Raw genomic sequence first — 72,089 nt, 5'->3', positions numbered from 1 at the left:
AAACAGATTTCTGTACAAATCCCACCCCCACCCCATGTTTCTTTACAGTTCCTCTGCAACATTTTGAGATATTCAAATATGGAGAAAATACTGTGGAGAAATGTTTGCTTTCTCTCGCAGCAGGGAGTAAACTACAATAATTATTCACCAACACATGCAAAGATGAAATAGCTGAGGATTTACATCTCTAGATCCCACATTTTGTTTGCTCCCACCCCTAGAAAGAGTCCCTGAACAAATTCTCTACAATTGAATTGAACTGAAACTGGGAAATACTCAAAGGGATGGTCATTCAGTTAAGGAGAGGCATAGATGGGTTGAAAGACTGCATTGGATTCAACCTACATATGCCATTCTCCTGGCAAATCTGAGGCACACAGACACAGAGAGGATGGGGGCAAGATACCCCTATTGCTCTACACTTGATTCCCTAGATCTCAGAGCAGATCTTGGCAAATTACTTTTGAAAGTAATTTGTTATAGTTATAGTTTCAAGGCCCTCAGATGTAGTCAGGTGGTAAGCTATAATAAATTATTTGGCATCATGTGAAATCTTAAAATGTCTTTTGCTATAAGCTTTCATGTACAGCAGAACATTCCTTTGGATGCATAAGGTAGTGCCTCTCTTGGCAGATTATTGTCTACATGCCAGGCTGAAAAAGTTGGCGAGGATGGGAATTCCGAAATAAGAGAAATAGAAATGCAGAAAGTACAGACACTGCTTCTTTTGTGATCATTAACAGAGCTGAATGTAGCACACAGACCCTGCTATATACTGTTCTTACACTACACGGTTGTATGAATTTCATACCATTCTAAAGGTCAAGGCTCCATCTTAAGGACCTCTGGGCGTTTTATTTTAGTGAGTACTGTACTTAGAACTCTCCGATGGACATCTCTAAGGCAATCCCCCTGAACTTTCAAAGCATCACGAGAAGAGCGGCCATGTTCTAGAAGAGTTTATTCCTGACGTTTCACCAGCATCTGTGGCTGGCATCTTTAGAGAATGCAGGCCTAGAAGAGAGCTGTGTGTGTGTGTGTGTACATACACATACAGACACACACAGACAGACACACACACTGTGTGACCCTGGGGCTGGAGGAATTCCATATGAATCCATGCATTGTTCTGTTGTCGATGGTAGGGCCCCAGGATGGAAGGATATGCAAAGAGGATTAGTGTCTGCTAATTGGTGACCATTATCTGCTAGGAAAGCCCCTGACTCTGGGTGGTTTCTCATTTGCATTTGCTGAGTCCTCGTTTTGCTGTTCTTCAGGTGTGAAAGTCACATCACATTGTGGTTGTGAAGAAGACAAAGGGTGTATGAGAACTGCATAGTTAAAACAGTTTAATGCCACTCTGCTATAACTCCAACCCATAAAATCCTGGGATGTGTAGTTTGATGAGACCACTGAGAGCCATGTGGCATAGTGGTTTATAAATAATAGAATAATAATAGAAAAGCAGAGTCAATGTCTGTCTGGTTCTCTCTCTCCATCTTTTAAATGAATTTTATTTCTCTGTCTTTTTATAAGCTTACCTCAAATCTATGAATTGCATGTGTAAATTCAGAACTCTTGCTAAAACTGCTGCTTTATTTTTGGCATTCAGTGGGAATATTAAAGCTGTTATTTTCTTTCAATCATGTTGGATCAATTATATTTACACATAAATACTCACAAAACCTCTTATAAAGGACATGTGTCCATATGCTTTTTTTCAAATTTAGCATCAAATGCTCAATAATCTGGCGCATGTTCAGACACTGCAAATGCAAAGCTGCTGTGGAACAGCAGATGGCGATGCTGTTACAAAAACTAAGGTGATATTTTTGCTCACCTCTAAAAAGCAAAAAACCCACCCTCCTCTGGATAAGAAGAAGGTAAAAGTTCAGATGAAGAATGAGTAAAATGAGTGTATATTCTGCCCACCCCCCTTTCAGCCAAAAGAGGCGTTTAAAAGTTGCAAGCTCAGTGTATATCTTCATTTACAGTATTGGGATTTCCTGATGGAGCAATATGGCTTTAGTGATTGTCTAGGCTCTTTTAAAAATACTGTTTGGCCCTTGGCATTTCCTTTATTTTCTGTTCTGTGATTTTACTGCATAGAATTTTATTGTTTTAAAAATGCTTTGGGGAGTTGTTATGGTGTCCAGTGGTAACCAATTTTGCCACATTGAAGTGATGTGTTGATGTGGCAAGTGGTTTATACAGTGATAAAATTCATAAATGATGTCTTCTGTATGCAATCCTAACAACAAATCTGTAAGGTAGAGCAGTATTATGATCTTTAAAAGAAGGTGGGAGGATTGAGATTGGAAGACAATGGGTGACTGAAGACCACAAAGAGTTTGTGGCAGAGGTGAGAACTAAACCAGGAGCTTCCCAGCTCACACAAAATCAGCTCCAAACAAAATTACAGTTAATATTGTATATCACCAAAAAGGTTGACCTGCAAATCATACATAAGAACCCCGGGGGGAGAATTGCACAGTTATGTAGCTTACAAGGTATTTTAGAGAAGTGAAGTGTGCACAAAACCTTTTAAAATATTAATGGTTAACCATGTATACAGTTGAAAAAAATATGCATGGACACCTTTGAATCCATGAAGGTGAATGTATACATTAGAGGAAATATACACATTCAAAAATAAATGAATGCACATACAGTGGGGGGGGGGGGGGGGAACCATAAAAATATGGATTCCAATATGAGAGGAAGAAAGAAATCTGGCGATCTAATACAAGATAAAAAACAAGAAGAAAATGCAGGGAATGTTTCTTTCAAAATATAGTGAAGTCACAAGAGAATATTTTTACATCCTGAGTAAAATGGCAAATGATGGCCAATTCTCAAAATCCTCAAAACCCAAAAGTTTTGAGGTGGGTGGTTTTGGGTTATAAACAGATAGATGGGATCCAATTTCCATTCAGTCTAACATTCCAGATGAAGCCAGGGTACAGAAATAGATGTGTGCCTGTCTCTATACACAAACATACCCATGGCCACACATTCTCACACACCAACGCCTTCAAACACTTACTAAGGAGAGCCACAAAGAAACTGCACTGCTGATCTATGTTTTGCCCAATGAACCTCCTCAAACATGTGCAAGGTCACTGCTGCAAGAGGGAGCTGGTTTCCAGGATACCAATGCTCTCTCTGATCCTATAGCTGCCTTACAAAACAACCTGATCTGTAGAGTTGCATGCCTCACTAAGAGAAGGTCATGTAAGCAGGAGTGGGGCTGTCCTTGGCCACTGGAACTCTATTCAATGTATAGAGTACATTTCTTTCTTGTGTACTACAAACATTCATTTGATAATGAGATTTTGGTTTAAAAAAAAGAATTGTCAGCAAAGATACAAACCAGCTGATGTTTCAAAGATAATGTTTTAGTTTCAGTGGTCTCAATCTCTCTCTGTCACTCTCTCTGTCACACACTCTCTCCCTCTCTCATACACACACACACACACTTATTATTATTATTATTATTATTATTATTATTTTAATTCAAAGATGCATATTTTTATTAAAATTTTATTAGAAACAATTTATATATAAAACACAGCTAACATAAAAAGAAAGAAACACTAACCAAGTAAACTACATGGAGAAAGAAAAAGAAATGAAGAAGGAAAAACTACATACAGACATACACTGATTTCCTTCCCCAAAATATTTGGCTATACAGTGGCTCCTTTTTGCACTGTGGAAAGGGTGCCTTTGCTGCCTTGACGGGACCTTCTGGCAATCCTTTTGGTGCTGCATTTTGGTATCTGGATGCAGCACCAAAGGAGCACCACGGTGCTGCCTGCCATGCGGTTGGGCGCACTGCATGATGGCAGTGTCGGGACAGCATTGCATCATGCACTGTGTGAACACCACACCCCCACTCTGCCTTGAGGCTGCCATATAACTGAAGTTAGAACTCTCCTATACTGTTGAAAAATACATCACTGTAGACTGCATGAAAAACCACAAAGAAAATAAGAATCAATACCTACACTTTGAATTTAATAGGTGGGCTTTTGATTTTATTATAAGCTACTGATTTTTATGATGCTCCCACCTCTCCAAAAGGTCATAAACACAATCTACTGGTTGCAATCATGTTTGTCTCTAACTGGAATGTATTCTTCCCCCATATCCCATCTTGCTATCTCAGTCAGTGGAAACCACAATATGTTACACATATTACATTACTTGAGAATGAAAAGAAAAGAAAATCGAAAATGCAGGCATGGATCCATCATGCCTAGGCCAAGAAACAGATGAAAGGCTCCCCCTCCATGCCAGCTGCTACTGTCCTGGCCTGAAGGGAGAGAAGAAGAGACAGGCATGGCTCCATCATGCCGAGACCCAGAAGCAAATGAAAGGCCCTCCCTCCATCCCAATTGCCACTGATGTGACTGTGGAGGGAGAGAAAAAGAGACAGGCAAGATCCAACATACTCATGCTAAGAGGCAGGTGAAAGGCCCTCCCTTCATTCCAACTGCCACTGTCCTGGTCTTAGAGGGAGAGAAGAAGAGGCAGATATGGCCCCATCATGCCTAGACCCAGAAACAGATGAAAGGCTCTGACCTCCATCCCAATGGCATTGCCCTGGCCTCAGAGGAAAAGGCAGGCATGGCTCCACCATACCTAGGCCCAGAAGCAGATGAAAGCTCCTCCTTCCATCCCAATTGCTGCTGCCCTGACCATGGAGGGAGAGAAGAAGAGGCAGTATTTACTATACCTAATCCCCCCATTGTCATCCCATTTCCATGTGTGCCATGTCTTTAGACAGTAAGCCTGAGAGCAGGGAACTTTTCTTTTCTTGTGAAGTACCACACACAATATGAATAAACAATAACAACAACAATAATAAGATCTAACCCATCTATCCTTCCAAGGAGCTGAAGGTATGCTATTGGGAGCTGCCTGCTGTAGGTGCTGGTTTGAGACTCATACCCTCAGCAGTGTTTTATGTTATGTGGATCTCACTTCACCTTTTCTGCATCCAGCTATCTCTGTTCCAGTCTATCTAAGATAAGAGGTACCACTTTTAAAATTCATCTTGTAAATGGATGGGGCTGTGGCTTGATAGAGTCTTTTGCTTAAGCTTGAAGTGTATTGTATTTGTTTATACCGTGTGTATTCCTTCCGAACATATACTTCTAGCATCCTCGAGATACACATGGGACAGTTAAATCTAATAAGTTAATCTTGACTCCTGGAAACAAGATTAAATTTTCAAATAAAGGCACAATCTGACAGCTAAGGCATAAATCTTTTATTTAAAATAGAAAAATGAACCCATTCAAATGCAATCAGAGAAGACAGATGTAGATAAAAACAAGCCACGATGGGCCATAAATACATAAATTGGTTAGACCTGTATGATGTATATAAAAAAGGTGACCTTAAAATGTTTCATGAAGATCAGCAAAAAACAGATTTGCATATATTTGAATATTTGTTTGCTGTCCTAAGTGATGAGGAAAAAGTTGGCAGAGCAATAGATAGATAGAGGTTAAAAGTACAAAGGAAAGGGTTATACTACTATAATAATCCAGTTTAACTGCCATGCCTCAATGCTATGGAATTGCTGATTGAGGCCAAGGACCAAGATCATAGTCAAAGATTTTCAGGTTATCTTTGGATATCCAAATGGAAATATCTTCAGAGTTGTAAGGTTTGAGTGCCTAATCAGCATGGAAAACCCGTTACGTTCTGACAACTGGCCCTTCCACACATTTTGGTACAATAGCTGTAATATAATCAGTTAGATCCTAGATGAGTAAACCCACTCAATCAATTGTTAAATGGTCAGTCAACACACAGGTAAAAACAATTGATTCAGTGGTTTTATTCTAGTCAGGATTAACAATAAGATTTAGGCACTCCCCCCTTCATGTTTCTCTGACTCAAGAAAGACTAGAACCATTTAAAGCTATTCTCATGGGAATCAGTTCTAATGAAATCTCAGCAGCTGCATGTGTGGTGATGACCCTTAAATCACACAATCGGGGGATAAAGGCAGAGATTGGTAAAGCTACATTTTGGCCTATAGCAATTCTGTGGGATGCAGCGCAAAGAAGTAACTTTTCCAGGCTGTGGAAAACATTGCCATTATTCTCTGTCTTTAATAAATGACAAACAACCTTGCAATGGTAGATAATAAAAAATGCCATTGTGGATCTGAGCAGCAAAAGCTCTGAATGAAAAGTGAATCTCTGATTGACATATTTTGACCAATATGGCTTCATTGGGGTCATGAGGATTTATACAGTGAGGCCAGCTTATCCTATTAGGAATTCTTGACTGAGCAGGAGTTGTTAAATTGCATCGCCTGAAAACACACATCATTTCAATGTATGGCCATCATTCTTTACTTGCCCATCTTTGCCTTTTGGGCTAGCAGACAGATCACTCAGCAAGCATTTCTTTACCTCTCCCCACTCCTTGTGCTTGGCAAATAACCAATTGGTTTCCAAGCATTATCAGTGAGAAGTGACTATTGATTATTTTGCATTCCTCATGTCTAAATTCTCTCATTTGTTTTCAGACATCTGTCATCCTGATGTCTCTTTTGCGGGAGGGGACTAGCTATTTGCCTTTTCTCACATTACAAGGGCAATAAAACCTGTATGAAAGGTGGCATATACTGTGGCAGACTGTTGGCCCATTTGACTCAATAATGTCTCCACTGGTAGTCCTGGGTTTTGAGTACTGAGATATTACTAAGCTTCAACTCCATGAAACTCTAGCCACTGGGCTTGATGAGGATTGTCAGGATGATTATCCAACATATTTGTTTCTCCATTAGAAACAGACCTTCAGGGTTGAAGATAGGGGAAACTTGGTAATCCTGCCTGGAGAAAACAGGGGTTAAACCGGGACCCCTTCTCCCCTTTTTGCTTTCCCCCTTCTTTTAATATTAAAAAGTTTATTAAACAAATCGATTTTAAAATTTACATCCAAACAATCACATTCAAAGCCATTTTACATCAATACCATATCATATCATCAACAGATGGAGGAAAAATATATAACTATAACTATAACTAATATATATATATATATATATATATATATATATATATATAGTGTGTGTGTGTGTGTGTGTGTGTGTGTACACCAATTATTAAAGAAAGAGTTAAAACATTTCAAACTGGGACCCTTTTACAAGCAAACCATGTATTCCCATACTAAGCTATGGTTCTTCATGACAATGTCCTATCTCCAATTCAAATTTTGCAACTCATGAACCATCAAAACAAATGTAGCCCTTTAGCCCCATGCAATTTCCCACCAAGAGTTCACTGAGCTTTCTTTCTTGGTATTCAAATCCTGAGAAACCCTGATAAGAGGAATACTAGACTAATAAGAATCTTTTCAATTTAGGACAAATTTTGTGCAAAATTCACATGTGGTTGTTTTGCACAGAAAACAGCATTTTCTGGGCAAGAAACCATCAGACAAACATTATTTCATCTACAGAAAATGCTATCATTAGGGATTTATTCTACACAAAATTTGCACGTGGTTGATTTTTTGTACAGGAAATAGCAGATTGTTTCTCACATGGAAAATGCAGTTTTCTATGGATTTTGTGCAGAATAAGTCTTGCATTGTGAATAGGCTTTGAAAACAGAGTGGTTTTCAAAGACTTTCTTGCAGAGGGGGAAAATGATTAAAATTGCCCAATAATAATAATAATAATAATAATAATAATAATTTATTTGTGTCCTACATCCCCCTGTGGATGAAGGTGGCTTTCATACATAAAACATGTTGCATAATAAACAGAATTCATAAAATAACCAATAAGATAAATTAAATCCTCTATCCCCATATCCAAACAATCCATTACTTAAATTCCATAAAATTAACACAATAACAACTTTAAAATCTATTAAAACCATTGGGACATTCATGATAGGGCTCCATGGGATATGATAAGGACAAACCTCATATTGGGGTTCTAAAGACATAGGTGCAACAGTCAGTCAGGGAAGGCCTGCTGCAAGAGATCCATCTTGATGGCTTTTTTTACACTATTAAGATTTGTAATTCGATGGATCGCCTCCAACAGGCCATTCCATAGGTAAAGACCAGCCGATGACAAGGTCCTATGGGAAACCATAGCCAAGCTTGTTTTAGTAGGCTTTAGTAGGTTCTTCCCAGAGGACCTGAGTGTGTGGGATGGATTATAAGGAGGAAGGTGTTCTTTTAGATAGACTGGACTCAAGTCATGTAGGGCTTTAAAAGTAATGACCAACACCTTGTACTGAGCCTGGAAACTAATAGCCAGTGGAGAGAATTTAAAAGTTGTGTGGAGTTATGTGGTCGCTTTGTAGTCACAGAAGCATATAATCTTAGAGTTGGATGATACCACAAGGCCCATCCACTTCTTAAGCCATGTGTTCCCCCATGTTTGATTGTGGAACACACTCCCCTGAAGGATAGTGGAGTCTCCTATTTTGGAGGTTTCAAAACAGAGGCTACATGGCCATCTGCCAGGAGTGCCTTGATTGTGTATTCCTGCATGGCAGGGGACTTGATAACCCTTGAGTCTCTTCCAACTATACGATTCTATGATTCTATGTACCCATAAGAATCATGGAATTGGGATCTATGGCAATTGATAAACTTAAAGACTGTGCTCATCCTTGAACGATATGCTCTGATCCTAATTTGTCCAGTTGGAACTTCTTTGAGAATTGGTGGACCCTCCTTTGCATTAATACACTGGAATACTCAGATCACAAACTGAGTGGGATTTGACTCCCCAACACTAAATAAAAGTCATCCAGAAAAGAAACTTCTAGGCATAATATGTGTATCATCTCTGGCTATAATGAGCTTTCTTCCATCACCATAAATCAGAAAGAAAATCTGGAGTCCTAATGTCTGATTATTCAGCCTGGCTCTATGAAAACAGCCAGGAAATGCCCTCCATTTTTAATGGCTAACATTTAGTCAATAGTTTAAACAATGGTGAAACGATATCTTCTTGTTGTTTAATTGTTGGTAATACTTTTTTCCCTTTTTTCTTTTCTGAGAGACTGGAGGAAAGTATTGCTGAAGTTCATGCACAGGCCCCAGCTGCAGCCAGAGTCTCCATAGAAGGAGTGAAGAAGCTGTAAAAACTGAAAAGGTCAAGAATGACATTCATTTATTCCAGCTGTCAAATCAACTGAATGCTAACATAATGAGGGGCTGGTATAAAAAGATGATTTTCTGCTTGTATTTTTTTCTCTTGATTTGATATCCTTATATATGTCCTGTTCTAGCAAGAGAGAGATCTGATGTTGTCTAATAGCTAAGAAAGTTTCAGGTTCAAATTTCACCCCACCTACAAAGACCCTTCTGAACAGATACACATACACACACCATGAAGCTTACTTGTGCAAAGTCAGATCAGATCTCAGACAACTTGCGTTTCTGGACTATATATCCCAGACTCCCCCAGCCAGCATGGGCACTAAAAGATCCTGGCAGCTGTCGTTCAAAAAGAGTAACTTCACTAAGATTTGCATTACATCATCAGTATAAAGATCTTATATTAACATGTGGGAGGGGCACTCCTAAAGCCCATAATATGAGTTTGGAAATGGTAATTTCCTAGAGACTATAATTCCCAGAGGGATTCTGGGAATTATAATGTCAAATTCTGTGATTTTAGTGCCCAAAGGTATGATTTCTAAGTTCTAAGCATAACCACTCCTTTTAATGTTGAATAAGGATTTTTTGTACCACCAGGATTGCAGCCAAAACTGCATCACAAGATTTTCCATGGCTTTGTTTACTCCAGAGCAAATTCAGATTAAGAGCAAGAACCCACAGATACTCCCCAGAAGTCACTGTACGTTGTCAGAACTGCACTGGGGATGAGCACAGCACTTTTCACTGGCGCAGACAAGCCCTGAGTCTTTATTACTTCTGGAATACTGTATCTTTCTAGTATTATCCAGCCATGAAAGTCAGAATCTTGATGTGAGCCATATCAATAGCACAAAACAATCTTCATTCCATGTGTAGTTTCTCTTTGGCTACCTGTCTTTCAAAAATTGACTTAGGAGTTTATCACACAAGGGAAATTGGAAGTATAATCCAATGGCAATCTGAACGCAATCATGGAGTTTAACGTCATTGCGTGATAACCCACTACACGCAAATTCAGGCAATGGGAAGTCAGTCCGAACAAAATCATATGGTTTCATGTTATTGCGTGATAGACTGCCACACGCAAATTCGGGCAATGGCATGCTATTTTCAGGCAATGGAAAGCCAGTTCGAACACGATGTGCATTCACGTAATTGCACTAAACTAGCGACTTTAAGCGAACGTGTTCCGGCCCCACTTTCTTTTCATTTGGGTTTAAGAGAAATTCCTCCCATTAAACTTTCCATGCTGCCCTCTGTGCCAGATATTCACAAATCTCTAGGCAAAGTGGACTGATAACAACAGAACCCTGGTCAATGTACTGATGGAGAGAATATGTCATTCTTTAAAATCACCTCTTTGTACCGTTGATTTCTGGAAAGGTTATAATTTGTCTGAGTCATTGATTAGTGACAAATGGCATCTTTGGAGAAGTTTTCCTAACCTTTGGGATATTTCCACTTGAATGTCAGTTTGTTGTTGTTTAACTGAAGTCTCATTTTTTGCAATGCAGCCCTTTATGTTTTGTGAGCTTTTGTGAACTCTTAACAAATTAGGATGTTTTCACACTATTGGAAAAAAGATTAAGCAAAAAGGCTAACAAAAATAAAAGAGTCCCCCTTCCTAAATCCCTAAATGTTAAAAAAGATATCAAATAAAAAATGAATAGGTTATAAGAACTGTGCAGTCCAGCCACTTTAGGGAGAATTAGGTGAATTTCAAGAGTCACCATGATGGTTTGAGTGATGGACTAGAACTCTGGAAGACCTGGATTCAAACTCCACTCCGCCTTGGAAACCCACTGGATAACCTTGGGCAAATCATACCCTGTTAGCCATAGAAGAAAATGATCATCTTAATGCTATGTGCATGTGTGTTTGGATGTGTGTGTATATAATCTGTATTAACACAAGCAGATATATATATTTGTGTTAATAGATAGATAGATATATATATATTACAAAAAAACCAAAACACATACTAAAAAAACTAACAAATATTAAGTCCATATAAGCTTAGGTGAAATTGAGACACTATGAAAATAGGGAGAGAACAAAGGAGAAAGATATTAAAATAGAAAGAGCAATGAGATAATTGGTAAAACATTTGGATGATCATAAAGGTTTAAAGAAATGATGGAAAGGCTAGATGGGAAGTTGATATAATCCTATGTCTAAATGGATTCATATGCTTTAATCTATATTGTACTCCCCTCGAGTCTTGAGAGGAGGCAGATAAGAAATAAAAAGTGATGATTTTGATTATTAATGGCAAACTTCCTCTGAATACATCTTGCCAAGAAAAATGTACCAGAGGGTTGCCATAATGTCAGAGTTGATTTGAAGACACAGAAGAAGGAGGAGGAGAAGGAGAAGAGGAGGAAGAGGAGTAAGAGGATTTCATTCTTTCCAATCTTACTCCAGTATGCAATAGAATCATATGAATGCTGAAGAATAAGAGTGAAGTCCTATTTTGGGGCTTTCTCCCCAGCAATGTATAGCAGCCTTAAACTTTCCTCACTTTGCACAAATCATATATATTGTTTTTCCCTGATCAAAGAAGGAAAGCAGAAGATGCATGTTGGGCTTCACCCTTAAAAGTGAAGCTTAACACCAAAATTCTTTGAGTTTTGGTGAAGCATAAGGTTTCACAAGCATAAGGATCACCTGGTGCATGCTTTGTCCCAAAGACCACCACAAAGCCCTGAATTGAAGTGATAGGCTGCTCTGAAAGAGAACCAGACTCTCGTGGGAAGGATGGCTTAGAAAATTGCTATGCCTTTTCAGCCAGTGATTCCTCAAGTCATTCCTCCCCATGCCCTCTGGCTCCAGTACCTGAAGCTTGACATTGAACTGGTAGGCACTTGGCAGTTCTGGATACATTCCTTGTGCAGAGTGGTGTCCAAGAAGTGGCAGCAACACAAAACTGTGGTGGAGAAAGAAACAGCCACTTGGCACATGATTCCCAACACAGGTAGTCTCATTCTTGCTGCCACTGCTTGGACACCTCCCTGCACAAGCAATGAAAATGTCCAGCAGTGTAATGACTTTATATCTAAATCTAGGTGACCTAATTCTGTGTAGAAAATAGGTTGTCACTGCTGCCCTCCTGTTCCTGCTCCTCTGAACAGTATATAAACTACACACTGTGTCCAATGTAGGCCAGTGCTTGTATCACTCATCCCCAAACAGTATCAGCATAGCTCATCTATCCATCATGGGCTCCATTTGTAAAAGTGAGTTCAAAGATTCAGTTTAACCCCCTGAGCATAAATTAGCATCATTTAATTTCATAAGTGAGCCAGCATGATGTTCATAACTGAGCCAGCATGATGTAGTGTTTTGAGTGCTGGACTATGACACTGGAGGACAGGGTTCAATTCCCCACTTGACCATGAAGCCCACTGGGTGACCTTGGGTAAGTCACACACTCAGCTTCAGAAGAAGTCAATGGAAACCTCCTGTGAACAAATCTTGCAAGAAAACTCCATGATATGTTGGCCTTAGGGTCAACATAAGCCACAAATGATTTGAAGGCACACAACAACAAACAACTATAATGCTGACTTACACCACCTGGCTCTTTCCTTAACACAACAAGAACAGTAACAACAATAAAAATACATCAAAAGACCATTTCCTCTAATATGGTCAAAAGACAAATGTCATGCATCAAAACACTACAGAGTTTACCTGGAATCATTTTTCTTGCCCCCCCCCCACCCCCCCGGTAACATCTTCAGAAAAGAAAGAAAGATTACATTTATTGACACATTGAAACAGAAACATTTCCAGAAATGATGTTATTTTCTCGTAGAGTAATTTGCAAGCTAACACTGATCTTTTCAAGCAGGAAGGGAGGAATATTAAAATGTGGCTGATGTAGTTCATCTTGAAAATGTTTTGACAGGTGTCAGCATCCCTTTGGGGAGGAGGGAGGTTGTTTGTTTCAAGCTTGGAGACGATCTTCTGTTAAGAGGATTAACACCACTCATTGCATTACAGTGCCCACTTTGATGGTAGGTACTGAATGTAATAAGTGTAATACAGTAAAAATGAATCCTCCCTTGCATCAACACTGTTAAGCTCACTGCTGACTGTAGTGCAGGATATTAATATGCTTTTGCATAGCCTTTTTTGTTGTTGTATTCCTTCACATTGTTTCCTACTTATGACAACCTTAAGGTGAACTTACTACAGGGTATAGCAAAGATCTGATCAGAGGAGGTTTGCTGTTGCCTTCTTCTGTGGGTGAGAGAGTATGACTTACCCAACATCACCAAGTACATTTCCATTACTGAACCCTGGTCTCACTAGTCCAGCACTCAAACTGTTACATCACACTGGCTACCATGTGCTGGCACTCACCCTTTCTCTATTGCCCTGTCTTTTTTGACCAATGGAAACAAGGCAACAGAGAAGGAGCCAAGGTTGACTGCATGCACATCTGCCCCTCTCACCTTCCCAGTGCCTTGGTTGTCTTGTGGCTTGACTTAGCAGGTGGCTGGGGGGGGGGGGGGGGCATTGCAGGCCACCACTTGCACCCCACCCCCCCCCCATAGCCCCAGGCTACTGCACCAGGCAACACCAACACAAGGAATGCCACGCATGGCAGGCATGTGAAAAACTCTTTGTCTCAATTTTGTGATATTTCTCTGAATCATACTTGCACTTTTACCCTTATCCTTCATTCATACCAGACTGTAAGATTTCGTTTTGCTGCCAGCAACTATTTTGGAACTATTCATTTATTTATGTGAGTTAAATCCTGCCTTCCACTAGGACTGGGATTGAGAAAGGCCCACTATAAAATATAGAACAATACCATACTACACTGTTATGGCACTATTATTCCACTTTTATTCCTATGGCTGCTTCCCGTGGAATCCTGGGATTTGCAGTTTAGGGAAGAGCATTTAGGATTCTCAGCCAAAGAGTTCTTAGGCATTGCTTAACCACAAAACCCAGAATATCACAGGAGGCAGCCATAGGAATAAAAGTGGATTAATTAAAAAAAAAAGGGGGGGGGGGTAGTAAAGGGAAAAATGAAAGTGATAGATGTTGTTGGTGGCTGTCAATTCTCTGGCACTAGTGTCCTGGGATTAACTATATATGTGTCATTGCAGGGACTTCTGGAAGTGGGGGCATGGAAGCTATTTTCTTTCTTTTTTATTTATCTTTATACATTTTTCCATTTTTTCCATTTTTTTCTTTTTCTTTTTCTTTTCTTCTTCTTCTTCTTTTTTTTTTTTTGGAAGCTATTTTCTAAAAAGAGTACTGGTGACGACTCTTCATCACATCTTCATCTTCAGATTGTCCACTTCCTCCTCCAAAATCCACTAAAATGAAACTTAGCTGTTTTCCGTTGGCAGAATCCTCTTCTGTCATGCATCATCCCCAAGAGAATGTGGGGGGAAACAACTTCTCAGAAAGGTGCACATTTGCACTGTACATTTGCACCCTAACCCCCCCCCCCCTGCCCCAATTCATCTCTGCTATGAAACAGTCTCCAAAACCAGGCCAACTGTACTTAAGTGCCAGATTTTTCTTTTTAATTTTTAGGGTTTCACGTTCTTTCCTTTTTTAAAAAAAAAGTTCCGTAGTTGTTGTTTAAACGTCACTCAATAACTGTGAGATATCTGTTGCTGCACCCTGCAAAAGCACATTTTTATTGAGGGATAAGTTTGTGGCAGGACAATTTTTACTAATGGGAGGATGTAGTGTTGGAATTCTATATGTTTATACAATTTGGACTTTTTATACCATAACATTTTATTTTAAAAGGAAGTTAAATTAAAGTTGATTTAGAAATGAAGGTAAAAAGGAAGATAAAACCTAACAGTATTAACAAGATTAATAATTCAGGAAACTCATTAATTACATTCCTTAATAACTTGTGGGTAACTTTGTGGGATAATTAGAACATGGCAGTTTAAGGAGCATGGTTCTTTGAATTGTTGGATTTGAGTCCATTCCTGCAAAGAGGTAGCATATGCTCACAAACAGCTACAAGCTTTAGATGAACATTTCAGGAGGAAGCCATGGTACCATGGAAATATCTCCTTATTTAAGGAAGCTTTCTCCAACCAATGCTCTTCAGCTGTGCAGAACTGTAAACATGCCTACCCCAAAACCTTGTCACTCCAGCATGCCAATGGCTGTGCAGCTTGAGGATGACTGGGATTGTTGTTCAGTGTATCTGGAGGGCACCAGATTGGAGAAAGTTGATTTCAGGATTTGCTCTCTTCGTCCGGTGCAACCATCAGAAAGCTTTGAGGCTTGCACCCAGCCTTCCTCTAGCTTCATTTCTTTCTGTACAGCAGGAAAAACTTATCTACTTCTCCTTCAAGGCATATTTGGGATTAAGCTTTGATTGTTCTGACAGGGGAAGTTGTCCCGTAACATGACAGCTCAATGAGCTTGCTGGAATTTAGCAAGATACTTTAGCCCCAAATCCATCCCCACTTTTCTGCTCCCACTCTAATGCTGCACTGATGGTAATAGTGATGGTTGAAAGGACCTTCTGTTGGAGATCTATAGATATATACACATTTTGAAGGAAATAATAGCAATCAATTGCTACAGAACTAATGGGGAGTATTCAGAATACAACAGAAAAGGCCCTGTCTTCAAACATGTTTTGTTTACCGTATATACTCAACTATAAATCAACCTCATATATAAGTCGAAGGCAGATTTTGGGGCCTTTGTGACTGTCACTAATGGAATATTTCAACTCCTCCCAGCCAGCATTCCATTGGCTGATGCCAGCTGACTCTTGATAGGCTGTTGCTAGCCTTGCTTAAATCTGCCTATTCTCTACAGTTACCACCTTCCTCTTTTCTGAAGATAGGGCAGCTGATGGCTCTAATGTCATGGAATACTGCATCCACTCCAGGATTTTAGACGAAAGCTTAAAGGAGCTGTCCAATGTGCTCAATATTATCCTATAAACAGTTTTAGCACCTTGGATAGTTCCTCTGATGTTCAGGCTAAAATGAGCCTCCAACTGCCTGTGTCTGAAAGGGAATGTTTGTGGATCACAAATGACAGTAATTTTAAATAAATAAATAAAGTCCAAATATGACAAACTGAATTGGTTTTATTTTACCAGCTTGGATAACATTAACAGTCTTGAACTTCAAACTGTATCATTCGTAAGTCTTCTCTTCCATGGCATAGCGTCAGAGATGTTCACTATACAATGGATGCATTGTGTTCCATCATGCAGACATTAAACCAGACACCTTCTCATCTTAAGAGACCCAAATGTTTTCTTGAAACTAATCATGGCAAAGGGGCATTTGCGTAGAAAAGGCAAGTACAATGTGCTTAATTAAATCCATCCTTCTCAATGCTGAGAGCAAAACAAGAGAGACAGTATTGAAGAAACAGCAGTGGACTGCAGCTGTTCCTCCAACATGGTCTACAGCAAACATAATCCAATGGTGCTGGTGTACTTTTCAAGGAGTGTTTGATGTATGACTCTGAGGCCAAAAGCCATTCAGTAGGCATCAAGAAGATGTCTTCCTTATTTATCTTCATTTTTATCACATAAGTGGCAAATGTCCCTTCATATTTTTTAACATCTTATCATCTATTCACAGTGACAAAACAATGTGAAGATTGCCAAATATCATTTGAACCCCATCTTTCTGTCTGCATTGATATTTTTTTCAATTAAAAAAATTCTTAAAGAAGAAGCTGGTACAATCTACTTGGAAGATCTATGCAAGCTTAAGATGCTGGCTAAAACTTTTTAATGCATGATCTAAATCAACTAATGTGAGTCTTGTTCTTCGGGAAGATAATTACATCAGCCAGTGATCTAAAGTTATCTGAGATACATGAAAAAAGAATAGGTCTTTCTGATAACTGTCTCTCTATGCAAGACTTTCCTAAGGTAAAGTTTATTCTTGCTAGTTGGATCAAAAATATTGATACCCAACATTCTTTATTTGCTGTTCATACTACCTGATCTCCAATTTATCTAGGTCTGTCATTTAATACTAATAGAGAGCCTACCTTGATCTTTGTGTTTTTCAAGTTCATTTTATACAACAGAGCTTTTTTTTAAAATTGGAACCGATGCAAAGATTGTTAACTTCTGCCGCAGCTCGAACCTCACCAGAATTATTACAACTTTTAATACATTGCATTTGGAAGGCAGATTTCCCCTGGTTAAACGCTTTGGAATTCATGTCCTTTTTAATTGCCTGGAATTCATGACATTAGTGTGGGAAAGCAATAAACATATACAATCATAAAAACACATTTAGACACCCCAAGCAAAATCAATGGCATATTATTTTTCTTTATTATTCCTTGCGGAGCTCAGATTGGTCTTCTTGCTTGCGTATTTATTTATACCAAAGAACTGCAAGAACACAAATGCTACACTTGGGATGATGCTAATGCTGGGATTCGGTGGGAGGGGGGAACGCCTCGCCTCACCCTCCATTTTGTAATAAAACATAATAGTGTTTAGCCATAAACCTTGTAACACAAAGGACAAAGTTGAAGGTCAAGTGCAGTTGGAAGAAGGGATGAGGATAGGAGGAGGCACTCAAGAAAAGAAGCTACCTTGTACTGGATGGTATTCTTGTAATAACAAAACATGAAGCAAGAGATGAATTAAAATGAGTAAGAACATCTTTTTATTATTATTATGTGAGGTCTCTAAGAGATCTATATCCAAAGAAACTCCTGTGCTGTTCAAGATGTTGCCGAGTCTCTGAAAAATTAATCATAGGGCCTTCCCCCCGCTCCATTCCTGGTCTATTTTTTGTTCATCTCTTTTATTTTTGCACCTGATGAACAAAGAAAGACCCTTGTGCAGATGGAACAGCCCTGGCAGGAGAGAGATATCTTGCTGAGCCTGGTTCACAGCTTCGTGCCAGAACAGTAACTGACATGGGAAAATGCCCACTTTTATCTAAAGATGGCAAAGCGGAGAGGCTGTGCAGCAGGGGCGAGTCCAGCAAAACAGCAAGGAGCAGATCCCCAACAAAAGGAAATGTCAATCCAAATAAGTCGGGAGAGTAGCAGTCGGGTCAAGCCTGCGACGTGCCTGCGGGCTGTTTGTGAGCCTGCAGCAGAGACAAGTGAAAGGCAGCACTCCTGTTGGGCATTGTCTAGAAGGGGATTATTGACTCATGAGTGTGAGATGTCAGATGGCCCAAGAGTAGTTGAAGACTGGAAGAGAAGATGGGATATACCATTAACCGTTCTGCTATATGAACTCTAGAATGAGATTCAGGAGTGGTCTAGTTGGCATCATTTGGCTTACTCACTGAGCAATTTGCACCACTCCATAAAGGGAGCATGAGAAGGATCATTCCTCTCTACTCCAGATTAATTACACCAAATCAACTGCCACTGATGTGCTGCATGTGGAACCTGGATAACAGATTTATATATAGCTCCTTGGCATGTCTCTCAGTTTAGATCTGCAGCAGCTTTCCTCTTAAACCAAGAAAATAGATCATGGGGTAATCTGCAGGCTGAGCTGGATTTAAGGAGATATTATTGAATGCTTTTCTCTGGGAAGCCCACCATTAGCATGTCAAAATGAACCTTTCGGAGAGAGGCCTGAGGATAAAGCTGGTCACTGCTGGCCTTTCCTTTCTACGTGTCTTTTGTTTTGCTAGGAAGGGGAATGTAGGGATGGCCACCAAACTGCATGGTTTTAAGCAGGAATTAAATAAATTCTGGGAGCATAAGCCTATAAATAGCAACTAATAATAGCCACATATTACTTCTAGTATAAGAAACATAAGCCCAGTACAGACTGGTGTTTTGCACTGGCCTGGGCCAAAATTAGGGGTCGGTAGGGCTGGGTGTCCACACGCACCCAGCCCTACTTTCAGTGCCCATGTGCCATATTGGCGTGTCCCCATCCACACGGGGCGTGTGACGATGATGTGTGGGTGTCCTAGCTCCCAAACAGTGCTCACTGGACAAGGCATTGTGGCACCGCATCATGGCACTTATGACACTTCTAAAAAGAAGTCACTCTAGGGAGTGCATTGGTGCCGTGCTGTGCAGGTGATGTGGCACCGACGAGAGGCAAAAACTGTCTGTATCCCCCCATAGTCCTCTGTATACCAGTTGCTCAGGTATATGAATGGGAAAGCAATATTGCACACATATCCTACTTGTGGTTTTCTCACAGTTGGCCACTGTAGGAGAAACATGCTGGTTTAGCTATGCCTTTGGTTTGATTCATGTTCTTCCCAGATTAGACTGCTAGCTAGTTCTGCATGATGTCTTTTTTACTGTTTTAATGGTTTGTAAATTCATTCAGTTTACTGTTCACATTATGCTGTTAGTGTGTTTTTTTTTTGTAAACAGAAAAGAAAACATCAAGAGACTGAGAGATGTGTGAGAGAGAGAGAGTGTAGAAGGGAGGTAGAGAATAAAAATGGATCCATGTTACTTGAATACAGTCCTTCTCTCCACTCTGTGTTCTCTGCCTCAAGTAATGAAAACTTAATCAAGGCTTCCCCAGGTCAGTACTCTTTAGACATCTGAGACTACAACTTCCACAAACCCCAGCTGTGAAGGTCTGCTTTATCAAGTGTCTCCAAATCTGCTCTGCATTCTTCCCAGTCTTGTTTCATACCCTGTTGTGAGACTTTGTGGTTCCTCCCTGCACTGACATTTATGCACACCTCTCCCAAGGTGTGCATTTATTTGCACTTTACACCTAATTAATGCATTGTATCTCATTGAATGAGGCACCCCTGTGATGATGATGATGATGATGATGATGATGCCCATTTTTAGCCACTCACATTTGATAATATGCACCTTGTTTTCTGTGAACATGGTTTTACTGAAACATTGTAAGACACATGCGTGGATTCTTGAGATGAGGTGCATTTCTTCTCACAAGAAATCTCAGGAGGTGGGAGACTGCTGAATACAAGGAAATTTGTTTCCATCCTTATATCCTGGTGCTGTTGTGACCATGCTAAAAACTCACCTGAAGTCCAGCAAAGTTAAAGGGAACCAAATTGGTAGGGCTCAGAAAATGAGAACCTGTCAGAACTGTCTGGCTTCCTCTGAACTGTCCAGGGTGCTGAAAGTTCTGTCACAGAATGTCCTTTTTCTTTGATTCAAAGGTGCTTACTCTGACCCATATTTTGGCATGCCTTTACTTGCTAGGCATACTTCATCCACATCAGCCATCCCAGGACTCACACACTGAACCTTGGTATGTAAATCCTCAACTATTTTGTCCTTGCTGTAGGAGAAAATGAATATTCTTCTACAGCCCCAACTATATTTGACTGTGCTGGAGTGTTACTCAGGAATCATTCTGTATAAAAAAATCATGTGGAATCCCTTCACAACACTTCAGAGCACCCAACCAGGAGAATACTGCAACATTTTTTCTGTTATATTAATCTTCTTGATGGCATTGTCCAATTGTCATAAAACCTGTTCTTGACCTGGGAGTGAATGATTGCAACTACTCCTTCCATCTCTACTACAGTAGAGACCTGCCAGAAAAAGCTACAAAAGAGGACAATGAAACGTACCAGAAAGGTGGAACATCTGCATCCATATCTGACAACCAGGAAATATTTCCTTCCAATTCATTGGGAGTATGTACTGAATTGCTTTTCCATCCACTGGTCACAGCTGGTGGTTAGCATGTTAGACTTAGCCCAGGTTGAGCAGATTCAAATCTCTCTTATTTCATAATCTATTCAACCTGCCCTCTTTGCTAGTGGTTGTGAGTATAAGATGTGTATGCTGCCCTGAATTCTTTGGAAGAAGGATGGGATAAACAGACTAACTTTACTGTTGCCAGAATGTACCACTGTATACATGAATAACATACAGCAATGTATCTCCCTATCTACAACCTGCCCTACTCCTTCTGGAATTAAAGAAGCAAAACTTCTCCATCAAAAGACACAGGGTGAGATTCTACATCAGACCTGAACACCATGAATTCCAACATTTGGACTTTACTTCACATTAATTATACTAAGCAAGTCTTACACTGAATAGCAATGTTGCACAAACACTGGAATCAAGATGTTCAACTGACTTTACATCCCAATGTGCATGCACATCCATGTGCAAGGTAAAATGTACATCACTGTGAAATGTGAGACTATGTGCACTGTGTATTCACATACAAGGCACGTCCATGTGCAATGGATCCACAGGTACAACTCCGCTTCTGCAACCTTGAAGTGTATACGACCAATCTGCTTTAGACAAAAATGTCCCAACAGTTTCACTGGGGAAGTTATACATATATAAAACGTCAATTGTGACTGCCAGGAGCCCTGGTGGCGCAGTGGTTAAATGCCTGTACTGCAGCCGCTCACTCAAAACCATAAGGTTGTGAGTTCAATACAAGCAAAACAGCTCAAGCTTGACTCAGGCTTGCATCCTTCTGAGGTCGCTAAAATGAGTACCCAGATTGTTGGGGCAATTAGCTTACAGTTGTAAACCGCTTAGACACTGTATGTTCAGTATGAAGCAGTATATAAATGAAGTTGTTTGTTTGTTTTTGTTGATTGTTGGACTAAAACTCTAGGCCAGAGTCTGAATCCCTCTTCAGCCATGGAAACCCACTGGCCAAGTCAGCCAAGTCACATTTTCTCTCAGCCCACACGGAAGGCAATGGCAAACCTCCTCTGAATAAATCTTGCCAAGAAAACCCTAGTATAGTGTTGCCATATGCTAGAGTTGACTTGAAGGCAAATAAGAACAAGAAGACATCAATAGGACTATGGCCACAGTGTCGATGCAGTAGAGTCTCAGTACCTCTGGTTTTTAGAAAGTAATCAGGGATGCATCAGAAGCAGAAAACAAGGGAAATCATGTTAAGAAATGAGATGTATGTCAAAGAAGATCTTTAATATAGAAAATACAACTTTTTACACCAACTAAGGTGTGATCCCACATAAATAAAGTGAGTACAACCACTTTCTAGAAGCCATATTCCCTGGGCTCCAACCCAAATCTTTCCTTTGCATTCTCACAAACTTCTCTGATGCTCTAGATGAGAAATGTTCAGCCTATAGATTTTGGGGGCTCACTTTGTAATCCAAAAAATGGCCCACAAAAAATGTTCACTGTTCCTCCAGAATGATCAGACAATCCACCATTACTGTTCCTCTTGTGCACATGAAAACCATCATTGATGTTGCAGTCACTGGCTGATGAATGTACCTGTGTGAATCAACCCTAAACTCTTTCCTTGAAGTAGGTTGATGGGAATCATTTCACTAAGTGAAGCCTTTTATTCTGGAAAGATAGGTGGAATGGCACTAGTTCTCCAGGTCTTTCAAGATCAGAAAGGGCAATCCACTGCTCATGTAGCATGCGGAGATCAATTTATGCATCTTTTTAATCTGTGAAAGGCCAGTGCATGGCCCTGAAGCACATTTCTTTTTTTAGCATCTCTATTTTCCTGGATCAGCAGAGGCAAGAACAGCTTCATTTTATCTCTTTCTAATGCAAGGTATATTTTTAATTTTGGACATGCCATAGTCTGATAATTGGTTGCAACTGAAACAAACTCCCTCTTAACACCAAATCCCCCCTTTCTTTTGAATGATGAATGAAGGGAACAGATATGCTTGGGGCTTTGATACTTGAGGGATCTACTCTCTGTGTATACCTGTCCAAGAAATTAGGTCTGTTAGAGTGGTCCTCATTCTGTTTCCCATCAGTGGAGGCAATATTTTCTGGGAGGTTGTGGAAGGATATGGGAGAGGGCCTTCTTTTTGTGGCACCCCAACTGTGGCCTGATTGGCACCAATATGGTACCATTCCAATGTCAACTCAAAACATGGCCTTTTATTAAAGTCTTATTTTTATCCAGGTTGCACATGTGTTATGGTTGTTGCAGGTAATATGCTTTGAAGTCAATTCCAGATTATGGCAACACGATCCTAAGGTTTGGTCAGTAAAACCTGGTCAAAGGAGGTTTGTCATTGCCTTCCTTTTAGGCCAAGAGAGTGTTTCCATAGTGGAGCCAATATTTTACAATATTTTAAATTGTTTTAACTGGTTTTAAATTATCTTGTTTTAAGTGTCAAGTGATTTACTATGCTTTTAGTCTTTTGAAATTATTCTTTTTGTTACTAACAGTTCTAAACAGAGTTTAATATATGCCAGTCTGAGATCCTCAGATACAGGGTTAATTTTAACATAGAAGATGCTCCATTCCAAGAAATAGCTATACTGAGCCATTCATTTCCAAACTCAACTTCGGATTTGTTTGCTGACATCTTCATAGCTAGCTGATGCACTAGCTTCAAGGGCCAATGACAAAGGACTTCTGCAACCTACTTAGAAATGGAAATGCCAGGGATATGAAAGGATACTTATCAACTGGCTAAAAGTCTCTTAGCAGGTAGGAATCATCCCTAACAACTTATTGCTGCATGGCCAGAAGAAGGAGGAGCCTGCCTGCATAAAATATATCCTCCCCAGTATACCATCTTTACTAAGGACTGAAACAACATGCAGGCATCTGACTACCATCTCCAATTGTTTTTTCTTTCCTGTTTGGTTTGTAACATCTTGTCTGATGAAGAAGCCCATAGAGTTTGGAAAGCTCGCAACAAGTATATTGTGCATTTTGGTTGGACAATAAAGGTATCACTGATGGATTTTTGTTTGCAACCTAGCATTCATGTTTTCTTGTGGACCATTTATGACTACTTAGTTGATTCTTGTTCTGTATATTTATAGCTTAACTTGAAAGGTTGATGAACCCTTTTTAGTCAATCCACAAGTGACCTTGAAAGACGCCCCCTGGTGGCCCAGTGATTGTGCGATGGTTGCATTGCAATAGGCAGCACTACGGGGGGGGGGGGGGGGGGGGAGAAAGTACAGCCCTCAGTGTATTGGAAAAGCCATTTACCAGTATAAAACTCACATGGAGAAATACAAACATTTCATAAGGATAAGTGTGGAAGAGCTTTTTCACTGTATTGATCTGATTTTCTGGGCAGCTGAAAAGCTACTGGAGAGGGCAAAGCAAAGCAGCCATTATGACGAGATACTTTGGGGTTTATTGATTAGGCACAGTAACACTAAACAAGCCAAAATCAATAAACAGACTGATTATTCTTTGGGGCTGTTATTGCTTGTTGTATAAAATGATACTGCTTCATCAGGCAATGTTGAGTCATTGTAGCAGATTAGCAGTGCATGCCCCATAATTGATCTTCAGGCCATTGTGTCTTTCCTCCTGCCATCGTGTGGTGAGGTTTAGGTCCTCCTGCCTAGAGATGGGACTGGATTTTGTTCAGTTCATATTTGAGATGAACTAACCCAAGTCTCATTTACTGCATCAGTCTGCAAACTGGAATGCTGTTATTCTTCAGCACGCAACACTTTTCTCATGTGCCCTTCTATGAACAAGACAAAATGCATTCCACAAAGTGTATATTAGGGAGGAGTGCACACTGAGGCGAAAAACACAGAGAAAAGCATCACATAAAGGAAACCTGCTTGCAAAATGAGCACATATCAGACTAAAATGAATATTAAATTAGTATACTGGGGGAAATGTGCATAAAAATAGGGAAAAATTTTAGTTTGGACATTTTTTTCCCAACGTGATGAGGAATCAGGATGGAGAAAATGAAGGAAGAAAAAGAGAAACTGGAAGAAACTGGCAGAATCATCCATTCATACTTTAATGTTGGATTACCTGTAATAGAAACAACAGGCATAGTCAGTGCATATATATTTGGCTTTGGTGTAGAAGAGTCAACTTTGAACATTCCATCCCAATGGGGAAGCCTTGGTTGGACATGCAGCTCACCTCCACTAGACAACAGCCATTGCTTAACATAGTGATGTTCTAAGTCAAGGTCCAACAATACACTGAAACTTTCATATCAGTCCATTACTGAGCTTTCCAAAATATGAGTGAATCTGTGTATGATCTATGGTTCCCTCTTGCTCCACAGCACTGAAAGTCAAAAGATGAATGGCCTACCTTATGGTTCCCACACAAGTTTGGACTATTAAGTCAACTGCTATATGTGTAGAATGCATGTCTTATCTCTTGCCTCAAAGGCATCTTCAATATTCATGCCACTACATAGTAAATAATAAAAAGTTGGCATCCTGTTCATGTCTTACAAATGCGTAAGTTACCTTATGCGTATGCTTGCATTTTTATTTTATTTTATTTGGTTGATGCATAATGCGGGTATTCAGTTGAAGATGCCAAAGAGGACCTATGGATGTGATGCCACTGCACACCATTTCATATTGCGTGTTGTACATTGTACATCATTGTACATTGATTGTGTAGTTGCATGTAGGTCTCTATTATACATCAGTGTGAGCTAGGCATTGATTTGTCTAACACTGCAATTCTGTAATGAGATGCTTTCTCCCTCTCTTTGGCACAGCAAGGAACCCTGGGAAATGTGGGAACAGGGAGGATCATGGACTTGGTTTTCAGACTGCTGCACTTACATGAAGAGAGTGAATTTGCAAATAAAATGGAAATGCAAATACGGTAATTTGGGGAAAAGCTTATTTCCTGATTCACCTCACTTTCTGTCTGGAGTCTGACCAGTTTGTGCACAGCATCATCTGAAAAGCAACTGTGAAATTGTCCCTAATGCCCTCAATGACCCTGCATTGTGACCAGTTTAACCTTCCAATTTTCCCCGTGTGGCAAAGTCCAAAAAGAGAAAAGCTATCTCAGGCACCAGGAAAGTCCTTCCAAAGAACAATTCTTTTCCTGCTCTTGTCTTTGCTCCTGGAGGAGAAAGGTTATAAATACCCTAAAAGCACCAGATCCCCTCGGATCTTGAAAACCTGGTTAGTACATGAATGGGAGACTGCCAATGAATACTAGGTGTTGTAGGCTATATTTCAGAGGAAGAAACTGACAATACTGCCTCTGAATATTCCTTGCCTTTTAAAAAAAGAAAACCTATGAAATTAATGGGGTCACCATAAATTGACAAGAGACTTGAAGGCACATAAACACAGACAACTGAGAGCTACTATCATTTTGCAAATCAAAAGGTTCTCTCTCTCTCTCTCTCTCTCTTTTAAAAAAAGCTGTGGCAGGATTAAGCTATAAAACTGACATGAGGAGGCATCAAAACTCCCTAAGATGCTTCCAGTAATGTGCTTGTTTCATCATGCTTCTCAACTTAACATTGGCTCAGCAGAAACCAAAATAACAGGTCCGAATCAGCAAGTCCATGTCCTCGAAGTGAGCATAACTGGCCATCAACAATAAAGGAGCAGAGGCTTGCAAAGTTGATTTATCTGACTTCAAGATGATTGGTAATTGGCACTTCTTGGCAGTTGGGGTGGGCTATGAGTAATCTAGGTACCTTGTAAGAGAGACATATATGCCATAAATCTGCCATTTCATCTTATCAAAAACAACATCTCCCTGAAAATTTTCAATGGCTGTTAGTAGCTACTGAAGGGCATACCAGTAGAATACTATTCCAAATGTATTGAATTTGGAAGGAAAAGAAGCCAAATCTTGTGGAAATAGACAAGCAAATATAAGGAAGTTGGGCAGGAGAGGGTAAGAAAGCATGAGTTAGATCTGGCAGACACAAGAGATGGACAACTGTAGGTAGGTTAGGAGGCCCCATAGACATCCTCAGAGACCTTGGAAGGCCACCCCGAAAACCTCCACTAGCAACCCCCCCAAAAAAAACCAACAACATAGGGAGCATTTTCACCACATTTAATAAATAATAATAAATAAATAAACTTTATTCTTACACCCCACCTTTCTGCTGCAGCAATCAAGGCAGCTTACATGACTAGAATACGTTAAATAATACATACTCTCAGTAAATACATTGACCTCCCCCCTTTGAAACAGGATTAAATACAATACAGTTTAAAAATTAAACCTGTTCAAATGGCAGCAATTTTCTAGTAGAGGCAGTGGTTACATAAAGCAGGGAGAGTACAGAAATTAGACTGAACTATTCTGGGAAGGCCTGCCAGAAGAGATCTGTCTTGACACCTTTTTTGAAGCTCTCTAGGCTGGTTATTTGACGGATCTCCTCCAGCAAGGTGTTTCATAGTCTGGGAGCAGCAGCAGAGAACATCCTCTGGGAGGTTGCCGTTAGTCTGGTTTTTATGGGTTGCCATAAATTCCTCCCAGAGGACCTGAGGGTGCAGGATGGATTGTACGGAAGTAGGCGATCCCTTATATAAGTTGGAACCAAGCCATGTAGGGCTTTAAAAGTAATCACCAACACCTTGTACTGCGCCCAGAAACCAATAGGCAGCGAGTGAAGAGATTTCAGAATAGGTGTAATATGATCACTTCTAGTTTTACCAGTGGGTTTTGTTTGTTTTTGCAAGGTTTGTTCAGAGATGATTTGCCTTTGTCTCCCTCTGAGACTTAGCCAAGTGGGATTTATACCCTGGTCTCCACAGTCATAGTCCAGTGTTCAGACCATTACACTACACTGCCTTGACAGACAAACTTTTAAATGGTATTTAACTGTAAAAATACCCATGAAATTATGGGAAATAGGTATGATCTTTCAAGCAGCATTTATTCTTTTAGTGCTAAACACATCTAATCAATTAAAGCTGTCATTCTCATGGCTTGAAAGTATTTTTTTAAAGGGCCATTCATTTATATGTGGTCAGAATTTAGGCCACAAAGTGCTAGATGGAGTAAAAAGCTTTTCCTGACATAATTAAGAGCTAATAGCCAATCCATACTGAGTCTGTGCTTTCCAAAGCTAGGCAGCAATAAGATTGTGAATTGCCAAGATTGGTGGACAAAGAAACCCTCCACCTGAACAATGGCATGCACAATGCAAGATACTTTATTCAAATGCCAAGGTTGTGAGCCAGGTTAAAAGGCCAGATTAGGCTGAGGACCCATTCAAAGAATTTGGGAAGACGTGGTTTGAGTACAAAGAGAACAATTAATGCAACACAAAAAAAACAAGTGGTTTGAATACATTTGGGAGCCAGCATGGTGTAGTTGTTAGAGCAGTGGTGGACAACTATCAGAGACTAAGGGGATGCATCTGTCCCCTAGAAGGTTACTCAGATGGAGTAAATTATCCTGGTAAAATGTGAGCTGAATCTGTGTTGTTCACATCCAAGTTTTTCTGAAAGATTGACATTGTCAGCTGTATGAATAACCAATGTGGATAGAGTTCAGATAAACCGCGATACAACTCTGTGTGTCTTAAATGCAGTTTGAATTCATCCTCATCATTGACTCCATCTTTATTCACAGTGCTGACACATGTGGGCAATGGTACTTGCAGAGATGTGCATAGATGAGGTTCTAATAAAAAAAATAATATGACCAACAAATAGAAAATGTATGATAATTCTGACCCTAATAAATGTAGCCTAACTCTATTGTCATTAACCTTTGTTTACCTACAGGTGAGCCTACACCCTTCAGTTGCCTTGCCTGAGATAATAGCAGAACCCATTACCACACATGGGGCAAAGGTGAAGAAATGATGAAGAAACTGGCAACATATGATGAAAAAAACGGCAAGGTCGGGTATGTGATGGGACCATACAGCTCCACCAAGAAGGAACCATTCACATTCTGCAAGACTCACAAGGTTACAGGTAGTGTGAAACAGCTTGCAGTTTTGACACTCCATATCTTCTAGATTAAGGAAGGAGCATTGTCTGAATACTCCCCAAATTCTAGGACAAGATTAAGTACCCCTTCCCAAATCTCGCTCCAGTGTCTTCCAAACTTGGGTCTCCAGGTTCAATCAACTTCAGCTCCCAGAAGCCCCAGCATGGCCAATGCATAGGGATGTTGGGCCAACAACTGTAACCCAACATCTTTTGAGGACACAGGATTTGGAAACACTGCTTTATGGATATTCTATTTTTAAATACAACAGAGAGATACTCCACAGGATGTGGAGGGCAAGCACAAGGAACACCCCCCCCCCCCCAATTTATATGCTTGGTGATCTCATAATTAAATGCTTCATACTTGATGAGCATTTCCTCACAGCCCTCAAGGCCAATTTAGCTGTAACCATCAAAATGCCTTCTTTTCATTTGCTCATGAATGTATTGTACCAGTAGGATTCAATGTCATCACAAATGGATTCTCCTAACAATGCTTAGCTGACTCATGCATTTGCTAAAAGATGTGCATAATTACAGCTATGGGCGTCCACAACCAAACACATAGTTACTAATGTTTTCCAAACAGTAAGACAGTTTGGCTTAGTGTGAGTGAGAATACCTTGGCTGTTCGGCTTTAAACGTCATGGTATTTGTGTCTGGAAACAAAAGCAATTTGATTTCATTATAGGAACATGTATGTCATTAAATATTGTGTCATTTTTAACCATTTTTTTAAGAATCACAAAATGTAAGGAAAGGCAAAAGGCAATAGATATGGCCCAGTGATAAAAATTGGGAAATGTTTGATAGGGTTACGTATTATTTGATTCAGATTTTTTAAAATAATAATAATAATAATAATAATAGATTACAGCAGAAAATAAAAAGTACAGTCATTCATAAGTACATAAATTGTACTGTCATTGTGATACATTAATGTTGCTATATAAATTTATGTTTTTATTTACCAATCACAATGGTGTGTTTTCTTCAAATATGACTTCCACTGACAGAATGGGATAGTGCAGTGATGGTGAACCTATGGCACATGTGCCAGATGTGGCACACATGCTATCTCCCTAGCACAGAGTTTGCCAGAGTTTCTTACTAGAAAGCCAGAGGGAGGTGGCACTTTGCAATAAATAAGTGGGGTCTGGGTTGCAGTTTGGGCACTCAGTCTGTAAAAGTGGCATAGTGTTTTGAGTTTTGGCCAATGACTCTGGATTCCCAGCTTAGCCATAAATCCCATTTGGTGATATTGGACCTATCACATGCTCTCAGCTTCAAGGGAGGATAATGGCAAACCTCCTTTGAACAGGTGTTGCCAAGAAAACCTCATGCTATGGCCTTAGGGTTGCCATAAGTCAGAATCGACTTGAAGGCATGCAACACACACCCTTCCCTCAGAATTCAAGCTGTGTCCAACAGTCCTTTCTAGAGAGGTTCACAAAGACCTACACTTCAAGAGCCGGATCTTATGAACAAAATAAAAAGCCCTCTTGTTTCACTAAATGTGTCCTCTTTTTGTCCTCATAATGACTTCAGTCAATTTTTCATTCTAGGCCTAGTCCCATATTTTCCACCAACACATAGACATATCAATTTTCTCTTTTGACTTCCAGTGTTTAGTTACCATTAATCTTGTTAGGAATATCCACAGAAAGATTATTATTTTTGTATTCTTAAAATCTTTATTCTTTCCCACAAATAGGAAGAGTAAAAAAAAAGTCTATTGTTATATACTGGGTGATTTTTAAAATGGTCCAAAATAAAGCTGTTTTTATTTGGTTTTGCACCATTCTTTTTGAGTCACCCTGACTGTTCAGTAACCCAAGTTATGGTATAGTTCTTGATGCCAGACGTCTGTTATATTGGGGCATGGGAGCCTTTCCAATTGCGTTCTTGCCAACACAAGTAGGAAGGCTGCATATCAGTATAAAACCAAAGAAGATCCATTATGTGCACATAAATAAATAAATAAATAAATAAATAAATAAATAAATAAAATCCAAAGAGAGAAAGAAAGAGATCTTTTCCAGTCTCTGGGTACACAGTGGATTGGACATTTGACTGATATGAAAGGGCAGCCATCTTTAAATTATTTAGCCACTGCTCATCCAGTGGTAGATTTGACCTATCTGCTTGCTACTTGGACACATAGAGGATGACCTGGTATGAAGATATATGGAACATGGATCTGAGGGTATGGTAACAGGTGCATTTTTACAATGTACATCTTTCCTCTACTTAGCAAGAGCAATTTTCCTGCAGAAGGATGAATAAGAATTAGGGGATGCTCTATGATTGGCCAGTGGGGCATTTTTTAATGCCTGCTCCTTACTCTTCTCATCCTTGTAATGTGTAATTGCTTTCCATTCTGCCAACTGGTTTGCATTGGATAGAATCCTCTTGATAAATGAACACTGGCATAACTGGGGTTTATATCTGCTTTTTCAGATGTTGTACAAGGAGATATCCAGCACCTCCTTGTGCAACACTTTCCCCAAGATTATGCAATGAAAAATAACTGTCTCCAGTGTAGCTCTGTCCCCAGATTGTCTGGAAGGTGCACCAGTTCAGTTCCCTTGTGCCATTGCCCTTACTCTCCAACTCTCCAACTGCTATGCAACACTGGGTCTCCATAACATCTTGTCATAACATTCTGTAACAAGATGTGTTGTGCATGTGTATATCTGTGTGTATATGTGCAATTTAAAAGACCTACAGTTATTTGGAGGTTATTTACCTCCCTTTTCTAAAAGGAACATCTTATAAATTCCCCACCAGTGAGCTCATTAGTATAAATGATGGAACCTCATATCAGATTTCAAGTCAGCAGTTTTCTCTTCCTCCCCCCACAACCTGCATTTCCCAAAGTTATCACTTGCTATTTTTCACTCTAACAGAGCTACAGAAGACTATTTGATAGCTGGCAAATTGGTCCCAAGAGCAGGAGAAGAAATTTCAGGGGGAGGGAATGTCTCAGCAAGACATACAGGTCTACTCTTGGAGATAAATAAGATTAAATAGTACCCAAGCCATGCTCATTGACAGCTAGGGATACTTATGCAGAGCTGGGGAAAGATACATTTCAGGACTACTACTCCCAGAATCCCCCATTCAGCCTTGGGCTCTAATAGGTGTAGTATAGAACAGTAATTTTCCCAACCTTTGGTGTTATGGCTGAATGAGATTCCAGAAAGAGGAACACGTCTGCATATGCTAGATCTACCTCTTTGAGCTCTCACTCTCCCTGCAATGAAATAGGGGTCTGCAGAGGGTCTGGTTGAATGTAAATGGTGAAGCAGGGCAGGAGGCTTTCCATATGCCTGTGTCGCCAACAGAGATAGAGACAAGGCAAAATATTGTTCTCTCCCCCAGAAGAGACTGATGCACAAGCAGGAACTCATAAAGAGGAACAATAGACAGAGTTTCCTGTAGTTGGCTAATTTGGGGATCATGAGAACTATTTAAAGAATTTATTTCCCACAGCCGACTAAAAGTTAAGAGGAAATGTATGCATTTCAGCTTTTCTAAAGTGCAGGGTAAATTCTATGGAGAAAGCTTGCCCACTAGTGGCTGTGATTCTACAGTATCAATCCAAGGTATGCTTGGGAAGCTAAAATGGCAGCCAGGATCAAGAGTGAGGAGGCAGAAGGAATCCTTCTAGAATTTCAGCCCACCCCTCATTCCTATGGGATCTGGATGACCAGGTCAAGGATTTCCTAAAAAGTCTTGGGTGTTGGTACCAGACTCGGGATCCATGCTGCCATGATCAGACCAAAAACCAGTCTAGTCCACCTCTCTGTTCCTATAGTAGTTAATCAGATGTCAATGGAAACCATACAAAAGTGGGACATGCATGCAAGAGCACCCTCACAACTAAGGTGTCCCCAAAAATGGTACCCAGAGCGGCATACTTTAATCTAATTATATTTAATATAATATATTATACTATATACCCATCATGAGTAGTAGCCACTGATAGATTTATCTTCCCAGAGGTTTGTAAAGTTATTTTTCTTCACTTCATCTCTCTGAATCTCCACAGTCATCTGATTAATTTTGGGAGCTACAGTTCTGAGAAATAACTCTCTCAAGCTCTGTGCATTTGCCATGTCCCCTTTATAAGCCATCCAAACTGTTGGCCATCATGATGCATGGAAGAAGTAAACTCCATGGTTCTACTATGCATTTTCAGCTGAAATGTTTCCTTTCAAGTATCTTGCTTAAGGTTTTATTTTGCTTGGATAAGCCTCCTTTTCTTGTTCTTTTTGGGAAAGAAATCACTGTTCCCTTCCCACCTGCTTAAAACGATGTGACTTTCTTTAACTCCAAATGAAATTTTCAATTTGCACAGCATTTACAACCTCTGGATTTCCAACATCCGGAATGTTTTGCAAGATTGTCAGCCATCAACGGAGAGTAGCAATTGCTCTGCTCTTGTTATTCAGGCATAATCAATTTCTGCCTTGCTTGAGGGTAATGGGGGCCCACTCCAAATGGCTCCCCACCTCACTCTGCATGATGTTCTTTGCTAGGCATTCTGCAGTGCCTCGTGCTGGTGCCTCTGGGAACAGCTGCCAGGAAGATGCGACTCTTTGTTGACCCCAAATACAAGCAGAGGCTTAAGACTGCAAGCTTAGCCCACAGTTGGGATCATGACCCAGAAAACATTGCATCTTCCAAAGGGGGGAAAATCTTTCCTAATAGAAATGTGAATGCATTTGAAATTGTAAGCAAGGGAGGAAGGGAGACAATTAAAAGAAGAGGTGTGATTTTATGCATGATAGAGAAGGCACATGCTGTAAAATGTAGGCCACACATTCTCCAATCTATGGCAGTGAGTTGTCCTTGTTCAATATGATAAAGTATCTGAGACATCTGGTGGCTCCCATATCAGTAGGTTGATGAATCTGTTCCAGGTTGTAGTCTGAACTTTAGAGTACCTATCCAAGGGGATGAATCTATTTTGGCAGGGGGGTATGGTTTAGTACTTTGGATAGCTCTTTTAAAGTTCACTTAAAATCAAGCATGGACATGGAAGCCACCAACCACCACTGTTAAGTATATGAAAAAATTAGAAATGAATGGATGGGGATGTCATGTTTGCCTAAATTTGTAGAGTCTACATGTATATATGCTGGATCTCTGTAAAGTTCTTTCCTTAAACATGGGGAGAGAGCATACACAGATATAGCATCTCTATGTAGGTTCTGCTCATAAATTCAGATAAACAGGTGGAAGACAGGTCCTACTCCATCCTCTGAGTATTTATTTCTACATAGATCAATATGTGAAGGGGTCTACTATGTGATTTATCTTCTCCTGCTGTGACAGCATTGGCCTCTGCTCTGGCATATGTTTGCCCCTTTTTCCACACACACAGATGCTGTTTGACTGAAATTGTCATCAAGCCTAGAAAACAAAGGCATTGGTGATGAATGCAGTCCAACAGCATCTGGAAAACTATGTTTCCCCTCTCTGTTACATATGGATTTTTTGTTATTGTTCTTCTTGTTGTTGTTCTTGTTGTGTGCCTTCAGGTTCCACTCTCTCAGCCTCAGAGGGTGGCAAGGGCAAACCCCATTTGAAGAAACTTGCCAAGAAAAGTCGAAGTCTTCCATGGCTGGCATCCATAGTTTTTTGTGGGTTTTTTGGGCTATATGGCCATGTTCTAGAAGAGTTTCTTCCCAATGTTTCACCAGCATCTGTGGCTGGCATCTTCAGAGTGCTTGCCTGGAAAGGAGTTGGGTGATACAGTATATATACCCAAGATCTTTCCAGGCAAACATTCTCTGAAGATGCCAGCCAAAGATGCTGGCAAAACGTCAAGCAGAAACTCTTCTAGAACATGGCCACATAGCCCGAAAAACCCACAAAAAACTTTGCCAAGAAAACCCCACGTTAGGGTCATCTTGATGTTGTGTGCCTTCAAGTCATTCCCTACTGATAGAGATGAACCTATCCTGGGGTTTTCTTGGCCAGAGTTGTTCAGAGGATGTTTGCCACTGCTTTCTGCTAAGGCTTTCCTACCCAATTACATATGGCTCAAGATAATGACTCAGTATATGTTGAACAGCTGTTATGGCTTTATATTATTGATCTCTATTGTTTCTCTTCTTGTGGTTGCTCAGATACTTTGTTGCAATTCTTAATTGATACATCAATTTAACATTTTCCATATAATTAGAACAAATCTAAATAAACAATTTTTAAAAATGATATGGCAGGAACTGCTATTTAATTGACATTTTATGTTTGAATTAACTTGCTCAAAGCAGTCATATGAACTATGCATACTGTAAACAGTGGTAGGGAATCCTGGGAATTGTAGTTTATTGTGGCACCAGAGCTCTCTGACAGAGAAGGCTAAATGTCTCACAAAACTACAGTTCCCAGAAGTTCCTTGCATTGAGCCAGGGCAGTTAAAGTGGCCTCAAACTGGATTATTTCTGCAATGTATTTTGGACCTTATTTCTCAGACATGTATAAAACCCACGTTCAAAGACACCCACCCCAAGTCACTTTTCTTCTCCAAGAGTGGGGAAAACATCTGGGAAAGAAACATACAGCCATCTGTCTCTTCTCTGGTTTGGATTTAAGAAACTGCTATATATAAAAATCAGTTAATGTAGTCAGTTTATCGACCAAGCTGGTTAAAAGGCATAAAGTTCATCAGCTAAAACATCTTTTATTGACAGCTCAAGCAGCTACTGTATCATGATGCAGGTCTACTGTCCTAGACAGGAGAACAATGTCTTTAAAAGGATGGACACTGCTAGCAATGGGAAAGATAAGGAGACTCACCAAAGCTCCATCTTCTTTGAACTATAAGCTGTGGGGTGTGCTTCAAAGGTCTCTGGAGTATCACCTGTTTCTTAAGCTACCTCTTTCATCCTCTACTGGTTCCATTTCTAACTCTAGACTAAATTAAGGTCTCCTTGCTGCAAGGGTTATACTAGCATGGAGCTGATCTTATATAAAAATTGGCATTTCTGTATTCAGTATCATTAGATCACTATACAGTGGAACCTTGGAATCCACTGGGGTTTGGTTCCTCCCCATGGACACCAAAATCTGTGGATGCTCAAGTCTTATTATATACAATAGCATTGTAAGATAGTGTTCCTTAAATAAAATGGCAAAATCAAGGTTTGCTTTTTGGAATTTATATATTTTAAAAATATTTTCAAACAGTGAATGCTTGAATCTATGGATAAAAAATCTGTGGCTATGGAGGGCTGACTGTATGAGCCCGATAATAGGGATCATTTTACTTTGGCTCTAGGTTAGACTACACAGACTAGAAATGGACAAAATTGTTCAATTTGGGTTTCTAACTTTCCCAGTACTGAGCTTGTTCCTCCTTGTTCCTACTGCAGTTTGATACTTCTAAAAAAAGGAAATCTGCATAAAATGTACAGTATATGCATTTCCATGCATGCATTTCTTATCCCACGTATATTTGTATGTTGTTTTAAAGCAATTTTCCATTATACAATGCTCCTCACTAATATATACATTTCTGCATGGGTTATTTGTTTGTTTGTTTGTTTGTTTGGAGAACTGCATCACAAAAGTCTGAGAAGTGCAAATACTGGCGGACAACTGCTAGACCCTTTGCAAAGAGATCTAAGATGTACGAACTTGGCAAGTTCTTATCAAAATTATTTGTTGTTGTTGTGTGCCTTCAAGTCATTTCCGACTCATGGCTACCCTAAAGCGAACCTATCATGGTGTTTTCTTGGCAAGATTTGTTCACAGGAGGTTTGCCATTGCCTTCCCCTGAGGCTGAGAGAGTGTCACTTGTCCCAAGGTCACCCAGTGGGTTTCATGGCTGAGCAGGGAATCAAACCCTAAATTGATTTTAGCCTATAGCATTTTATAAGGTGTGCACATCTTCAAAATGGTCACATAATATCCTAAGAGGACTGTGGCTGCATATGCTGTGCAGAAATAATCCAGTTTGACACCACTTTAAATGCCATGGCTCAATGCTCTGGAGTTCTGGGAATTGTAGTTTGTTGTGATCTCAGAGCAATCTGACAGAGAAAGCTAATTCGCCCACAAAACTGCAGTTTTCAGAATTCCATAGCACTGAGCCATTCCAATGAAAGTGGTGTCAAACTGGATTATTTCTGCAGTGCGGATGTAGCCTGTGTCACTTCAGAACATTTAGGTAGGTTGTTCTTGTCTATGTATTATTACAATAATAATAATAATAATAATAATAATAATAACAACAAAACTCCTTTCCTTGCACAAATTGCTGTGGGTGATTTCCATGTAACTGGGGCAGTGAATCTGTTCTGCATTTCAGTCCAAACTTTAAAGGAACTGCTGAAACTATTTTTAGAACCTGAGATAGCTCCTTTAAAGATAAAACTAAAACCTGGAGCAAATTCACTGTCCTACTGATATAAAAAGCCAGCAACCATCTCTGCTTTGCACATCCTAAAAAAGGGATTACAGGCTATAATAAAACATGTACTTCATCTTCAAAGCCCTATGCAGAAAGGCAGGATAGCATGGGCCAAGACTGCTCTATCCTGATTCAGGTCTGTCCCCAGGCTAGGGTAGCAATGAGTGGGTGTTTAAACACTCAACCAGCACCATGGCATGAGTGACCATGCTACTGCCACGTGCCCCATTCCTGCCTCCACCATTGTGTCTGTTGAGAAGACCTCTGTTGCATGTCATAAGGGTGGAAACGGGATGCTTGGCTATACCCACATGGCTGGCATCCCCATCTGATATCACAGGCCTCAATGGGAGTCTACTCACTAGATGTGATGGCGGAGGCAGGTTCAGTGCTCATGGGGCCATCAGGTCTGCCAGCTGTCGCTGCATTGGGTTAAGGCCTCTTTGGGCCAGGATCAGGCTGAGATTGTGCTAGAGCTACTGGATCCACATCCAGTCTCCCTGATCTTCTTTTGGGAGCAGTGGCCTGTGTCATCCATACAAGACAATGCAAGTGTGGGGAAAGCTCAGGCCTTTTGGCTCATGTTTACAGGTCCTAAGGTGAAATACCAAATGCTCAGCCAATGGAGACCAATTTTTATGTTGCTGTAAGTTCATTGCTGTAAGTTCACTGGAGAGAGTCAGTTTGGCATAGTGGTCTAAATGTTGGACTATGACTATGGAGACCAGAGTTCAATTCCCTACTCAGTCATGAAACCCACTGGGTGTCCTTGGGCAAATCACATACTCTCAGCATCAGGGGAAGGCAATGGCCAACCTCCTCTGAACAAAAACTGCCAAGAAAACTCTGTGATAGGGTCTCCATAAGTCAGAAATGACTTATAGGCACACAACAATGATAACAACAACATTCATTGGGGGGGAAAATGGACCTGAAATGATAATCCCTATTAAACAAGTGGGATTTATCATTTCTAAAGTATGGTCAGTTATTGCTTCAAAATAATTTCCTTAAACAAACATTAATTTAATTTATAATGTATGGAACTATTAGCTGTATGCTGATTTAATACACTTCTTAACTCTAACAGGTTCACCATAGTTGTGCTGTTGTATAAAATGATTGTAAAAACTTGATATCACCATCAATAGCAATCCTGTAAGGTAGGTTCAATCTCAGCTTCTTCTTACAAGAGTGTAGAAGCAGAAACATAGTGGCTTGCTTAGGGACACTTAGAGAGAGTGTAGTATAGTGATTTGAGAATTGGACTAGGACTCTGGGAGTCTAGGGTTCGAATCCACACCTGGCCATGGAAACCCACTGGGTGACCTTGGGCAAGTCACACACTCTCATCTTGAGAAGAAGGCAATGGCAAACCCCCTTTGAACAAATCCTGCCAAGAAAACTCGGGGATAGGTTCTCTTTAGGTTTGCCATAAGTCAAAAATGACTTGAAGGCAATTTGTGCTGGTTCAAAGCTCTGTATGAAATATTATAATTAGAGATCTTGAACTGATGGAGAAAGTATATAAGAAGAAGCATGCCTGAAGAATGATCTGGTATAAAATTGTCTTCACACAAGCAACAAACTGGATGCTTTTGGGATATATCCCAAGCAGACATGCAGTTTCACTCTCCTCCATCTCTCATTCCTCAGAAACCAATATACAGAGGCATGCTGCCTCTAATATTGGTGGTGACCCATAACCATCCTCATGTATAGCCATTGATGACCATATCTTCCATTGAGTTATTCCGTTCCAGTCTACTTTTAAAGCTGTTCAAGTTGGTAACCATCAATACAATGGTCCAGAGGTAGGAAGAAGCCTATGATCTCTCTAATAAAAGTGTATATTGTTTTTCAGCATGCTGATGAAAGTTATTGAGCTATAACTTCATATATCAACAACAGTGCGTTCAAATAGGTTTAGTGTCCTCTACAGTTTAAGGGTATATCTTGACCACCATTATCCATTGATCTTTGCTAGCACTTCCATTTGCTTCTTCTTTATTTCAGCTGTGACTTTTTAAGACAAGAAAAGAAAACACGAGTGAAGAGATTAAAAGAGGTTTCCAGGGTGCAGTATAAACTTGAATTCTATAAAAGTGCATTCCCAGGACAATAAAGACTATTGTTACTTTTTGTTTTAGCAAGATTGCTTCAAAGACCCAAAATATCTTTACTTATACTGTACCTGTTTTCATGCATCAAACTAGAGTTCTAAACATCATGTATGCACATTTTTGTATGTTTTATGGTTTTATGCCTATAAACCAGAACACTAACATTTCAGCCAAGAGTCATTAAACATCATAAGTGCTTCATTGAGTAATGTTTCAAAAATAATCCCAGGCTACATTTTTTACTTTTATATCTCAAGGGGGGGAAAAGAACTGCTGCCGCAGTAAGATGGGAGAAAGGTTACACTGGTCTGACAGTTTAATTCCAGTAGAACAGTGAATCCATTTTTGTTTGAGACATCAAATTGCAATTTTGTGCCATCCAGTTCAAAATCAATGCTGGCAATAACCTATCTATAGAAAGCAATTTTTGAGCTTACGCAGTCCTGATATTACTATAAATAATGTTCCAAGCTTGTGGCGCTAAAGAAGAGAAATTCCCTCTGCCCAACAACATGATCTTAGCAAATTATGATCCCAGTTTTCCAGCAGTAAAAGGTCTTTAGAGTCCAAGTATGGCTTGAAACACTTTCAAGAAGCTTGGTTCAGAAAGATCTACGATGTACGTAATTCAATGGCACAGCACAATCCTATCATCTGTGAGAATATGTTCCCAAATAGTGAAAAGCATTGATAATAGCTCCTATATTTCCAGTGGAAGATGACCATAGAGTCATGCTGGAGGACCTCTAGACACTTTTTGGACATAGGTAAGTGAAACCACAGATACCAGTCCCACGGATACGGGAGTCATATTGTGATTTAGGATTCTGTATGCAGTCCCATCAGCACTTGGAAAAAGTATGGGGGGTTTATTACACCTCTCAGAATTCCCCAGTGAGCGTGGCAATGCTGGTTATGTAGGGACTTCTCTGCACTAAAAGAAAAAGGAAACCCCGAACACTGAATCCTATGCACATCTATATAGGCATAAGAACTAGTACTGAGCATGATGAAACTTCCTCTCAGACAACTATTCATGTGAACAGCAATAGCAAGTACATTTCTATACCACTTATCAGTGCACTTAAGCACTTCCTAAGCGGTTTACAAAGTGTAAGCTAATTGCCCCCAACAAACTGGGCACTCATTTTAGCGACCTCTGAAGGATGCCAGGCTGAGTCGAGTTTGAGCCCCTGGGCTGGTATTGAACTTGCAACTTTATGGTTTGTGAATGAGTGGCTGCAGTACAGGCACTTAACCATGAGGGCTCCCTGTATATAGGAATGAACAATGTATATATTGATTGCACTATATATACATATATGTGTGTATATAAAGCCCCTTTATAATTGATGGGATGAGTTAGGTGCAAAACACACTGCAGAAATAATCCAGTTTGAAATGGCTTTAACTGCCCTGGTTCAGTGCTAGGGTATCCTGGGAATTGTGGTTTGCTGTGGCACCAGAGCACTCTGACAGAAGGCTAAATCTCTCACAAAACCACAGTTCCCAGAACTTCCTAGCAACTAGTCATGGCAATTAAAGCAGTCTCAAACTGGATTATATCTGCAGTGGTGATGGATATTTCATTCTTGTAGAGTAAATAAAATTGGAGAGCTCCTTGTAAACCACATAATCCAACCCTCTGCTCAGTGCAGGAAATCCACAGAGCATTTCAAGGGGCCTGTGTCTCAAGACCTCCAGTGAAAGACAGCTCATCTCTCTATCACACTCCCCCATATTGAGTCTATTGTCAAACTGCTGTTAGGAATGTTCAACCAAAATCCATCCTGTAACGTAAGCCCATTAGAGCTAGATTTGCCTTACAGGGACAAAAGAGAACAAATCTTTGCCCATGACAGTCTTTCAGGGATTTGAAGAGGGCACTTAGCTCCCTTTATACATACTCATTTGAAAGTAAATCCCAAGGACATTAGGGAGACTTCCTCCCAAGCATTTCATGTCTTCATGGGTTGCAGAAAAAGTTTGTTGTGCATTAATCCTATTAAACAAACCGAGGGACTGTATTTACATTACATAGCAGTTCACTATCATTTTAACTGCCATGAAACCATCCAATGGAATTCTGGGATTTGTAATTTTTCAGCTGCTTAGATTGCTCTGCTAGGAAAGTGTAGCCCCACCTGACTGAACCACAGCACTATAGAGTTCTCTAGCAGAGAAGTCTAAGTACCTCACCGATCTACAGATTCTATATTTCCGTAGTACAGTCATGACAGTTAAACTGAGATGAAACTGCTACAAATCTATGCCAGTGACACATACTTACACCTAATTTATCTCAGTTAATTTCAACTGGGTAGGTGTTTTCCCCTGCAAATCTTGGAATTTGGTGCTTGTGTGTCAATGGTGCCAATCTGTCTAGATCTTTAAAATGACACTGAATGCAAATGGTTGAGATTGATTTAGGGTCATATGCAATTATATTTCCAAAAGGAAAACAGTTGATGTTTGCAAGCTAGGACTTGGGGGATTCAGCCTTTAGTCCCCAATGAGCAATGCAACTCATTTTCTTTCTCTCATTCTGACCAATCTCAAAGGATTGTTGTGAGGATAAAATAGGGAAAGGAAGGGCCATTCGATGACTCCATTGAAGGAATGGCAGAATATAGCTAAATAAGGAAATCTGAAATTGTTTAGCACCTAGCGTTAGCCAACTTCAAGTTAGCATAATGCTTACTGAGCTCTATTTAAAAGAGTGACAAATGGAAGTTGGGGTGATATATTGAAGGATTAATGACTATTCAGTCTATTTGTGCACATTTTTGATGTGATTCTACAATCCTTTGCAGCTATATCAAGATTAAAGTTTTGCAGCTGTAGAGTATGACCCTTTGGAATTAGATGCTTCTTCCTACTCCATCTTTGGCTTTGCTTACCCAGAATTCATTTCTACTGTGTCTAGTGAAAAGAGTAAGGATGCACAAGAATGCATTTTAGACAAATAATTGTTTTTTAAGGGGTGTGATGTACAACAGCAGCACCACTTTCCTCAACTTCAGGAGCAGTCTATTAATGCTATGTTATGCAGCCAAGGATTGCTTCAAGCACATCACCTAGATCCAAAACCGCCTGCAGAAATAATCCAGTTTGAGGCTGCTTTAACTGCCCTGGCTCAGTCCTAGGGAATCCTGGGAATTGTAGTCTACTGTGGCCCCAGAGCTCTCTGACAGAGAAGGCTAAATGTCTCACAAAACTACTGTTCCCAGAATTCCCTAGCACTGAGCCAGGGCAGTCAAAGTGGATCCTTTCTGCAGTGTGTTTTGATGACCTCCATGTACAAATCACACACACACACCCTTATAAGCTAAACCTTTTCACATGCCTGTGTTGGAAGAAGAATAATCACATTTTATACACCCAAATGAAACCTAAGTGGCACTTCTCTTTTTGCATGTCCACTTTCCTATTGTGTTTTCTCCTTTCCTTTTAAACAACCACACTGTGCTTGAGAGATGTATGTCCATCAACAATATACTGGAAAAGATATTTCCCAGACACTGCAAAAAGGATCACCCACCGACCCACCCCTTGCCTTCCATAACTTAACTTAAAACAAAGTGTCTTCACATGGACAGTACCTTGAAGCTGATGGTATCATTGCCCACCTTCCTTACTTCTACCCGTCCCCTGTCATTTATACCCCTCACTTAACTTTTAACTTTCCTGTCCCATAAATCTCCCCTCCCTAAACTTATCTCTTCCCAAACCCATCAGTTAGGAAAGCTAGCCTAAACGGTTAGCCTATCTGAACTTGGGATAAAAGTTTTAAGAGTGGTTACTCCTTGGGAGATCAGTTCAATCTCCCAACCTGGCACCCTTCTACTCTGCAGGACCACATTTCCCATTCTCCCCAACCAGCATGGCAAAGGCCTGAGGCATCTAGAGAACATGGTGGGCATGTGAGATCTTCTGCTGCCTTTGCTATGTACCAGTCTTCCTTTCTGCCTAAAGTCCCCCCCCCCCCCGCCTCCCAACAGATGCTTTACCGTTCTGATCCTACAAATCCCAGGTCCCCTAGGTCTTAGCTTTCCTCCTCTTTCTTCCTCTTCTCTTCCTGGGCCTGTGGGGTGGAGATGTCTTTCTCTTGTTAACCACCATTGGGATGGGGGGAATCCATCACTTACATTTCCCTTCCCTTCCCTCTCCCTGAGAGCCTGTGTAGTGGTTTGACCATTGAACTACGACTCTGGAGACCAGGGTTCAATATCAACATCCACGTCTTGGCCTTGGGCAAGTCCCACCCTCTCAGCCTCAGAGGATGGCAAGGGCAAACCCCATTTGAAGAAATTTGCCAAAGAAAACCCCATGATAGAGTCGCCTTAATGTTGTGTGCCTTCAAGCCATTCCCTACTTATGGAGACGAACCTATCTTGGGGTTTTCTTGGCCAGAGTTGTTCAGAGGAGGTTTGCCATTGCCTTCCCCTGAGGCTGAGAGAGTGTGACTTCCCAGCCGAGCTTAAGTCAGAAACGACTTACAACAACAACAACAACAACAACAACAACAACTGCCTTCTTTCTACCGATAGAAACTCCCTCCAGCCCTCAATCTGGATTGGAGCTCCGGGGCATCCAGACTGCCACCGCCCAATGTGCCCGGATGTCTTCAGTTTCTCGGACACATCCTCCATCCCATCCTTCTGTCCCGGAGGAATTCCAAAACGTCCTCCACTTGTAGCAGGACTTAGAAGCATGAATCTATATTTCTAGGAGTGTCTTCGCTCCTGTGAAGCGATGTTCCAAACTGAGTGTTTAAATACTTGAAGGGGTGTCATATTGAGGAGGGAGCAAGCTTGTTTTCTGCTGCTCCAGGGAACAAGACCAGGAACAATGGATGCAAGCTACAGGAAAAGAGATTCCAGCTCAACATTAGGAGGAACGTCCTGACATGACCGTAAGGGCTGTTCGACAGTGGGACACACTCCCTCAATGGGGAATAGTGGAGCCTCCTTCCTTGGAGGTCTTTAAGCAGAGGCTGGATGGCCATCTGTCAATGGGGATGCTTTGGTTGTGTATTCCTGCATGTCAGAATGGGGTTGGACTGGATGGCCTTTGTGGCTTCTTCTAACTCTGAAGGCCAAGATCTGAAGGGTTGCACGCTTTATTCCCCAGCTTTAAGGAACAGGGGAAACCAATGTGCCCGTTTTACAAATGAATGAGATTTCCCCCTAATGCTTTTTTATAAGGAAAGAAAGGGGGAAAGGTGAGCTATAAATAATGACGACGACGATGCTAGGACTTTCTCCATCTTTGGAGAGAGCTCTTGTAGCACCTTGGGGTCCCTTCCAACTCTATGACTCTATGATTCGATGACCTTTGAGAGGAGCTAAAGAAAGACGTTGGCAGCCTGGGCTTTCCTAGATTGAAGACGACTTCCTCAACCTCAAAGGTGTCTTAAGCTCTTTCTCTCCATGGTGCTTCTACAGACTAACAGGGCTGTGTCTTCCTTCTCTGGGGCTTTTAAAAGAGAGGCTGGAGGGCCACCTGTCGGGGTTCTTTGAGGTCGGAATGGAGTTGGACTGGACGGGTGGCCCTTCCAGGGGGTCTTGGAGGTGCTCCTTTTCCCTGGCATGCCCTCTCCCTTCCTTCCCCGCGTACTTACCGGGGGCTCCTGACCGCGGCGCTGGCGCTGGCTGCCCGGCTTCTCCTGGGCTCCTGCCTCCTCGCTCCTCCGCATCCCAGACGGAAAAAGAGGAGCCAGCGCGCCTCCGCCTCCGCCCTGGCAAAGAGACGGACCGGGCGGGCATTGGCTGGCCCGGAGCGCAACGCCCTCTGATTGGCTCCGGCGCCTTCGGTCTGGGCGTGGCCGGCGGTGATGCCAGGCTCGCCTGGTCCTGCGCTGCGCCTTTTGTGTGGCTTCGGCAGCGGCCGGGAAAGAATCTGTGGAGCCGTCGCGGGCGAAGGCAGGCGGGTGGCAGAGGGGCAGAGGGGCAGGGGCTGCGTCTCTCCCCCATTATTATTATTATCATTCTTGTTGGTGGTGGTGGTGGTGGTGGTTCTGCCTCCCTCCCTCCCTCCCTCCCTGCCTCCCTGCCTCCTATCCTGCTCCTCTTCCTCGCCATGCATCCCAGCGCTCCTCAGCCTTGCCAGGGGCCTCCCTCACCGGCGGCTGCCCCTCGAAGGGTGGCATCACAGGAGGACTGAGGGCGCCCGGGAGAAGCGCAGCCAAGGAGCGGAGGAGGGCGGCGGGGGTCTCTTGGCGGAGAGAGGGAGAGAGGGAAAGGGAGCGAGGCCAAGGAGAGCGCAGAGGCGGGCGAGGCGGGCAGGATGCTGGCGCTGGAGCTGCTGGGCTTGGCCTGGCTGGCCGGGGTGGCGGTGGTGGGCCAGAACGAGACGGAGCCCATCATCCTGGAGGGCAAGTGCCTGGTAGTCTGCGATTCCAACCCGGCCTCCGACCCGACGGGCACCGCGCTGGGCATCTCCGTCCGCTCCGGCAGCGCCAAGGTGGCCTTCTCGGCCATCCGCAGCACCAACCACGAGCCCTCGGAGATGAGCAACCGGACCATGATCATTTACTTCGACCAGGTAGGCGCCTCCGGAGGGGATCCGGGGAGGGAAGGGGGGCCCTGCGTGTGGCGTTTCGAGAGCCGGGCACGCAGTTGGACCCTGCCCTGGCTCCCTTGGATGGGACCCCGGGATCTGTAGTTTGCTGTGGCCCTACAGGAGAGGAGGCGAAATAGCTCCCCAAGCAGCCGGGGGGGGGGGTGGCAGGAGGGGGAGAAGGGGAGCAGAGGCCGAGGAGGGAAGGTGGCAGCCGCCTTTGGAGGGATTCTCCAGAACCCATCCCGGGCTTGAAGCCTCTTCCCTCTCCAGGCCTTTCCTCCAAGCGCAGTCGAATTCGGAGCCTGCTGTGGAAAAGCCGGGCTTTGTCGTTTGGGTCCGAGACACACGGCAGCAGTAATCCATTTTGAAACCGCCTGAACTGCCCTGGCTCAGTGCTAGGGAATCCTGGGAACTGTAGCTGATTGTGGCCCCAGAGCTCTCTGACAGAGAAGGCTAAATGGCTCGCAAAACCACGGTTCCCAGAATTCCCTAGCACTCAGCAAGGGCAGGCGGTCTCAAAGTGGATTGTTTCTGCAGTGTGTTTTGGACCCTGGAGAGCTGTTTGCCCTCCTCTGTGGAAGAGCTCTGGGGCCCCAACAAACTCCAACTCCCAGAATCCCATAGCCTTGAGCCAGGGCAATGAAAGCGGTGCCAAACCGGGTTATTCCTCCAGTGTGGATGCAGCTACTGAGATGGAGGCAGCTCTAGGTCCGCCGATGTTGACTGGCAGCGGCTTTTGAAGTGTGGAGATGAGATGGATGGCTGTTACCTGGCTATTCTTCTAAATCCGCTTGTGAATCCGATCTCTACCAGCTGCAAGAAGTAGTGATACTTTGGGGAATCCAGCTCCTCTCTCCACTCTTTTCTTTCCCCTTCCCTCTTTCTTCCCAGGAAGAGGGAAGAAAATCCATCTCCGCTTCTCACCCCTTTCCCTTCTTTTTCCCTTCGCAGGTACTCGTGAATATCGGGCTGAACTTTGACTCCGAACGGAGCACCTTCATCGCCCCCCGAAAGGGGATCTACAGCTTTAACTTTCACGTGGTGAAGGTGTACAACAGGCAAACCATCCAGGTCAGATATTGCCCTCTTTTGCTCATGAGCTTTATGCCTGTGTGTGTGTGAGAGAGAGAGAGACTGTGGAAAAGAGAGGAAGGGAGAGAGAAGCATTGCAAGCCTGGATCTTATTCCAACTCTTTTGGCGCAGCACTGATGTGGCAGAGTCTTTTCCTTTTCCTTTCTTCCATGAGCAACTTTCTTTCCTGGTGGCTCTTACAATTGAGAACCAAATGACAAGAGGTGACAAAAAGCATGGCGACCCACTCCTAAGCAATTAAGAGTTTGGAAGAAGGGACACATGAATCTGCCTAATAAAAGATGGCTGCTCCATCTGGCCAAGTCTTGTCCACAGCCAGCAGCAGATTTCAGACTGAAATGTTTTCTGGCCCTATCAAGAAATTTCAGAGACTAGACCTGAGATCTTCTGTATACAGAACCTATGTACTATTGCTGTCTTGTAGCCTTTGCCTAACAACACAAAACCTTATGTGATGACTGTGGAAAGAGAGGAATAACAGACTTCTGTATGACTGAACTTAAACCCCCCCCCCCCCCCAGAAACACAGTTAACATTTTTGAGTTTCCAGGTCCTTCTCTTTCCATATCCTTTGTCCAAATTTCTACCCAGCCTTCAAAGAGGATCAGACTCAATATGAAATTGTAAAGGCCACATCTAAACCCCACATTATATATCTATATTATCCTAGCCCCCTCCCAACCTTTCTGTTTGGGTGACATATGAACGGTGTGTCTATGATGTAGAGACGTTTATGCCAAAACATGCTTACTTAGGTTAAAAAAAAGATCTCATAGAACTCTATGGCAGGTGACAGTCCTGTAGTAATGTTCCTTTGACCTCCCAGATTTGCGTTGTGGCTTTTTGGTACATGGCTGTTAAGTTTGGCAGCAACATTTGCTCAGGTTAAACCAAGCATGAAAAAACACTCAGTGTCACCAATTGTGTATCCAAAAGGGGGGCCACCTTCTAGGAAAGTGGCAGATTAGGAACGAAAGCAAATCACTGTATGTCTACTCAGAGGTGGGCTCCCCAGATTTCAGTTTAACTTACTCCCAAGTAAGTGTCCATATGACTGTAGTTTGGGTTCATTAAACTAAGAAGTGGAAGGCCTGTATATGTAAGTATGAAGGTAGATATGTTAGATGATAGCCTGCCTTGTCCAGTTCAGTCCTAGCATGTATCAAATGTTATCCTGTGCAAATGGCACACTGTGCATTGTCCATTTTTACCTCTCTCTCTGATGCTGATAACAGCAGTCGTTTTTCTCTATGTGTCTTTTGCCGACAATATACAAGCCTTGTATTATATATTGTATCATATACTAACCCATTAGTTTCACTGTAGTAACAAGAACCTGGAACTAACCTGATCGAAATGCAAGCCTTCTCTCTTCATTGGCTTAGGAGTTACCTGTTGTGGTGTTGCACCTAACTTTTGGGTACTTTGGGGATATCAGGTTGGCCTTTGTGCTAAAGATCCAAATCTTTTAGATCCTTTGGGACAAAATCTCAATACATCAATTTGAGGTTTGTTCATTTTATATTGGGAACCTAAGTAAAAGCCATAGTTCCTGAAAGGAGACAGAATGAGGAGTCTCCCTTTCTCTAGGGGAAAATACCCTTAGAAGAAACAGAACTGGAGAATTGATCAACTTTTCTCCCTTATACCAATGTAACTCCATTCCTTCCCTCCTTAATAGATTAAAATTTGGTCTGGTTGAGTCAGATTGCCTTTATCCAAATGACTCAACCAGACCAAATTATAATCTATATTTGTCCTTCTATGTCCATAAGCACATAGAAGCACACATTATACCCTTTGTCTCCAGCAGTATAAATAATACATACTGATCTAGCTTGAATTTTGAGTTCTGCAAAGGGGGGGGGGGGGTTATCTAGGCATATAGTTTGATTTTTGTATTCCTTCTTACAGTATGTCTAGCTACTCAACTAATTCTGGGTTTCTCTATGGCTCCAGCTATATATTTGATATTGGAATGATCCTGTGTGGCTCTTCTCCGAAGCAAATTGCACTGAGTTCAACGTAGACCCCCCCCCCCAGTTCGTCTTAAATAGGCATCTGCTGTATGCAGTATGAAACACACAGGTAGATTTCACACGCAAAATGTGCAACAAGCCATAACTCAGGTTAGATCTCTAGACTGCGCAAATTTAAAGAAGGGTGAAGGGGAGGCTGACTCTTTCCCTTTGGTCACAGTCCATTTTTTAGCATTGAAGTGGGGTATGAGAGAAAGAGAGTAGGGGGAGACATGATTCAGCTAAAATGTAAGGATACCTATTTGAGGCTCTGGTGTTGCATTAAGACTCCCTGCCCTTTTCACAGACAATATGGTCACTGCTGATATATATTTTTAAAATCAATAAGTGTAAGTATCAATAGCTGTCTGTGGCTGCAGCAGATGGAAAGTTGATCTGTACATCTGTAGTTACCCGGGGCTCTGTTGTTTGCTGCAGATGTTATCAAAAGGAGATGGATCTCCCCCATTCCCCCCTCGCTCCCTAGGCAGGTAGGCGGCTGGCTGGGGCTCCATAGGTCACATATGGGCTCAGTCGGGGATTCAGCATGTTTGCTGCTTCACAAAGGGATATGCAGCCCCCTCCCAATGCACTTCAGAGCTGCTGCCTGCGGTGTGAAGGCTTTCATCCCCCTTGTCTTGTCTTTGAGCTTTACAAAAATTGGTGTGTGTGTGTGTGTGTGTGTTAGACCATCTTTCCTGAAGGACGAACAAGACAAGGGGTGGCATCCAACAAAAGAGTTCCACTGAATTCTTCCTATCCACTCTGAATATTCGTGAGATGCTCAGGCTTGCTAACTGCTAAATTCATAAATCCACCATGTGTTTTTTTTCTAGGCAACCTTAGAAAATCATGTATATTGTCTTGCTTTTATTGCTGCTGCTGCCTTTTCCTCCTCCTCCTCCTCCTCCTCTTCAAGATGATGATGATGATGATGATGGTGCTTGTCATAGATTGCTTTGAGGGGGCTCTTCTGAGTTCAAAAGCAACTTGTAAACTTAAATGTGAAATAAATTTGGGAAATGGGATTGGGGAGATAACTAAAATAGCACGGCAAGCTCAAATATTTTCTCCCACCGCATCTAGGGAAGCCCCATTAATCTGACCTGACAGCAGAAGCAATTGTACATTTGACAAAAGAGGCAGATAAAACCCTATGTGGAATTCATTCCTCGAAAGTTTGGGAGAGTGATGCCTCCAAGTGCTGTGCCATCAGTCCCTGATCTTGCCTCTTTTCCCTTTACTCTTCTCTCCTTTTTCCATCTCTTCCTGGCACAGCTTTCTGGTAATGGAGGGTTTTGTGTCATGTATTTAAGAAACAAAAGGTTACAAACATACACTATAAAACGAGTTTTGTAGTGACAAAGGTCTGGGAAGGGATAGAGTGGATGACACTAGACTTGCTTGGGGTGAATTGCACGTTTCCTGCACGAACCTATGCATGTCTACTCAGAAGTAAATCCTACATCTAGGAGTATGTAGCCTTGGAATAATGCAGCTCATGTCCCTGTTCAGACTCTCCTGCAGAATTAATAAGAGGAGTGGAAGAGGATCCATTTTGCAGGGATGCTTCTAGTTCAAAGCGGCCAACAGTCTTGGTTCCCTCCCGGGGATTTTTCTGTTGTTTTTCTCCTCCATTCCTTTTCATTGATGGGGTTCTTGCTTTGTTCTCTCTCTGTCTCTCTCTTGCCTTTCAGGTGAGCTTGATGCTCAATGGGTGGCCTGTGATTTCTGCCTTTGCTGGGGACCAAGATGTCACCCGAGAAGCTGCCAGCAATGGAGTCTTGATCCAGATGGAGAAAGGAGACAGAGCCTATTTAAAACTGGAGAGAGGAAACTTAATGGGGGGATGGAAATATTCCACCTTCTCTGGATTTCTAGTATTCCCTCTTTAAATAACTTTGCCTGCTGGATGAAGAAACCAAAAGGGGGGTGGAAAGTCTGAGGTTTGCTTTGCCAGCCCCTGAATTGTAGCCAGAAAGACAGAGCTTTTGGACAGCAAGCTTCTGGATTATGTCTACGTATTGCAGAAGTTAAACCCGTATTTAGGTTTGTGTACATTGCTTGGAAGATCTTTGTTAACAGTGCAGCCAAACTGACAGAAGATGCTTGAATCCACCATCCTTCGATAACATTTCTCCTTTTTTCCTTTGCAAACTGAATTATTTATGTCTCCATTTAAGTGAGTTATTATAACTAATATCTCTCCCCTCCCACCCCCCTACAGCTCCCCTTTGCCAAAGTGTATGTTTTCTACTTTGCACTATCCCTTTACAGCCAATCTGGTTTGATTTTGACATTATATATATATTTTTACTCTTTCCCTGAGTTCGACTTTTTAAAAAGGTGTATTTTTTGAATATGTGGGTGCCATGGTAAGAGAGGTGCAATGCAAACCGTACTGTGTGCTAACAAGCAAACAAGAAATATATAAATAGAAATATATATATATATATACATATATATATACATCAACATGAACTATTATAGCCAAGTCCTGATTTTCAATATTTCTATGTAAATCTGAGTGATTGTGGAACTTAACAGGCTGCTTTATGTTTTGATGCTTGTTTTTTCCCCTTTCTCTTGTAATTGTGGCCCAACTTACGTGCCAGAAAGTATACGGAACTTTTACTAATTGATTACTAATTATTAATTAATTACTAATCTGTAAGATAAGGTGTGAATATTAACAAATATTAATTTTGGATTTAGGTTTTATTTTATTTTTTATTTATTTTGGAGTCTTTTTTTTTTTGCTTTGTTTTGTTTTTTCACTTATTAGACGAGAAATTTGGTGCAATCTTAATTGGCCTTAGAAAGGGGAAAGCAAAAGATGCAAATAAACAAAAGACATTGTGGGGATCTGCACTATCTACTGTTTTGTTGCAGGTTCTGCTTGGTTCTGATTTTCATAATGGGAGAAGTGAAAAACAAATTCCTCAACAGCAAGTACCTAGGAGTAAAAGCATTCCTTTCTTCTCAGGTTCCAAGTCCTGCTTTTGTTCTGCCTCTTCAGAAAAAGCAGCAGCCAGTGTGAGCTTTTTTAATGTATCAACTTCAGCAACCATCCTCTCCGTTGGACAAGATGGTCCTCCTAAACAGGTTCTGCACGGTTGGGAAGAATCTTTTCCAGAACAGGAATGCCCACAAAATTACCCCCCCACACACACACACACACACACTTCTTTTGCATTGTATTCTCTCCATCAAATAAGATTTTATATAGCAGTCTTATTCAAAAGAGACGGGGGGGGGGGGGGGTGGACGAAATCCTTCCAAGGTTATGCCTAAAATGCTATTACTATTATTAATATTATTTGCTAGGATTATTTCCTTTACAGTCTTTCAAAGATGTAAATGCTATAATTTTTGCAGCACTCTAAAGAGAATAACTACTTTTATTATCAAGGTACGGAGTCAAAATACTTTTGATTGTAATCAAAACATAACGTGAAATAAAAATCAGTGGAATAAAGAAATGTCCTTCTCAGAGAGTGGAGAGATATTGAAGCAGGCCTGATTCTCTGCCTCCTCCCCCCCCCCCCTTTTTCTTTGGTTTGGTTGCAAGATGGATACAGTTCAGATTTGGAATTTAATTATACGCCCATAAATCAAAGTAATCACTGGATATAAAGAGCCAATTTCTCAATTTGTAACCATAATGTAGACAGTGGCTGCTATACAGTTAAAATTGGATAGCTCTCTCTCTCTCTCTCTCTCTCTTTGCTTCTTCCAAACCTGGGTTCCAAGAAGGAATTTAATTAGCTCCTAGGGGGGCAGTTAATTCTAGCTTAATAAGCAATGCATTATTTTATGGTCAACGTCCCTCTTGATGGGAGGGAATGCATGCATCCTTGCTAATAATTTCACACAGCAAATGGAGATGCCAGTGTTTTGTTTCATTTTTCAGAAGCCTTTGGGAACATGGGCAGAGGAAGTAGAAAAGGCAGGTGTGTTGGGTTGGCTTGCTGTCACTGGAATACTTCAGTGCTAAGCAGAAGGTAGATCTGGATCCATTAGTTGTTCTCAAGGCATTGGCAAAGATTTCTGACTCTACCTTGTGTAACCAAAAAAAGCAGCAAAATGCCCCCCCCCCCCCCCCCGCTGTTTTAAATTAGATTGCTGAAATGAGAGAACTTGTGTGTTGGGCGGAAGTAACAAGGAAGGAATGGCCTGTCCAGTTCTGTTGTGATACTGAAAAGAAATTGCTCAGGTCAGAATTCTTTCATGTGAAGTGTATCCCTTTTGCACCAGGTTTCCATTGGTGGCTCTTGGGCTTCTGTGATGAGCTGAGGTCAAAAGTTGTATGTTTATCTTCCCCTGTTTTAATGCAACTTTAATGCAAGGGAAGAGAGCTAGGATAGGAACAGAGACTGGCTGTACAGAGTTGTAGTCACCATGTGAAGTCCTGGGTTCAGATCACGTTTTTGGTTACCACTGACTCACAAGCACCCCTTGGCAGCTCACAATGACTCAGTGTCCCTCTCTTTTACAAATTTTAAAGCATCACTCACCCTCAATAGACGTTTGTTTTTCAGATTACTGTAGCAGCATATGCATAAGGATTTCTAGAGTCCATCAGTGTGAAAACTGATGTTGAAGGATCCATTTAGCATTCAGTATTGCAGGCAGCAGCATAACAGAACCCTTCAAATATTGCTCTCTGCTGCATTGGTACTTGAATCAATCTTTGCTAGTATCTAGGTGTGTAATGGGTGGGTGGGTGGAATAATTCATCTTATTCCACCTTATTCCACCAGAGGAGAAATAGTCTTTAAGGTGCCACCATTTGTTTTAATCAGTGTCTTCCCATTGTGTATGTAGTGTGCCTTCAAGTTGCCTGTTGACTTATGCTGACCCCATGAATTTCATAGGATTTTTCTAGGCAAGGAATACTTATAGGTGGTTTTGCCAGATCTTTCCACTATCATTGTGCAAAGTTTGCACAGCATAAAAGAGACTATGGAATAATATTTAATGCTTGGTTAGGTGTTTTGGATTTGGTTGTTGTGGGCTCAAGTCCCCCAGGTATCTCTAGCAGCCTTTAGATTAGAACTTTGTCAGGGAGAAGGACAGTGTTAGGCGTTTATCAGACAAGGTAAATTGGAAGTATAATCCAATAGCAATCCGAACGCAATCGTGGGGTTTAACATTATTGCGTGATAGACTACCACACGCAATGTCGGGCAATGGGACGTCAGTCCGAACGTAATCATGAAGTTTCACGTTATTGCGTGAGAGGTGATCACACACAATTTTGAGCAATGGCAAGCTATTTTCAGGCAATGGGAAGTCAGTTCAAACGCATTTCGAATTCACGTAAATTCACTGAATTAGCGAATTCACATGAATGTGTTCTGGCCCCACTTTCCTTTCATTTGAAATTAAGAGAAATTCCTCTCGTGTGATAAACTCCTTACTTTCTCCAGACTACAAACTGGAATTGGCTAAAGGATAGCATTCATTGTCAAGCTAGTACATCCGTAGTTTGAGGAGGAAGGTTATTCCATTATGCCAAAGGCTGGATTCCCTTGCCAAAAACAAACAAACAAAGGAAAGGGCATTGGTTTGTGCAAAACCAGCCTCTGCTTATTTCTGAAAAACAGAAATTCCCAAAAGCAAACCTTAATTTTGCCCTTTTTGTATAAGGGACACCATTTCATTATGCCATGGTATTTCATGGGACTTGAGCATCCACAGATTGTCCAAATGCCAGTGAATACCAAAGGCCCACTATATATTGATATGGATATGGGTTTTAAAATAATCAGTCTAATTTCAATAGAAATATGAAATGGAGCTCAACACAGTACAGCCAGTTGACATTGCCTGCCTGCTCTGTTTGCTATCCAGGTACTACTGCTTGTTGATGGACAAGGTCTGGTCAACAAATGGCTTCAAGATCCTTTTCTTCATGTCTACTTCTTATTGTTGCTATTTGCTATCAAGTCAGTTTCAGGTTAGGTCAGCCCTACAAAGGACACCTATTCTAGATACCTAACAAGTCATCAACAGCTCAGGTCTTGCGGTCTTGGGGCCAGGACTTCCTTGGTTGGATCAATCCATCTGTAATGTGGTCTCTTTCTTTTCCTATTGCCTTCCATTTTCCCAAATGTTACTGCCTTTTCCACATTGTCTCATGTTATCTCAAAAGTATGATAGCCTCAGTTTCTAGAGTCCTAATACTGTACTCCATATGCAGCTGAAGAAGTGGATTTTAATTCCCAGAAGTTCATGCTAAACTAAGATCTTTTTGACACTATGCAAGTGTAGCTCTTCAATACCACTTTTACTGCCTGGGGCATCCTGCAGTGTGGAGGATTTGCAGTTTGGCAAGCCATTCTTGCTCTCTGACAAAGAATGCTTCATGAAACTACAAATCCCAGCAAAAATCCATCAGTAATACCTTTGTTGGCCAACCGAAATGCACAATATGCTTGTTGCAAGCTTTCAGAGCTCCATGGGCTTCTTCATCAGGCAAGATGTTACAAACAAAACAGGAGAGAGAGAAAAAACAATTGGAGATGTTAGTCAGATGCCTACATGTTGTTTCAGTCCTTAGTAAAGAAGTTATGATGGGGAGGATATCTTTTGCAGGCAAGTATATTGTGCATTTTGGTTGGCCAATAAGGATATCACTGATGGATTTTTGTTTGTATTTGTTAAATGGCCAACATAGTGTGTTTACAAATCCCAGGATTGCATAAGATGGATCAAATTGCTATAAATGTGTAGCAAAGACACATCTGAGGAAGTAGACTTCAATCTACGAAAGCTCACGTTGCCAACTTCTTTCAGTTAGTCTCAAAAGTGTTACATGATCTCTCTGCATATTACTTTCTTATGACTTGCTTGCATTGATTCAGTTGGACCAAAGTGTGCTTTTCTTTTCTTTTTGTATTTCTGCAAATCTTGAAATTTGGTGCTTCCTGTCCTTGGGTGTCGAAGTTGCCATTTTGGATAGTCAAGCAACAACAAGGGGGTGTCCAAACGCAAATGATGGGAGAAAAAACTGACAAAACCATAGATTTCAAGACCAGTTTCAACCCTGTCTCTTTGACTTAAGGAAATATGAGAGAGGAATAGTACGCCTGGGTCCATCCTTTCTGTTTCTGCACAGTAGCTGTGTCACAGTAATCATACTACTACAATTGTGTTGGGTGAAACAGGCCTAAATCTTGTTAGTCTTATGGGTGCCACAAGATCCCTCTGGATCATATTGTGGGAACAGGCTAACAGGCTGTTCTTCTTTGGAAATGGTTTCCAATCAAGTCCCCTTCTGGCTCCTCTTTTTAATCTTCTTTCTCTTGAAAAGCAGAGGTTCAAGGGGAAATCCTTCAAAGAGAGGACTGGCTGCTGTGACAGCCCTTCAAAGAGAGAATGGTCCCTTGCAAAAGAAGACCCATGGCTAGCTTAACATGGAATGACATTTATTGGGTTGCATCCGCACTGCAGAAATCATCCAGTTTAACACTACTTTAGGTGCCATGCTGTGGAATCCTGGGATTTGTAGTTTGTTGTGGTACAAGAGCTCTCTGAGATAGAAGGCTAAATGTCTCTCGGAACTACTAAAGTACAAAACTAAGCATCTTGGTGAAGGATGAGGGGAGGATTCCCCTCCAATGAGGTTTCACCCATCAGTCTTTTCTCTTCAAAGGCCTTCCCCAACCCGGAGCCTTCGGGATGTGACTTGGACTACCACACCCATCATCTCCAGTCTTCCACACCAGGCAGGGCTGTAATGTGCCCTTGTGGTTGTGGCTTCGAGCCATTTTCAACTTATGGAAGTGGAACACAAGAAAAGTTGTTGTTGTGTGCCTACAAGACATTTCTGAGTGATGGCAACCCTAAAATGGGATGTTCTTGGCAAGTCTCTTCAGAGGGGGTTTGCCATGGCCATCCTCCGAGGCTGAGAGAGTGTGACTTGTCCAAAGTCTGAGCCAGGATTCAAACCCTGTTCTCCAGAGTCCTAGTCCTGCCCTGCAAGGCTCTTCCATTGCTCTTCTTGAACTTGGCAGAGAAGGATAAGGATGGAATTAAATATTAATTAATATTTAATTAAAACCTATCTGTAGAAGTTTAGCCTCTTGTAACTGTGACCCCTTCTGACTGCCCAGTTGTGCAGGTCTGCCATAAATCGACAGAGATTACATACACGTGAAGGCCTACTAATGGTAAGGGATTACTCTCGTGTAAAGGTGTGGGATCCAAGGCTTAGTCTTTCGCCTTGAAGCGAATCCAGATCTGATCCTCTTTAGGGAAGGAGAACTAGAGTATTGAGCCATAGCAGTGAAAGCGGTCTCAAACTAGATTGTTTCTGCAGCGTGGTTTGGACCAACCAACATTTCTTCCTGATATCTGTGTTTTTCCAGGGAACTGGGAAAAAGCTGACTTCGGAGGCTGCATCCCCATGACAGAAATCATCCGGTTTGACACCGCTTGAATTGCCCAGGCGCAAAGCTAGGGAATTCTGGGAAATGTGGCTTGGTGAGATGTGTAGCCTTCTCTGACAGAGAGCTCTGGGGCCACAACAAACGAAGCCTTGAGCCAGGGCAGTTCGAGCGCTGTCAGACCGGATCCTTTCTGCAGTGCGGAGGCAGAACTAATAAAGGAGATCGGAGGAAACGCAGGAATATTTTGCTTGGTGGGGAGAGATCCTTTTGGGACTAAACCCAGGAGGGATGGTCGTCTGTTTGCAATCTTCCAACCTCGATTTCCCACTAAACCTGCACAGGATCGCACCTTAAAACACAGCGCAAGTTTTCCCCTCCTTCCAGGTCTGTTTCAAAGCGGGACTTCCAACCTTTTGCCTCTTCTGGTTCTGTTTTTCCCATCATCTCAAAAGCGCACCGAAGTCCTCCAATCTTGGCTTCGACACTCAGGAAAGTCCCAAACACACTGCAGAAACCATCCAGTTTGAGACTGCTTTAATTGTCCTGGCTCAGTGCTAGGGAATCCCGGGAATGGTAGTTTATTGTGCCCCCCCCCCCCCCAGCTAAAGGGCTCACAAGACGACAGTTCCCAGGATTCCCTAGCTCTGAGCCAGGGCAGTTCAAGCAATCTCAGACTGGATTATCTCTGCAGTTCTTTCTTGTATTCCTAAATTACTTCACGTTACACGTTTTCGCGTTATACGTCGGAGGAAACATTGCAGTTCAGACAGCAGAGGAGAGCGGAGTGAGGCTGTATCCGCACTGCAGAAATAATCCGGTTTGATACCACTTGGACTGACATGGCTCAGTGCTAGGGAATCCTGGGCTTTGTAGTTTGCTGTGGCACAGGAAAGCTCTGACAGAGAAGGCTAGATGTCCTATAAAACTACCAATCCTAGAATTCCATATCATGGGGCCATGGCAGTTAAAGCAGTGTCAAACCGCATTATTTCTGCAGCCCCTGAGAGTCCAGCCACACTGCAGAAATAATTCGGTTTGATACAGCTTTAACGGCCATGGCTCAATGCTATGGAATTCTGAGAACTGTGGTTGGTTGTGGCACCAGAGTTGGTTGTGGCACCAGAGTTGTGGCACCAAACTACAATGTCCACCATAGTATTAAAGACATTAAAATTAATGTGATCTCTCTGGTATGTTCAGAAGCAAAGGAAGGCCACGAAACAGGAGACAAAGGCATCCTTCTTTGGTTACAGAAGGAGAAAAGGAAGCCCCAATAACCTTTTTAGAGGGAAGAAGAAATAGCTGAGGTCAAAAATAAGAGGCCCAAGAGCAATAACATTTATGTAATTTATTTTATGCGATTAAAACGAATCAAAATCTGAACTCCTAGACTGCATCTTCCTTTCCTTATCTGAACTGAGGGAAAGGGGGTGCCTCCAAACCCTGCAGGGCACTGAATCTGCTTTGGGGTTTCCTACTGTAGATGCCAACAGGTCATCCACATAGACCCAGCATCTAGGGTCCAAAACACACTGCAGGAATAATCCCGTTTGAGAGTCCTGCTAGGGAATTCTGGGAACTATAGTTTTGTGAGACGTTTAGCCTACTCTGTCAGAATTCCCAGGATTCCCTAGGACTGAGCCAAGGCAGTTAAAGCACTCTCAAAATGGATGATTTCTACAAGGGTGGGAGAACAGCTTCATTATTGGCCCTTATCACACATGAAACTGGAACTCCAATCCAGAGCCAATCCGAAGTGAAGGGGAAGCAGAGTCACTTCAAATCCAAGGCAATTCACATGATGAATTATCACACGTGAAGAACGAAATTGTGGTCATTCCTGAGTCAAAGCGGAGCGAGTGCACGTTAAATTACCACACCAGAATTGGGACCCTTGCGCAAGCTCAGTGGGGGTCAGAACGCATTGTGAACCTTTGCACTTCTGATAGCCTCACATGAATGATAGGGAATATCGCCTATCCCTACATGCCCTCTGCTTCATCCGAATGTATCGCCGGCAAAATTATTGCTGTTATTATTATTATTATTATTTTGCAGTGAAAGAATTTTTTTCTCAGGACCTGCTGCAGGCTGCACGGTGCCCGAAACATAAAACTAGAAGTGGCCAGAAGTTGTTTTCAGGTTTTATCCAAATGCGTTTTGAGCAGAGAGAGTACCATGATGCAGTAGTTTGAGATATGGACTAGAACTCTGAGAGAGCAGAGTTCAAATCCCTTCTTGGCCATAGAAACCCAATGGGTGACCTCTCAGCCTCAAAGACAATGGTACGCCTCCTCCAAACAAATCCTGCCAAGCAAACCTCATTATAGGTTCACCTTAGGGTCACCATAAGTTGGAAATGTCTTAAAAGCACACAGCAACAACACTGAGCAAAATGCAGCTTTGGGGCCACGTGAGGTGCCAAACTTTGTTTTTTGGGTGGCCCTTGAACCATCCAGATTGGCTAATTTGCCCTTTTCCAGCAAAAGAAAAAAGAAAAAGAGGAGGAGGTAATTCTTCTCTCCTGGAAGGCTCCAGGAGTGTCAGTTCCCCTTTTCAATAGGTTACAAGGCCTTCTTGCATTGTGCTGTTGTTATTTGCCATTGGTGGTGACCCTATGAAAAAGAGATCTGCTAGAGCCCCTTATCAACCTTGCTCGGGTCATGCAAACTCATGGCCGTGGTTTCCTTGCCTGAATCAACCCACCTGCAGTGCAATGTTCTATTTTCTACTGGCTTTCATTTTATCAAACATTAGCTTCTTATTCAATGAATCATGCTATCTCTTATCCAATGAGTCATGCATGATGGCAAAATGGCCACACTAAGGAATGTGCTTGTTTATTATCATAATGTTTGGTATGGAATTTGTATCTCAGCCCACCTGGCAGGTTCGAGGTTCAGGACAGCTGGCTTCAAAGATTAGGCCAGATCTGCACATAGAGCTTCCATGTATAAGTTTTCCAGCTATCAAAAAAGATACATGCATCTTTTTCATTTTATCTAGTATACAATCTTGGCTTAGATCTTCCTCTGTGTTATCTGTATAATCTCTGCCCACTGCATGCATTAGAAGATCAGCTTTGAAACTTTAGCTGGTAGAGGGAACTATTTTTTAAGTGTTGTAAAAACACATGCACACACACAATCTCATTGTTACAAACACACCTGTCATGCCCATTCAGCTGGTAGATTATATGAGCCTTCCAGATCTTGCTTCACAGCTAGAGTCTGCTGGCAACGGTCCAGAAATTCATTAGGCGAACCCAGAATCATTATGGTTTTATTAGTCCAGGTTAAGCAATCCACAAACTCAGCAAGAATTGTATAGCCAGGGGAAGAGCTGATGCAATAAAGGAACAACAATGAGAAGAGGATTAGGTAAAGATTCCCTTGCTGCTGGTGTGTGCATGTGTATCAGAACAAAAGAAACATTAATGTTATTATTTTTAATTATTTATTAGCTAGGCAGCTCCTAATTAATGTATAGGGCATTTACAGCACAAAGAAAGTAGGGGCAGTAGGATAGTGCTCTGCCCCCTTGGCGCTTGCAGTCTGAAGTCTAATGATTGGGGGGAAAACAGAAGAAATAGCAGGGGAGAGAGGGAGATGAAAACAGACAAATTGCAAAATCTGTTGAAGAGACTTCACAACGTATTATATAAGCTAAGAACATGCTCTGATACTTGAGTGTCTGTCAGCTAAAATGGTCCCAATATAAAAAGTGAGATCAGAATGAAATGAAATGTGGAAAGCAGATGGAGCCATAATTACCCCAACAGTGGACATTTAACTAACAGTAGTTGGCCTAAATGCCACAAAGCCACTAGATCCTGACTGATCTTTTAAACTAAGCAAGGTCAGCCCTGGTTATTACTTGGATGGGAGACAGCCAATGAATATTGAGTGCTGTGGGCTATATTTCAGAGGAAGAAACCAGCAAACCACCTTTGACTATTCATTGCCTAAGAAAATCCTATGGAATTCATGGGTCGCCATATGTCAACAGGCAACTTCAAGGCACATACACACACAGTTGGGTGTTAATACTGTTAAAGAAGAAGGTAAAGGCAAATCATCTCTGAATAAGAAGGCAATGATGGGTTGCCATAAATTGGATTAGACATAAAGACACACAACAACGACAACAACAACACATTTTTGATGTCACTGTTAACTGTTAAAAGTATCCCTGACCTCACTGTTTACCCACCCAAAACATGTTCCCCCAAGCATATGTGTTTAAGGTAAAGTAGTCCCTCATGCATCTGATGATAAATGCTGTCTCCAGAAAAGCTTATGCCACAATCCATTTGCTGATTTTAAAGATATCACCAGAGTCTTTGTGGCGTTTGCTGCATCCAACAAAAAAACACTTTTAACAATATGCAAGCCACCTTTAGTTCCAATATCGGGGAAAGGTTGTTGTTGCTGTTGTTGTTGTGTACCTTCAAGTAATTTCTGACTTGAATAAGGCAAATCTATAATAGGATTTTCTTGGCAAATTTCTTCAGAGGGGGCTTGTCATGGCCATCCTCCAAGGCTGAGAGAGTGTGACTTGCTTAAGGGCACCCACTGGGTTTACATGGTTGAGCTGAGATTCGAACCCTGTTCTCCAGAGTCATAATCCAATGCTCAAACCACTACACTGTGCTGGTTCTCATATACATTAATAAACTTATCACCATCATCACTGTCATCATCACTTAGGTTGTCAAATGGTCCACAGTGCTGAGATCATATTACTCTGATTTTGAAGGTCTCACAGTGGTTGCGGAATGTTTTCCAGGTTCAATTGAAGATGCTGGTTTAACCTTTAGAGCTTCCTATGGCATTGGAGCCTATGAGACAGCCTAAATTGCTGAGATCTTCACAAGAGGCCTCTAAAGAATACCATCAGCTACAGAAGCACTGAAGTCACATGGATGCACATGCAAAAGCCTGCTTGATGAGCCCATGCTTTCTGCAGTGTTTATCCCAGACTGTGGAATGTGCTCGCTTTGGACATGTACATGATTCCTAAACTGCTTTTTAAAAGGGTGCAAAGACCCATCTCTTCCACCTTGGCCCTTTAAGCTGTTTTAATGACTACTGCAATGAGTCAGAAAGTTTCATTGTTTGACAAGTGATGTTTATGAGCTGACTCAACTGTTATTTTTATGGAATGGCAGGATAAAAATGTAATCAATCAACAAATAAATGAGGAGAAAAAGAAGGCCTTCTTGTTGTCACTGTGGTTAAACCACTGGAGGCTAGTAGCAACCCTTCACCGATTTACTGCACATCACTTGGAGATCTACCACTATCTCACCAGTTTATTTTCTCACAACAATTGTGTTAGTGAAGCAAATGGGAACATATAAGTGTCAAAAAGTTCAGTATCACACTTCTCTTCAATATGAGTGTGCTGCTTTGACAATCCATGGTCCCTTCCTCACTGGTTCCATACTCCACCTTCCATTCCTTTCAATGAATTCATGCCTTTGCTTAGATTGTTTTCAGTCCATTTCTTTCTGGGTTTTTTATTTTATTTTTTGCTGTAAATATGCAATCAAATATAAAAATAAAAATCTTGAAAGGAACAGAATAAAGACAAACTCAGCTTGCTTGGGAATAGTGAGGAGAGAAGAGAGAGGAGGAGAATCACACCCCTTCATGCTACATGACTACCATCAATAATTACTGCCTTAGAAGGCACCCATCACACTAGCAGGACTGATGAAATAAGGATGGTATTAGGATCCTATTGATGGGTTTTCCCCATCAATGCAAAGCTGCACTGCAGATCCAAAGGAAACGCAAAGCAGCAACTGAATAGACACAACATTGTGTGATACGTACTAGACAATTATGCTAATATCTTGCTTTAATTCTGATTTATTGCCTCTTGTGATAAAGTTCATAATCTTAACCGGCCTTCTACCAACCATCCTTAAACTATGCTACCAACATCTCACTCTTACCTATTTAGATAAGTTGCTGTGAAGGAAAGATGCAATTCTCTTTACATGCAATCACATGCCCAAGACCCATGTCTCCATTCTTCGCACCACCAAATCCAGGGTTAGGAAGCTGCCAGAACATGTGAAAGTTCATTTTCGGATGACATCTCCCAGAATCCTTTGCAACATTGGGCCTATATATCTCAGAGCAGTCAACACTGGAGATCAGGGTTCAATTCCCAGCTAAGCTGGGAAATCCACTGGGTGACCTTGGACAAGTTTCATGCTCTCAGCCTCAAGGAAAGTCAATGGCAAACTTCCTCTGAACAAATCTTGCCAAGAAAACCCCATTATAGAGTCTTATGGTCAACATAAGTCAGGAACACCTTGAAGGCACATAACCACAAACAGTCAACACTAACAGGCAGTGGCTCTCTGGGTTGTCAATAATCTTTTCCAGCCCTTCCTGGGATGGGGCTTGGAGGTACTGTTCTACAGTGGCTCCGTTCCTTCCTGGAGGGGTGAACTCAGAAGGTGGTACTGGGGGACTCCTGTTCGACCCCCTGGCCATTGACCTGTGGGGTCCCTCAAGGTTCTGTGTTGTCCCCTATGCTGTTTAACATATAAATGAAAGCGCTGGGAAAGGTCGTCCGGAGTTTTGGGGTGCGGTGTCATCAATATGCAGATGACACTCAACTCTACTACTCCTTCCCACCTCAGTCCAAGGAGTCTGTCCAGGTTCTAGACCAGTGCCTGTCTTCAGTAATGGACTGGATGAAGGCAAACAAGTTGAAACTTAATCCAGACAAGACAGAAGTGCTCCTGGTCAGTCGGAAGGCAGATCAGGAAATAGGGATCCAGCCTGTGTTAGATGGGGTCACACTCCCCTTGAAGACACAGGTTCACAGTTTGGGGGTAATCTTGGACTCAGCTTTGAACTTGGAAGCCCAGATCTCTGCTGTGACCAGGAGTGCTTTCGCCCATTTAAAACTTGTGCGCCAACTGCTCCCGTTCCTTGAGAAGCCAGATCTGGCCACAGTGGTACATGCCTTGGTTACATCCCGTTTGGACTACTGTAATGGGCTCTACATAGGACTACCTTTGAAAAGTGTTCAGAAAATTCAACTGGTTCAAAGAGCCGCTGCCAGGCTGTTAACAGGGGCAGATTACAGTGACCATACAACTCCCCTGTTGAAACAGCTTAATTGGCTGCCAGTTTGTTTCTGGGCACAATTCAAGCTACTGGTTATAACCTACAAAGCCCTACATGGCTCAGGTCCACACTATTTGGCAGACCGTTTCTCCTGGTATGAACCTGCCCGGACTTTGAGATCCTCTGGAGAAGCCCTTCTCTCCATCCCAACACCTTCACAAACACGGTTGGTGGGGACACGAGAGAGGGCCTTCCCGGTGGTTGCCCCTAAACAAACAAACTTCATTTATATACCGCTTCATACCGCCTAAGCAGTGTCTAAGCGGTTTACAACTGTAAGCTAATTTGCCCCCATCAATCTGGGTACTCATTTTAGCGACCTCAGAAGGATGCAAGCCTGAGTCGAGCTTGAGCCCTTTTTCTGGTCTTGAACTCGCAACCTTGTGGTTTTGAGTGAGTAGCTGCAGTACAGGCATTTAACCACTGCGCCACCTAGACTCTGGAATTCCCTGCCTAGGGAGATAAGAACGGCTCCCTCCTTGATGGCTTTCCGCCGGTAGGTGAAGACCTACCTGTTCAAACAGGCATTTAAGGAATTACTATAAGGACAGGCTGGAATGTTGGACTAGTTTAATCATTCTTTTTAATGTACGTCATTAATTTATTTATCTTTTAAATGTTTTTAATTGTACTTTTTGTTTGTTTGTTCATTTGTTTGTTTGTTTGTTTAATGCTGTGAAGCCGCTCTGAGTCCCAGTCCTGGGATAAGAGCAGGAAATTAATTAATTAATTAATTAATTAATTCCTGGAAATGTCAGAGTGTTAAAAACAGTCCTTTGGATTCAAATCATTTGCTTTACCATACATCTCTCTCTCTCTCTCTGTTTCCAGTATGATTTGTGCACAGATTTTACAAGCTTTCTTTTCAAGACAATACCACCACTTTGTTATTACCTTTTATGAGCATTTAATCTGTTTACTTCAGATGTGAATAATGCTGGGCACCATTAACTGATGTGGTTTATATTCCTTTCCTCCCAGTTTACATCCTGGGAAAAGGCATGGTGCTTTCACTTTCATTAACATGACTGGCATGGGGGAATTTTATGAGCCATCTTGCTAATGGTAATGAGCATCCTTGATTGATTTCTAATGGGAAGATAATTACTAAAATGAAAGGGAATATTCTTGTTTGTTTATGAGTATGTGTATGTGTGTGTTAATTCACAACCTTTACTGATTTGTTTTGGGGGCTGTGGGATGGAGTTGAAGATGGGATGCCATGCAAAGGAATGAGTTCTTCTTGGTTTGAAAGTCCAGCTGAAGTGAAACCTCAGTGGTTGTTCTAAATCTTCAGTCTCCTTTGGAAATAACTTCCACAGATCTCAGTCAAAGGCCAACCCAATAATCCGATGTCTGAGATGGAAGAGCAAATGATGACTTGCCCCCAAAGCATTCAAGGTATATTGTGGGGTGCAGTTATGGGAGGAGTGAGCGCATTTTCCCCAAATACAAGTTCTGGCCTCCCATATAACATAAATACAGTTTAGCGTCCAAAGAAAAGGAAAAGGGCTGATGGGAGATGCAGTCCAACAACATCTGGAGGGCTGTACATTTATTTGGAGATGTGTTCCATGTCTTTCAAGTAGACTTTGAATAATTAAGTATAGGAAGGCTTCACTATAGGACAACTCCATGCAAGCTTCCTTGTCATTAGATCCCACTAATTTTTCCAGGACCTTCTCCAAAGGAAGGACTCTGCAGCCTCCTTTTATTTGGATATTATTTGGGTTATAATCACTGCTGACATGTATTTTAATTTCTGAGTTTTGTTCCTCATCTAGAGATGCTGTGCTCATTGTGTTTATTGTGTTACTTATTTTACGACCCTTTAGTTTGATTTGTATTCTGAGTTTCTCCAAGGGCCCTTTTGTGTAGCTCTGTCTTATTTCTCATATATAAAACAATATAAACGTATGAAAGAAGTTCTTTTTATTTGCCATCGTCAGTTTCGACTCATGATGACCCTATGAATGGGAGACCTCCAAGAGCCCTTGCTATCCTCAGCCTGCTCACATCTTGGTGACTCAAGGCCATCCCTTCCTTTATTGAATCAATCTATCTCTTAGATCTTCGCAAATGAGGAAAATTAATGTTCTCAGTGTTCCTTTCTTGAAAGCAAGGGTACCCCTATTGCCATTCTGTTTCAGGAGAGAAAAGCAGGGGATAGGATGAGCCATGAAATGCACCCACTAAAAGCCATTTAAAATGCAAGTGGGTTGAAGATCAAGGTCTTTTAAAATGCTGGGACTGAGTCAGAGTCTTAAGAAGAAAGAATATACAGCCATATTTCAGTTAATGAAGTAGGTGGGTTCCTGGACCCCAACTGGATACCAGGGATAGACATAACATGGAAAGAATAGGGATAGATTCCTACAAAAAAAGAATGTTTTGGAGACCAAACTCAGGACTGTATGACACAAGCCTAATCTTCTTGCAATCATATTATTTAAACAGAAAAGAAACATACCAGTTTTGGAGCTTTTATTATCACACATGTCTCCAATAGCACAATGGGGGCTGTTTGTGCCATCAACGGTCCTGTGTATTCTCTTCTACATTGCTCCTTAACCCTGCCTTCCTGTTATATATCCTACCCAGCCTTTCTTTTTTGGATTTTAATTCTAATTTTTAATGCAGTGATGGAGTTAGGGGAATATGAGTTAGTAAATAAGAAAGACAATAAAAAAGAAAAGAAAGTGGAAAAAAGGGGGGAAAGAAAACAAGCTGCTTGGAAATCAGAGGAATGGGTTAGCAGTGGGATTGATCACTTATTGAAAGTTTCCCCATGATCTCAGAGATAATTCCTGCATTTCGTCAGATGATTTGGACCCCATCTTTCATAATCTATCATCATTGGCCATTCTGACTGGGGCTTCTAGGAGCTGAAGTCCAAAAAATCTGGATGACCAGAGGTTAAGAATCACTGTCTTGGAGTTCTATAAGGAAAGCTCTATCCTTAGAAGTATCTTCCACTCTAAATTTGAAGGTGGACCATTGAATAGCAATGTCAGATTCACCACAAGAATTCACAGGTTAGCTCATCCCCATCCAACCTCTGCCATGCTGAAAACCTACAGATCAATTTTATCTATTCAGGGATTTCGTCAAACAGAAGATGCTTGTTTACAGAGCAGTGAAACTTCCTAAACTGTTCTCACAAGTGGTGTACTTGTAGGTTTCAAAAGGATGTATTGTTAAAGTGCTGCAGTATTTCAGCAGTATTAAGTATTCTTGATACAAACAACTACACACACTCCAATTTTGTTGTACAGCAGAACAGGAGAGATAGCCCAGAGTCTGCTGTTCAGGCTGGTGTGGAAACAGGTTTTCTGGAGGTTACACTGTATTATTTTATTTACACCCCATCTTTTCCCCAAAGCTAAGACTGCTGGTGGACAAAAAGATAAGACAGTATCAGTAAAAACACATGTAAAACACACACACACACACACACACACACACACACTCACACACATTCTGATTACAATGGCATTAACCTGTCTATGGACGATATCACACATGAAAACTGGAACTTCAATCCAAAGCCAATCCAAAGGGAAGGAGAAGCAGAGTCAATTTGAATCCAAGGCAATTCACGTGATTAATTATCACACTTGAAGAGTGAAATTGTGGTCATTTCTGAGGCAAAGCGGAGCGAGTGCTAAATAAAGTACCACACCAGTACATACCATGCGGATTCAACGATTCAAATTGGCACCCTTGCGCATGCTCAGTGGGGTTCTGAACGCATCGTGAATCTTTGCACTTCCGGGGTGAAGAAGAAGGCCGTTTCCTGTTTCGCATGAATGCTAGCCTCATGTGAATGTTTGTGTTTCTTCTTCCCTTATTTTTACTCTGCTTTTCCATTCTATTTCAACAATATAAACACACACACACACGTGCGCAGATTTAAATCTTGCCATTTGATATAAAGGACACCATTTTACTCTACCATTGTATATAACGGGATTTGAACATCCACCAGTTTTGGTATCCACGTGGGGTCCTGAAACCTATCCCTAGTGGATACCAAGGGCCCACTGGAAATCATCCTGACTTCACAGGTGAAACACATAATAGAAATACCATATGATATTCCAATATAAAACATAACACAGTATGAGCCCTGTAGGTTTCTCATGAGAAGCCGTTTTGGCTTCTATTCTGTTTGTGCATGGGCCAGGTTCCAACTCTAGGCTGTGATTGCTAAGGTGAGATTTCCTTGGATTCAGATGTTGCTCCAAAACTCAGCATGCTCAGGAACTGATCTCATTAGTGTAATTAACGTCAACAGATATCTTTTAGAAAGGAAAGAAAGGAGGTTCCTTGCTCAGGCAGACTTCGCATGTATTCTTTTAATTTGAAGTGCAGTCTATGTATCTTCTGTATTTCTTGATCGCCATGACATTCTCATCTGAATGGTGACAATGTATTGCACTGTTTCTGTCACACTCTCCCTGCCGTTCTGTCTAATGAATGCCAACACACTAAGGTTCATGTACATATCATGCCAACTTGAGTCATGTAGATAATTTTGTTTCAGACCTTATACATTTCACAGTTTATTTTTGCATTTCCCAAAGCTTGAAAAAGAAAGATACCTTTCGGGACTACAACTCCCAGACCCTCCAGATGTGGTTCAAGTTTTGTTGTTTCTTTGGTGTTGCATGAACAGCTAAAGTTGAGCTAGCTAGACTTTGGTGAATGTGGTTCTAGGTGTAGTATTTTATTTATTAATATGATTGTATAGCACTCCCACTTAAGAAAAATCATAAGTCAAAAAGGTAATAGAGAGAGATCTTCAAACATAGTCCAGACCACAATTGCATCCTTAAAAGCCTTTGGATCTGGATGCCAAGGCATGGTCTGTAGGTATATGGACTGATCTGAACAAAAAGGTAATAACCTAAACCAAAACCCAAAACAATATTACAAATAGAAAGGTCTAGGGGGGTGGGGGGAAATAATGGGTTCACAAAGTAAAACATAAAAATAAATTTAATATCTAAAATATATTCAAATAATACAATAACAATACATTTTCTTATATCCAAATATATAGTGTATAAAAATTGCAGTACACTGTGCAGAGATGCATAGACAGCAAATAATATCTAAATATCCAAAATATATTCAAATAATACAATACCAATAAAATATTATTTGAATATACTTTAGATATTAAATTTATTTTTATGTTTTACTTTGTGAACCCACTATTTTTTATTTTTTTTCCCTTAGACCTTTTTGTTTGTAATACTGAAGGCATATGATACAGCAGCCGTGCTAAACAGGTCTGGTTAGTGGTTGCCTTGAAAGTTTCATAGCAAGATATAAAAGAATTAAAAGTAATAAATGAACCATTCAACCTTCACTTTAAAAAAATCTTCCGGCTAGCACTGTTTCAACACTGCGTGCCATGGACGTCATCATGGCACCCGCTATGTGGATGGGCGTGCACCATAATGGTGGCAGTGTGGCGGAACGAGGGCTCAGAGCATGTGAATGCTCCGCCCTAGTTCAGCCCTAGTACACGGTCAGGCTGGCACAAAGTGCCGGTCTTTACTGCCTCTTTCTTTACTGGCCAGCTCTCACATCCATATATGATGATTGGTAATACAATGGCATGGATGATCCTAATTTTGCCGTTCAGTTTTATGTCTTTGTACTTTAAAATCTTGTATAGTTCTTTCATAGTTGCCTTTCCCAATCCCAATCTTCTTCTGATTTCTTGACTGCAATCCCCTCATCCCGAAAGCATGTAAAATCTCTCCCAAGGCTTAGTTTGTGGTAGCAAGACCTTTAATGTAAAACATAATATTATTATTATTATTATTTTAAAGACTTAAGTTTACAAAGAATTTCTATTCACTTCATGACATTTTAAGGCATATCAGAACAAGAATGGACACTTCAACATGACAAATAGTTCACATTACAAAACTGATGAAATTGTGTCCCTTTAAAAAGAATAACAACCAATATTTATTGTATGCATCCTTTAACTCAATGAGGCTCAAGTGGGCTGGCCACTTATGCATCACTGAAGAGTGGGACAGAAGAGGGCAAAAATTTGCATAAAACCTCTGCATAGTAATTTAAATTGCTAAATACAAATTTAGAAATAATCACTATGATGTAAATAGAAATACAGTCCATCTCACCATAGTGAGGATAACAGTTATCTGGTGTTGCTATGTCTAGTTAGCAACTCTGGATAATAAACTGGTTTGCTTGTTTTTTCTGTGCTTTGTTTTGTTTTGATTTTATTATTTGATATTAAATCCAGGTCAGCATCTACTGAGTTTATGGGTATGTTACCCAGAGCTAAAACCATCTGAATTTTAGTGTCTGCATCCTCTCCCTGTGGCCCCAAATGGATTCTGCACTGTGGGCAACCATGATCTCTGAGGCGAGTGGTCATGTCCACACCATCCCACAAGCACATCAAACAGAAGAGTTTGGGAGTTGCAAATGAGAAACTTTAATACCTCCGAAGTCAGGAAGATAGGTGATTTAGACAGGATGTTTTGCTGGATAGGCTGATAAGGATGATTTACAACTTCATTCTCACCACGGACATTGCCAGACTGAGCAGTCCTTTGCAATGTAGATTTTATTTCCTTTAATGTAGGACAAACACCTTTGTCTCTGTTTGTCTGGCTCTAGGGACATAGCTGGATACATCTTAGACATCCCTTGTTCTCCAACGGCCGTAGTAGGAGGCTGCCATGGACAACAGTTGATTTTTGAGGAGGTAGAAGACTGGAATCAAGAAATCAGAAGACTGAGATTGGGAAGGGCAACAATGTAAGAACTGGATAAGATCCTAAGAGTAAAGATAAACAAATGGATACTAATATTAGAATAATCCAAGCCATTGTATTCCCCATCACCATGTATGAATGTGAGGGCTGGTCAATCAAGAAAGCAGATAAAAAGAAATCAACCTATTTGAGATGTGATGCTGGAGAAGAGTGCTGAGGATTCTGTGGATGGCCAAGAAGACAAACAAATGAGCCCATGTACAAATTAAACATGAAACCTCCCTGGAAGCCAAGATGATCAAACTGAAGCTGTTGTACTTTAGCCACATCACAAGAAGGCATGAATGACTAGGAAAGACAATAATGCTAACAAAGGTAGAGGGCAGTAGAAAGAGAGGAAGACCACATGGTTAGACTCAATCAAATAATAATAATAATAATAATAATAATAATAATAAATGTATTTTTACCCCGCCCCTCTGTGTAACGCAACTGGGGCGGCTTGCAACAGTAAAACATACAATCCATATCCCACAACCCCATCCCACCCCATACAAATACAATTAAACAATGTACAATATAAAACATAGCTTAAAATAAAGAAGTTACAGACCTGAGCCTGCAGGATGTGAGCAGAGCAGTGGAGGAAAAGGTGTTTTGAAAATGTCCAGTCCATAGGGTTGCCATGAGTCAAACTCAACTCAAGGGAAGTTAGCAACAATAGCAAGGAGTTGTTGTATGAGAGAGGTAGTGAATACCTCCCTCCA

General features: G+C 41.4%; 1 protein-coding gene across 2 annotated transcripts; it reads left to right on the top strand.

Moving 5' to 3' along the window:
• The first annotated feature begins 45,390 nt into the window (after positions 1 to 45,390).
• On the top strand, positions 45,391 to 56,728 carry LOC149305730 (cerebellin-1). 2 transcript variants are annotated; one of them, XR_016282483.1, is made up of 4 exons: positions 45,391 to 45,873; positions 46,843 to 46,962; positions 50,700 to 51,184; positions 56,663 to 56,728. XR_016282483.1 is itself a non-coding variant. In XM_089540263.1 (3 exons), exons 1-3 carry the CDS (start codon positions 45,616 to 45,618, stop codon positions 50,895 to 50,897), a joined length of 576 nt encoding a protein of 191 aa, XP_089396389.1. In that variant the 5' UTR covers positions 45,391 to 45,615; the 3' UTR covers positions 50,898 to 52,160. The 2 variants fall into 2 exon arrangements, 1 of the variants encoding a protein (XP_089396389.1); XM_089540263.1 differs by lacking the exon at positions 56,663 to 56,728 and having other exon boundaries at positions 50,700 to 52,160.
• Positions 56,729 to 72,089: the final 15,361 nt, after the last annotated feature.

The sequence above is a fragment of the Sceloporus occidentalis genome, unplaced genomic scaffold (assembly GCF_023333645.1).
Source record: "Sceloporus occidentalis isolate IW3139 unplaced genomic scaffold, rSceOcc1.0.p SCAF_10, whole genome shotgun sequence".
In the NCBI taxonomy this organism is placed as follows: Eukaryota; Metazoa; Chordata; class Lepidosauria; order Squamata; family Phrynosomatidae; genus Sceloporus; species Sceloporus occidentalis.
This window is presented reverse-complemented; position numbering and strand designations above follow the sequence as displayed.

What these genes read in the sequence shown, in the direction of transcription:
- LOC149305730 (XM_089540263.1), top strand. Translation starts at nt 45,616, where the DNA reads ATGCTGGCGCTGGAGCTGCTGGGCTTGGCCTGGCTGGCCGGGGTGGCG. An exon ending in TGATCATTTACTTCGACCAG is followed by an intron (nt 45,874 to 46,842) that starts GTAGGCGCCTCC and finishes TTCCCTTCGCAG; the next exon opens with GTACTCGTGAATATCGGGCT. An exon ending in ACAACAGGCAAACCATCCAG is followed by an intron (nt 46,963 to 50,699) that starts GTCAGATATTGC and finishes CTTGCCTTTCAG; the next exon opens with GTGAGCTTGATGCTCAATGG.